Raw genomic sequence first — 72,089 nt, 5'->3', positions numbered from 1 at the left:
TTCAAGTATTTTAATTTGAGAATAGGAGCTATAAAATTTTTGGCTAAAATGTATTTAGTGTTATAGACATTTATTACTTTCAGATTGGAAGGAGCCAAAGTAGCCAAAGCACGAGAGTGGAAACGCCCAGTTGTAAATGGTGTTTGGCTGAGTGAGGTACTGTTGGGTCAGAACACTCCTCCGCTGGTCTACCACGGCACTCGCTATCAACATTATTTGGACGACCCTCTGCGAATAGATCCCTCCTTAGCGTCCCATCTTTTCAGTAGGTTTTGAGCTATGAGTAATTTTGGTGCACTATAGTAAAAAAAAAAAATAAGTATACAAAGATATTAGGTTACAAAAAACAATGTGAACAGGTAGTGGACTGTGGGATATCTGGGGCTTGACTCAATTATTTAATTAATGAAATTAATAACGAAGGACCACCCACTTTTGAGAAAAGAGGGAAACTAATAAAAAGTGATCATTAGAAACACAAGGAAGAACCAGTGTCTATGGATAAATATTAGAAAGAATAATCACTTAAATAAATAATGGACTGTATGGTTAATTAACTAAAGTCAGAGCCTCAAACACCTACATTGGGGGGGTATTGCTAGAACTTCATATACGTCTAGGAACTAGTGTGGTTCGTGCACCAGTTCATTGTTGAATAAAGAATATTGTGACCAAAATATTATAGAATCAATAGGTAAATACAAATAGAAAATATTAATGATTATTAGAATTAGAGAGCAATCATCTAAATAAACACATTTTATCTCCAGATCACATGACAAGCATTCAATATGATAATATCAGGAACATGTAGAATAAATCGGAGTAATTAAATGTGTACAAAAAGTCTTAGCTTTAAGACGATTTCTATGACATCGTTCGCGCCTCGTCCTCGTGATCTCAGGATCCCCACATAGAAGCCCTTAGAGGTGAATAACACGAATGTAGTTAACGGCTCGTTGACTCCTCACATACGAGCTGTAATTTAAAGGATATTACGTAGCATTGAACTAGGCTACTTAAATCTCAATATTTATGAAATAGAAAATAAAGATTAGTGCGGTACTAATGTTGGATTTTTAGTCGTCATTCGATGTAACGACAGACTGCCCACGAAATATACAATCTCTAATGATGCATCAAGAAAGAAATATATACTTATCGACGGGTGCAATGTACGCTGAAGTCTGCCGGTATTGCGTCTCAGTCTCAAACTTCTACAATGTAGTACATGTGGTTGAGAGTTTGGCTTGAATATCAACGCGTTATTATTTGACCGAGCACTGTAGATCACGGAGAAGAATAATTATTCGTTCAAGGTTGAGTACCGGTGTAATTCTTGCTGATAATCCCAACGTCACGTGTCTCAGACTCTGACACCACGACTTCCCGTTCAAATACGTATGCTCTCGTTGCTCACTCCGCAACACGAGCTCGCCACACACACACACAATGGCGTCTCCCTCCCTCAACCCACGTCCCCGCATTCACCACCGAAATTATTTATCACGAATAATACTATTTCGCGCAATCGTGGTTGAAATACTTTAATAAAGACTGGGTTGTGATTCTAGGGATTTAAATATTATTGCTTTCTCGTCTTATGGTGGTAAACGAGAAATGGAGAAGATTTTAGTTCTCTCCATGGCATTCACGCGTGACAGAAAAACTATTACTTGATAACAATTGTAACTAAAACTCTCGATTTAGAATTATTTGGGAGTTATGTTATCCATAATTAATTATCACACGGAATACTGATGATTTTAGAGAATCACATTCAATTCTCTAGTACACTGGCTATAAATGTGTTTAACTAGGTATAATCTGACGCAATCCTGGTGCTTGGTTTCGTAAGAATTCCAGCATCCATATGTAGATATAATGGTTAGTTTATGTGAACATTACTGTTAGTAAGTTTTAGTGACTACTGTAGTAGTCACTAAAACTATTCGTTTTAGTGAGTAGTCACTAAAACTATTCGTTTTAGTGAGTAGTCACTAAAAAAATTTCCAACATGGACTACATGCAGTATAACTATGCTGCATGTAGTCCACTACCTATTCACATTGTTTATTTGGATAGAAAAAATGCAATGCCAAAGCTGTGAATGAAAAATTTGGAATTGTGGTTAAACTAACAAATTTTTAAGAATTAATGTCTTGTTTGTTATCCTTCACTTACAGATGCTTGGAAGTATCCAATAAGTGTGTCAAAGGAATCTGTTGAAAAAGCTAAGGCTGTAAGAGAAATGGCATTGAGAAAGAGAAAAACAGAAGCAGATGGTAAGTGATAATTATTGTATTCTGTTTGGCATCCATGTACTATGGAAATATTCTGTTTCTATACACCATATATATAAGTGCCTTTGTTTCCTTTGGAAGCTGCTCTATTCTAGAGTTTGAATAAGCAAGTGAAATCTTGCTCATTCCACTTTCAAGGTGTTTATGGGTATAGTGAGTTTGTTGGTGCTTAGGTGGGTGTTAGAGAGAGAAGTGTGCTGGTATACATTAGTGAATTTATTGGTGCTAGGTGGGTAGTAGCAAGAGCTGTGAGCTTACCTATCGGTGACTACGGGATAGGTGACTACGTGAGCTCTAGCGCTTTAAGCCCTGCCTCCAAGCTATTCATACCTGGCATGCTAATTACCCCTTTCAACATTAACATTTTATCATATTTTATTTTAAAGCTGAGGCTAGAGTTGGCTTTAATAACCTCTTCCTTCATGCGTTCCATTTCCCTACTACTCGTACAGGAAATGGGTCATTCCATCTCAAATCACCAAAAAGTCACCTATGGTTCCCACTCGACCCTCTCCAAATGCCATGAAATTTTGTAGTAAGATAGTCCTAGACCCCAAATGACACTTTGCAAAATATTGGAGCACAATCTGCTTTGGTTCTTATATAACAGGTCTATATTGAATGGGCTCTCGTCCCATTAATACATAAATACCACAAAATTACCAACTTTGACCCTTTGTTAAATCACGACTAGTGCCCAGAGAGGTGTGAAATTTGGCATACCAGGGCAACTTTTGGTGTGGAATACAACAGTGTAATCAAAAATGTAGTTTGGGTAGCCATTGAGCTACCAATCCATGCTAATATCACTGCCAATATATCTCAAAATATTTCAATATGCATCATTCCCAATTTGGTTTTGAATGACACCATTGAATGGAGCAGATTTTTCTGTACAAGAGTAACTTTTATTTAGGTTGGGATCTGAATTCCTAGGTCAGCCAGAGGACTCTGAAAATGACATACCTTGGTGCAATATAAAAAAAAATCAAATTATGATTCTCCATCTTCTTTGTGCACTGATCATGACTGCTAGCAAATTAATATCCAAACTGATTGGAAAAAATTTAAGCTTCATTGGGTAGAACTTTTTGGGTGGGATTCAGAATTATTATTAAACTATCAGTGCTATTTTTGGGGGGAGCCCCGTCGGCTCCCCAGAGCTATACCAGGCTGAAATGCTAATGTCAGACTTTGGCATCAGTCATGTGTATGGAGTTCTTAAGGCCTACCGGGGACCACGGCCAGAACCTAGCCCCCTTAGAGAGGCAAGGGGAGCAATGGCCTATAGAAACCTCCGTGTGGTTGAAAGCATTCTATGTCTGCCATCGACCGGGACAAACATCCAGAAAGATAAGCATCCCAAAACAAACCCCTATTCTGGTGAAAATTGCTACCAAAAGCCTAAGTAGTGGATAAAACTCCCCAACAAAAAACAAGCAAACAAGTATGACGTCACACGTCACCGCGCCGCTGTCTGCGCAACTCCCCCTTCCCTGGGAGGGAAAAGGGGGAGCCCCAGACCTCTCACGCTGGCTATCCACCCATCAGTTCTGAGGCTGGATGTCAAAACACGCGAAAAACCACCGACCAGAGGGAGGAAGGGTTGCCGGGGAGCCTCCGGGTCACAAGCAGAAAATGGCGTTTCATTACATTCAACGCTGGTTTTCTGGAGGGAGTCCGTCGGCTCCCCGGAGCTAACTACCCACAGAGGAAGGTCATAGGGACGGATCCGGGAGGCGAACACCACGCACCCCTTAACAGAAAGCGAGACAACAGGCTGCAACCGCCAACCCAAAGCGACAAAGGCTCGAACGGGCCCGGGAACGACACGAGACAACGAGCAGCCAGGCCCCTGTATGTGTGCCAAAAAGCCCTGTGCCTGAAGTCAGGAAGAACACGCCGCCAAGACGGCAGCAAGAACAGAGACTCCACGAACACCATGGGCACGGGCAAAGATCACAGGCTGGCTAGCCGAAATAACACGGCAGACGACCCGGGACACCTTCACCCACGAACAGGGAAGAACGGGACCGGATCAACCCAATGCGCACCCAAGACACAGAAGCCGCGGCGCGCAAACAACATCGTAGGGCCGCAACTGAACACAAAACACGACGCACCCCTGGCCCGACCAACCAAGCACCAACAAACCAAGGACCCCCCGGAATGCAGCAGCCTCACCCCGTGCCAGAAAAGAGGGAGACGGCTGCAACCAAACAAACCAAATGCCATGACCAAAGGAAAGCAAGAAGCTCAGCGACTCGAGCCCTAGAGGCAAACGCCAATAGGAAAAGAGCCATCAAAACAAACCCGAACCGAAGTGGCCACCATCAACCGACGAGAAGAAAGAGCATCCTATCCAGAGACCAGGACGGCCCAAGTGGCGCAAGAACAGGCCGGAGGTATAACAATGCACAAGACAGCTTACGAACGGCGCAGGTGTAACACAGTGTCACGAGTGGAGTACCACAGGGTTCAGTTCTTGCACCGGTAATGTTCATTGTCTACATAAACGATCAACCAGTGGGAATACAGAATTATATGAACATATTTGTTGATGATGCTAAGATAATAGGGAAGATAAGAAACCTAGATGATTGTCATGCCCATCAAGAAGACCTGGACAAAATAAGTATATGGAGCAACACTTGGCAAATGGAACTTAATGTAAATAAATGCCATGTTGTGGAATTGGAGAACATAGACCACACACAACCTATAAATTATGTGAGAAATCTTTAAAGAATTCTGACAAAAAAAGGGATCTAGGGGCAGTTCTAGATAGAAAACTGTAACCTGAGGACCTCATTAAGAACATTGTGCGAGGAGCCTATGCTACACTTTCTAACTTCAAAATTGCTTTTAAATACAGTACTGTACATGGATGGAGAAATACTAAAGAAATTGTTCATGACTTTTGTTAGACCAATGCTGGAATATGCAGCGGTTGTATGGTGCCCATATCTTACGAAGCACATCAACAAACTGGAAAAGGGTGCAACGACATGCCACTAAGCGGTTACCGGAACTGAAGGACAAGAGCTACGAGGAGAGGTTAGAGGCATCAAGTATGCAAAAACTAGAAGATAGAAGAAAAAGATATGATCACTACGTTCATAATAGTAACAGGAATCGATAAAATTGATAGGGAAGAATTCCTGAGACCCGGAACTTCAAGAACAGGAGGTCATAGATTTAAACTTAACAAAACAAAGCTTCCGGAGAAATATAAGAAAATTCACTTTTGTAAACAGAGTGGTAGACGGTTGGAACAAGTTAGGTGAGAAGGTGGTGGAGGCTAAAACCGTCAGTAATTTTAAAGCGTTATATGACAAAGAGTGCTAGGGAGACGGGACACCACGAGCGTAGCTCTCATCCTGTAACTACACTTAGGTAATTACACTTAGGTAATTACCAAGACCGAAAGCAAACCTTTCTTTTTGCTTTCTTTTTGTGCGGCTCCGCCAGCGCCGCACAAAATGAGGCGACAGCAAGTCAACAGCCCCAACCTCCACCAGAAAAGCCAAGCCGACGCCAACAAACACAGCCATCTAAGAAGGAACAGAAGGAAAAGGAAGGACCGCCAAAATACCCCATACTGCCACCAAGAAAAGCACGCAGGTGGGACACCAAGAACGAAGCCACCCGACCACCTACCAAAGGTGAGAGACTCAAGTCGGAACCCAACCAGCCCGGTCAAGGTTCATCCAAGCCTAGGAAGAGGCGGAGCCGCGGGAAGATCTCGGGCGCGACCACCGAGGAGGCAGAGCCGGAAACCCAAGCAGGCAAAGACGGAGATGAAACATCTGCCAAACAGAAAACCCCCCAACATGAGCTCGCTCGCCAGGAGATTGGAAACTACGTGTCCGACGCGGGACCCCAGAGAAGGAACACCGCAAACCCTGAAAAAGCCCACAGGCAGAGCAAGCCAGGAAAACAGGAACCCAAACCTGGCAACAGGAAGGCCAAAAGGCACAAATAAAACACACAACAGCGTGAAGCAGAAGCACGAGGAAGGGAAGTGGTGGACGCGGACCCCACACACAGCTGCAAGTACAGACCTGACAGAGCCCAGGAGATGTCAGGCGACAGGGGAGAGGCAGGATGAAAGAGCCAAAACGCAACCCCAGGCACAAAACTACAGCAAAATGTCACCCCACAACATCCCGACACAGTAAGAAGTACCACATGTCACCGTGGCACACGTTACCAATGCACACTCGCACCAGCAACATGCACCACACGCAAGACGCAACCGGTAATATGCAACATGTAACAGGTAACGTGCAACCGGAAGTAACGTCTTGCGGCAAAGGCAGAGAATGGCAGAGTCTGACTCCAGACCGGGTCAAACGTAGATACGAGAGAGCCCAGCAGGTCCAGGAACCCGCACACTAAGCGACCGACAGCGGAGAGGCGGGACCAAGGGCCAAAGTTCAACCCCAACAAGCACAACTAGGAGAGGACAGCCAAGGGAGAACAGAATCCAATGTTCCATCAATGTGGGATGTGATCGTTCTGCCCCATCCCTCTGAGGTTCCCACCTGTTCTAGTGCAGACATGGGCCTTGCAGTTCTTCTGGACTTATGCAGTCTGCGCCCTGAATTCTTTGCCCTCTTCGGAAGACTGTTGTCTCCGGTCCGGCTTCTGTTGGGGCTGGGTGCCTGGATGGTGTCCCCGGACATCCGGGTCACTTCTTGGCACGTTCCTCTCCAGGATTCTGGGACTGGCACATCTGGGGTTATTTTTTTTTTAAAGCAGAGGTGCAACAGGTACTTTGAGAGAGAACTCTATCAACATCAGAGACCCGAGACTGTTCGACACACTTCCACTACACATAAGGGACCTAACTGGCCGACCTTTCAAATTGTTCAAGAGAAAACTTGATAAGCACCTCCAAAGGATACCTGATCAACCAGGCTGTGACTCATATGTCAGGCTGCGAGCAGCTGCATCCAACAGCCTGGTTGACCAGTCCAGCAAAGAGGAGGCCTGGCCGAAGACCTGACCACGAGGACCCTGAAACCATCTCAAGGTTATCTCAAGGTAAGGTATGAGTTACATCTGTCTCAAGTAAGAACCATGTCTAGTTCTAACTCCCACACCAGACATTACAGCCTTGCTATAGAGAAGACAAACCACTACTGGCCTCATCTCAGCTCTCCACTCTTGCTCTTGTTCTGGCTCTCTGCTCTCGGATTCATTTGAGGTCTTTCAAGGCCTCGCAGAAACTCCTCGTTTTCAGCTATTTTCAGCAACTATGAATTACCTGACTCTGCTAGCAGCTCGTAACAAGCATCTTTGTCTCTACCTATATTCTTGAGGTTAACTTGAGATGATTTCGGGGCTTAGCATCCCCACTGCCCAGTCCTCGACCAGGCTTCCTTTTTGTTACACACCCCCAGGAAGCAGCCCGTAGCAGCTGTAGCAACTCCCAGGTACCTATTTACTGCTAAGTAACAGGGGCATCAGGGTGAAACAAACATTTTGCCTATTTGTCTCCGCCTCCACCGGGGATCAATCCCGGAACCTCAGAACTACGAATCCGAAGCGCTGTGCACTCAGCTGTCAGATGTCCTATCAGGATGTCCTATCAAGATACTGCCATACCATTTCTTAACATCCAACTGCTGTAAACAAACTATATTAAATACTGTAAACATAAAAAACCATCATACTCTGAATATTGTCACCCAAAATCTTATATGCTACAGAACCAAATGTCACCTTCGTTTACCAAATGAAAGGCGAAAGGAGGTGGTCATAGCCATTGGTTAGTGAAGGTTGGAATTACATGGGGACAAAGTAAAATAATATTTTGAGAAGAAACAGTTCAACAATTTCTTCTTGACAAAACTCATATTTATCATTGTGGTTACAGGTGATCAGGAAAACAAGCGTTCTCGTTTAGACCCACCTCCTGCTCCTCATCTTAGTGCTTCACTTACACCTTCACCTCAGCAACCACCTACTTCAATGCAGCTTCAAACTCCTCCCAGTGGCCTCTCGCAAGGAACTATCAGCTTAAGTGGTGTTCGAGGAAACCTCATGCTTATCAACAAAGAATTACCAGCAGAACAGCACAGACCACGCATTCTTCTGTCTTGTGTGAAGAATAAAGATGATGTAGAAAGGGTAAGAATTAGGATTAGTAAAATAATGAGAATACACTAGTGGGTGTCCTGTTAGTTTCTGTTCCCCCATTTGAGAATTACAAGGGCATTGGTTATTTCCTTCTTTGGGCTTTCTGAATTTCTTCCCTATCCTTTGCTTCACTTAGATGATCCTTCTGGACCTGGATGGGTGTCTTTGGGCTCCTTCCTTAGTCCCTAGCACCTGGTACATTTTCTGGTATGAGGACTGTCTTGATTTGGGCCCCATTCAGTCAGTCTGCTAGCCAGCTCATCATGGTTCTCTTGGTTGAAGGGTTTAGGGCTTTGGGGTTCCATGTTGACTGACCAAAGTTCTGTTTGGTTCCATTATGGATTTGGTTATGCCTGCTCTGGACTTCTGGAACATTGTTTCTTCTGTGCTGCCACCAGTTTCTACTGTTGACTTGGTTGTATTTTGTGGGAGAACTTGGTTTCCTCAATGGCCTTTAGTGTGGTTGTGCAGCAGCCTATTTTTGCCTAAGTAGCCTGCTTTTAGGGCTTTATGGTACTTGTGTATGCTCCATTGTTTCATAGAGGAAACCAAAATCCGTTGTGCTTTCCTGTGCGATTTTGGGTGCTTCTCTGTTTGCCCTGTGATTTGTCTGTCACTGTTACCATCTTTGATCTTTTGGTTTGAAGCACCGTTTCCATGTTGTGTGCACTCTATTACGATCACCATGGTGCTCCTAGTCTTGACTAGAGGGTCATTTCTACCAACAGGTATGTGTCTCAGTTTGCAAGTTGGCAATTGTTCTAGGATGCTCTGCTGTGCTTTTCTTCTGCTTGGGGTCCATGGTTGAGCTTGGCCTCAGGCTGGGCTTAGGGAGTAGAAGAACCCTCTCCAGGTATGGTCTGGTTTCTCTGTGATCTGGTAGTTCTTGCTTTCCCAGGTGTGTATCAGCCCAGTCTCTCTTAGTTTAAGGCTGGGGCTCAGTTGTTGCTTGCTTCTGGTTCTTAGTGTTTGGTCCTGCTGGTTGACTTGCATGATTGTTGTTTTCATGTAAACAACAACAAAACTCCCCTTTTTTCCTCCTGGGGGGGAAGGGGAAGCCCCAGATCCCTTGTGCCAGCGACCCAACCAACAGTTCTTGGCTGATGCGATTCTGGGAAAATCTTTTGAAAAAGTACTTTCTGGGAGGGTTTACTTGATTTTAGGGTAATCTTAAATCCTCATTCCCCTTCCAGCTGTATGTCCACATTAGATTCTTTTCCTGTTGTTCAGTAGACCTGTGTAAGTCCAGAGGCCTGGTAGTTTTATAGATGTTTGTGGTTCCAGAGTCAAAGCATCAAAGAACCACTAAGACAACCCAAAAAAGGATGTTTCATTACATTTATCACATAATTTACTTAGCTTAGATGTGTTGACCAAACCACACACTAGAAAGTGAAGGCACGACAACGTTTCGATCCGTCCTGGACCATTCTCAAATCGATTGTGATGAGGGAAGGAGTTAAAGGCAATAAATAGGCAAGAGAGAGGTGAGAAGGAAATCTTAAGAGGAAGAAGAGCAAGGCAAAAGGTACGAAAGGTAAGGTGAAATAAAGGGTATAGTAATAGGAATAAGAACATAAGAACACAAGAACAAAGGTAACTGCAGAAGGCCTATTGGCCCATACGAGGCAGCTCCTATTTATAACCACCCAATTAGAAGGAGAAAGTAATAGGAATAAGAAGGGGATAGTAATAGGAATAAGTAAGGGATCGTAATAGAAAAGAATGGAAAGAAAAGGAAAGAGAAAGAAAGATAAATGGAAGGGTAAACTTATGTTAGGTCATGTTTGTTAGAAAGTTTGGAGCATTTGATTATATACTGTGAAAGGGAAGAGTCAACAGCAACAAAGCCAGGACTCAAGTTCATGTTGGGTACGTTGTGTATTAGAGCCGATTCAACAAGAAGGCGTCTGTGCAGAGTAGAGGCAGGAAAGATTTTGGAGGAAAACTAATCAATAGGATGATTAGAATCCCTAACATGACAGAAGAGAGCATTGTTTGTGTCTTCAGACTTAATACTTCTTTTATGTTTTTTAAGTCTGTCATTAAGTCTATGGCCAGTTTCACCAAAGTATTGGAGAGGACAAGACGAATAGAAAATAGAATAGACACCAGCAGCATTAGAAGCAGGAGGAGCAGTGTGAACTAGATTGCTACGAAGTGTGTTAGTTTGATGAAAGACGAGCTTTATGTCAAGAGGACGAAAGGTATTAGTAAAAGTTTTGAGTTCAGATATGAAGGTAAGGCAGAGCACAGTGCTACTAGTTGTTGGCAGCCGGATTTTACTGTCTTCTTCCTATAAGATTTCCTTCTCCTCACCTCTCTCTTGCCTATTTATTGCCTTCGTCTCCTTCCCTCGTCACAATCTACTTGAGAATAGTTCAGGATGAACCGAAACATCGTCGTCCCTTCACTTTCTAGTGTGTGGTTTGGTCAACATATTTCAGCCACGTTAATGTGACTCCTCGTCTGCATTAGCTTAGATGTCTTCCTGCACAGTTAAAGTGAACGATTAGGCAATGACAATGAATGAATGATAAAAATAATGATTGGGTGACCATTGAAGATTTGGAATTTTATTTAAAATATTATATTTACAGAAAATTCTTGAACTAGGAGGATACCTTGCGAGGTCCAGTGTTGAAGCAACTCATCTCGTCATGGGCTCGTCTACAGCTCAACGCACCGTCAAGTTTATGTGTGCAATCTCTTCGTGCAATTATGTACTGTCTTTGCAGTGGATAATAGACTCCCATGCTGAAGCCAAATTTTTATGTAAGTATTTTCTATAATTCAATGTGAGAATCCATCTTACTTATTTTCACACAAAAGCATACATGCACACATGTATTCATGCACACACAATTTGCCAGAGGAGATTCAAAGTTATATGAATGTGTTTGAGGATGATGCTAAGTTACTGGGAGAATAAAAGACTTAGAGAAATGTCATGCCCTTCAAAATGGCCTAGACAAAATAAGTGAATTGAACAACACATGACATGAAATTCAATGTAAATCAATACCACATAATGGAATATGGAACAGGGGAACACAGACCACACTGAACCTATAAATTATATAAAACAATGTTGAAGAACTCAGACATAGAATGAGATCTAAGGGTGGATCTGAATAGTAAACTGCCACCAGAGGATAATATCAATGGCATTATGAGAGGAACCTATACCATGCTAATAAATTTCAGAATCATGTTTAAAATATTAGGCTGGAGTAACACTAAAGAAACTCTATGAGACTAAAATTTAGGATATGCAGTAGTTGTGTTGTCCATATCTCAAGAGGCACATCAGTAAATTAGAAAGGAAGTAAAGACATGCTACTAAATGATTTTTAGAATTAAATTTTTTTTTAGAATTAAAAAACAATAAAACCTTCCAGACTTGTGACAGTGTTAAGGAGGACCTATGACTAAAAGGCTTTGTACCCGATTGGATGCCCTATAGTTGGCCATGTCTTGTTTTTAGAGACCTAAAATTGATGACTTCCACTTTGAACAAATCCACAAGGGCCGTGACGAGGGTTTGAACCTACGTCCTAGAGGATCCCAGACACTGCCTTAACCCTTAGACTGTGCAATACATATATAGATGATTTGAGTAACATTATCGATATTGCGCAGTACATTAATAGCAGTTTTAGTGTCTAACACTTTAATTTAAACACCCCCCATGGGATAGAGGCAGCTATAGTGCAGCCACGACCGATAGTTGGCAGATGCCACCTAGAAAAAAAATCGTAGCCAACATTCCTGGGTGTGTGAGCCTCAGTACTGAGCGAGCCACCAAGGCTGACGTACGCAGCATGAGCTCACAGCACCGCTGTTCAGCTTGTGACCACAGCATTGCCTAAAAATGTCAAAATATATACTGTATGTACATGCTATTATTTAGCGATGATAGTATTACAGAAGACCTCTGACTGTGATGAAACTGACCAGGATTCTGATAATAACAGGGTTGTTGTGATATTTAGCGCTGTGCTCCATGGTGGAAGGAGTAATGCTGAGGGAGGGAGGGTGGTGGCGTAGTTTTCTGACTGTTTGTGGCCACCTTTTATTAACTGGACTTACCATACCAGTTTAGTGGTTTGCTATGGTGAACACAAATGTAGATACTTATATATAACGTGTGTATAGAGTGTATAGTGTGTAATAACAGCAATAGGAGTATGTTGGGAGCCGCCATTTTGGTGAGGGAGGTACGTCGTCTGCACGACTTGTCATGTTGTTACTAGCGACCACTATGGTCTTTGGGCACCATACCAGCTTATTTGTACAGGTATGGTGAATAAAACATGTTGATACTTATATATAATGTTTGTATATAGTGTAATAACACCACAAACAGTTTTGTTGGAGGAGAAATATTAGTGCGTCTGGCCTTGAACTAGTGACGGCAGCAGCCACCAGCTGACTGTGTGTGTAGCTATGTCTCTTATTGCTTGAACTCACCATACAAGCTTAGATGTACAGTTATGGTGAACATATTATATAGATACTTATATTTAACGTCTGTGTATAGTGAATAAAAGCAAAAACAGTATGGTTGATGGAGTATGTTGGCGAGTGAGGAGGTGAGGGAGTGGTGGCGAGTGGCTGACTGGCTGGTGAGTGAAGGCCGCTCATCGTTGCTTTTTGACTCACAATACCAATTTAGTGGTTCGTTATGGTGAACAAAGCTTGCAGATACGTATATATAACATGTGTATATATCCTGTAGTGTAATAACAGCAAAACTATTTGTTTATTGTTTTATAAACATAATTGAAACACTAATACAAACACAATAATTTTTAGTACAGCAATGGTTCACACATTTTATTATATAAATACAGTGGTACCTCGGAATACGAGTGTCCCTGAATACGAGTTCATCATTCATCAATACGTCAATTCATCACCGTTCATCATTCAGAATACGAGCAGGATTTGCTCGGAAAATGTGCCTCGGAAGGCGAGGGTTACCTCGGAACACGAGTTTATTGATATGCGTACAGGCCGACCTAGTGCGTGGTGGTACGGTGATCGTCGCCCCTCCGCCCCTCACTCCTCAGTTTACCAGTGCCTCGCGCCCAGTGACTATCCCATGTCAATTCTTCACCTGGATTTTCAGTGTTTTGTTGGATTTTTGGCCATTTGACCATATAAATTATTACATATCTCACAATGGGTCCCAAGAAAGCCAGTGGTAAGGTTCAAGGCAAGAAATCGCATATGGGGATGACAATAGAGGAAAAACAAGAGATCATTCGGAAGTATGAAAATGGTGCACGTGTTGTTGAACTTTGTTGGCAGTACAACAAATCCACGTCAACGATATGCACTATACAGTACTTGCCAAGAAAAAGCACATTATGAGTGCTAAAGTAGCAAAAGGTGTAACATCAATCACAAAACAATGACCACAAATACTTGAGGATGTGGAAAAGTTATTAATATGGATACACAACAAGGAGTTAAAGGGTGATAGTGTTTCGGAGGCCATCATTTGTGAGAAAGCCAGGGAATTGCATGAAGACCTTGTAAAGAAAACCCCTGGAACGAGTGCAGATACGATGGACTTTAAGGCTTTAAGGGGAGCCGGTTGGCCGAGCGGACAGCACGCTGGACTTGTGATCCTGTGGTCCTGGGTTCAATCCCAGGCGCCGGCGAGAAACAATGGGCAGAGTTTCTTTCACCCTATGCCCCTGTTACCTAGCAGTAAATTAGGTACCTGGGTGTTAGTCAGCTGTCACGGGCTGCTTCCTGGGGGTGGAGGAGTGGTCGAGGACCGGGCCGCGGGGACACTAAAGCCCCAAAATCATCTCAAGATAACCTCAAGAAGGAAGCAGGGGATGGTTTGAAAAAAAAAAAAAAGTGGTATTCAGGGTGTTGTGAGGCATGGGGAGGCTGCCAGCTCAGACAAACCAGTGGCAGAAAGATTTATTGAAGAATTTAAAGAGTTTGCAGAGGCTGAGGGATACCTACCGCAACAGGTGTTTAATTGTGACGAGACAGGACATTATCAAGGAGGAAAAATCATTGCCCGGACACAAGCCTATGAAAGATAGGTTTACGCCTGTGCTGTGTTCAAATGCGAGTGGCGATTTGAAAATGAAACCCTTGCTTGTGCATCATTCTGAAAATCCAAGGGTTTTCAAACAGTATAAAGTGCAAAAAAAACAAATGTGGGTGATGTGGAGGGCTAATAAAAAGGCATGGGTGACTAGGATTTTTTTTCGGAGTTGGTGAATGAAGTGGTGTGCCCTGCCATAAAAAAATATCTGCAGGAGAAACATTTGCCACTCAAGGCCCTGCTTCTCCTCGAGAATGCTCCTGCTCATCATCCAGGCTTGGAAGATGAATTGTTGCACAGATACAGCAATTTTCTCACAGTAAAGTACCTTTCTCCTAACACCACTCCTCTAATTCAGCCTATGGACCAGAAAATCATAGCGAATTTTAAGAAACTTTATGAAAGGGCACTTTTCCGGAAATGTTTTGAAGTGACTGAAGCCACAAACTTCACCCCTCAAAGAGTTCTGGAAACACCATTTTAACATTTGTAGTGCTTTAAAACTCGTTGACAAAGGGGCTTGGAATTGGATGGTACTGATGTGGAGGAGTTGGTGGAAGAACACAACGAAGAACTGACCACCGAAGAACTCCAAGCCCTTCAAAAGGAACAGCAAAAAGACACAGCTGAGGATGACCCTGTACTGTATTTCTTATGGGAAAATTTGTTTCAGGTTGCGAATTTTTTGCTTGCGAACCATCTCTGGGAACGGATTAAATTCGTAAATGGAGGGGGCCACTATATATTAAAACCAGACGTCATAGACGTCTCTCCCAAACATCCGCAGAGTTAATTACAGTCGTCGTATACGTCCCTCCTGAACGAAAGTGTTAATGTAATGAAATGCCTCTTTCTGGAAGAGTCTTGGTGGCTCTCTGATTCCTTCCATTCTTTCCATTTTCGTTGGTTGATGTTTGTCATCTTCAATTCTGCTCCAGAACTGGTTTAGAAGGCTGGCATAGAAGACTGAAGCTCGGGGATCCCTCATACTAGCAGGGAGGGGGGGAAGGTTAATGCTAACGAGCTCGCGCTAGTTTCAAGAGATTCTGTTGTTTACATTGTTTGGTGAGTTTGTTTGGCAGTTTCAGTTCATTTGAACCCAGCAATGGTCTGTACTGGTTCGCTGACTTTCTAGATGCTTTTCTGGTGGGCAGGAAAGTGTCATCCACCCTCTACACTTCTGTGGGACCAAACTCTGGCTCATGACTTCCGGTAGACCAAATAGAACCCTGTGGCTGATGTGATCTAATAGTTGGGAGCTATCTCAGTAAGACAGCCACACTGAGCCACGGGGGCTCATCCTGAAAGAGGCATTTCATTACTTTCTAGATGAGGCTGCTTTCTTGGGCACTGAATTTTTAATTATATAAATATTTAATTATTGATTATTTTTATATAATAATTACTAGTCCTTCCAATAATATTTGTCTCTCGCATGTTTTTTCAACAGTGGAAGATAATTACTTTATGGATATGCCAGAATATGAGCGCGTGTTCAGATTCAGCCTGAGGGAGACGTTACTCAAGTTTAATAGGAGACAGCTTTTCACAGTAAGTTCATCTCAGTTATATATAACACAAATAAAAAAGTAGTATACAGTATTGAAAAACATTTTCCTTACTGTCCAAACCACACATCAGAAAATGAAGAAACTATGATGTTTTGGTCCATCCTGGACCATTATCAAGTCGTTTAGCCTTCAAATTGGTTCAGGACAGACCAAAAGTTTTAATGTTTTAATTTTCTGATGTGTGGTTTGGACATCATATCTACAGCCATGTTATTGTGACTCATCATCTGCAAACATTTTCCTTATTTTATATCTGAAATATTAGTGATTCTGGTCATGTTTATTAATCCTAATGTGTAATTACCTAAGTGTAGTTACAGGATGAGAGCTATGCTTGTGGTGTCTCGTCTTCCCAGTAAGCTTTGTCATGTGATACTTTGAAACTATTGACGATTTTGGCACCTACGGTTTTAATTGAGCTAGTGTTGCAATATTGTACTAATGTTAGGTGAAATAAGATTACAAATTTTATTGTATTGTATTGTACATAAAGCATGTATAATGGAAAGTTTTCATTTTTCAGGTTTCTTACAGAAGATTATGCTGCATTTACCAATTGTTTTCTATTCTTAAATCAGTCTATTACAGTATATTAATAATGGATTTACCATGCTCATACTGTAATGTAAATCATTACTTTTTCAAAACTAAAACAGACAAATTTTCAGAAAAATAAGTATCCCAACTTTATCCTTAAAAAGAATCAAATTTGGAATCGATAATCTTATAAGACTCTGGACTTTTTTGTGGGATCGGCATCTATGCCGGAATCGTTAGAAATTTTAGCATCGTCCCATCATTGGTATTTAATACCCTTTTGAAATACTGAAGCACAAATTGATTGTGCATTTCTTTTTCAGGGTAAAATTTTTTACCTGACACCTTCTGTAGTTCCTGGACGGACTTGGCTACGTGAAATTATAGAATGTGCTGGTGGTACGGTAGAAAACAAGCGACGCACTTTAAATGATATTAAGGAGAAAAACAAGTAAGGCCACTTCTTACTTTAAAACATACTTTGTCTTAGCATTAACTATTTTTATAATGTTCAAAAAGTTGCAATTAATTCCACCAACTGCGAAGTAACAAAATAGAGAAACAAACAGCAGAGAGAAAGTGAGAGAGAGAGAGAGAGAGAGAGAGAGAGAGAGAGAGAGAGAGAGAGAGAGAGAGACAGAGAGACAGAGAGAGACAGACAGACAGAGAGAGAGACAGACAGACAGACAGACAGACAGACAGACAGACAGAGACAAAGAGAGAGAGAGACAGACAGAGACAGACAGACAGAGAGAGACAGAGAGAGAGACAGAGACAGAGACAGAGAGAGACAGAGACAGACAGAGAGAGACAGACAGAGAGACAGACAGAGACAGAGAGATGCTTAAATGACAGTGATTGCCTGTCAGCTTTAATGAAAGTAAATAAATAATAATACTGTACTCTATACAACCCAAACATTCTATGGTCAGATTTTAATTGTTTTGTCTTTCCTTCCCTTATTTAGAGATGGAGTAAACAAATATTTAACTATTGCTGCACAGTCTGATGTACATTTAGTTAAAGACCTTCTTCAAGAAAACTTGCGTAAGTATTTCGATTTTCTTTGTACTGTATTCATTTGAGGGATTTGCTGACAATGCTGTAACCACATTTTATTTAATAATAAAGGCATTGGCTGTAACAATTCAAAAAATTTCCTAGAAAAATTTGGGTTATTGGTTTGGTTCATATTGTAAGTGACACTATAAACAGTTTATCAGGTTCTAAGTACTGATTTGACTATGTCTGAATAAATCTGAGGTAAAAGAACATATTTGCACGTACATGTTTATTTTCTTAATGGTGGAAAAACATGACTATGCATTACAGGAGTCAGTCTTTGCCCTGTATTACAGTGCTATATAGCTCTCAGCTACAATTACTAAAAAACTTAAATTTTCTTGAGTGATTCTCGGATGCTTGTCATTAACAAACTTAGCAATTTCTCCTATAAGTTATTTTGAAGTTGCCATTGAAGACTGCTATAGCTGAATGATTAACCCTTAAACTGCGCAATACGTCATATGATATGTGACATTGAAGGGGGATATAATTAGAAAAATATGTAAAATTATGTAAATTATGAAAAATTATGTAAAAATTACTTAAAAATGTTAAACAAATCTTCAACTTATTGGCTTCATCTTTGTGAAATTTTCATCAAAATATTTTCAGAAGTTGATTATATACGAATATTAAAAAAAAATAACGTTTTGTTGATTAAGAGAACAGCTTCTGTTTACTGGAACTGATGGATAATGTAATAATAAAGAGATGCAAGCACCTGTCCGACGCACAAAGAAGAATGGTAGTAAGAAGTGTCCACAAAGTGGATATACACCAGGGGCTCCCCCCTCCCCCTCTCGGGGCGGGGAGGGCTGCACGGACGATCGGCACGGCAGTAAATTGTGATGTTTGCTTGTGATTGTAGGGAGTTTCTACCTCTCTTCGTTTTTTTTGTTTCAGTTTTTACCCTGTGGTATTTGTTTTGTTATGCCCACCTTTCTGGGTGCAAACCCCGGTCGATGGCAGATAAGGAAAACCCAAACCACAAGGGGTTTTCCAGGGCCATTGCTCCCTGAAACCTCTCTGAAGGGGCCAGGTTCTGGCGCTGGTCCCTGGTAGGTCTTAACTCCTTAGCTAATGTCCCGGTCTAATATAACATACATTAGCCCAATAAGTTCCAGGGAGCCTCCGGGGCTCACCCAGAAAATGGCGTTTCATTACATTCAACGCTGGTTTTTTTACTTACATAAAGTATACCCTAAATATATTCCTTAAATCATTATAATTATTGCTATATTTTGTATTTTGGGGGTTTATTTTTTCTTGACTTCATTTCTACACACATTGACCTACAACTTTCACATACTTGAGTACTAATGCCAAACAATGTTTATTACAACATACAAGTAAATTCATGAATTAGAACTGCCTTATTCATTGTCAACTTCAACTTCAATTATATCTATAACTAGAATTTCAACTTCAGTATCCAAAAATCTAGTTTCTGACCGATTCTCACCATTTTTACATATAGTGTGCACAGCTGTCTGTTCTGCAACCCCTATAGAATTGACTTTCCATAAACTCTAAACGTTTGGAGTTATAAATTTTTGTTGTCTAAATTTGCGCATATTTTAAATGCCATATTGACAATTTTTTTTACAGTAAACTATACTGAAAACCTATATTAAACCTATTAAATATATGAAAATGAAGATCATATGCTATTCTGAGAGCATATTAACACCAAATGAACAGTTGGTGATATTGTTATATTTTTGCAGCTGATTTCAAAAGCTGAAGTTTTCAATACAGTATTCAATTTTATAATTATTTTTTATTTTCTCGTTTTTCAAGTTACCCTGGTATCATTAAGACAAAGTTGGATCATTTGCCTATGCACAAAACATTTGAAAAGAGTTTCAGAAAATTTAAAAACTGTGTTCAATGTCATACATCATATGACGTTTTATGTAGTTTTAAGGGTTAAAGAATGTAGAATACTTAGCATTTCATTGCAGGCAAGGCCACTGCTTCACTTGGACAGACAATCAGTCTGTGTTTACCTGTAACAACTACACAGTTGCAGGCGATGAGTCACAATAATGTGGCTGAAGTATGTTGACCAGACCACACACTAGAAAGTGAAGGGAGATTGTCGTAGTCGACAATCGACTTGAGATTGGTTCAGGATGGGCCAAAACGTCGTCGTCCCTTCACTTTCTAGTGTATGGTCTGGTCAATAACTACACAGTTGTCACTGTACAGTACAGATGTATGTGTATTCTTCCTTATTATGCTAATATTTATAATTCTTTATAGCTTTCTGATCCCACCAGATTTAAGATGTGTGCATGATTGCAATAACAAGTACTGTTCGGTATATTTATATCATTACCACTTTTAGGAGGATAAAAATAGCCTAAGCTATTCTATCCCTTTGAGATGATTTTTTTTTTTGTCTAAATAAATGTCCCTGAACTTGAATTGCCACTTTTATTTATATTTAATTATGGTGTGGCAATACATTATATTAAAATATGGGCTGAAATTTCTTTTCTTTTCTTTCCAGCTGTTTATAATGCTGAGTTTGTTCTGGGCTCTATCTTGAAACAGGAGATTGATCTTCAGATGGCTATATATGTTGATGAAGAGTAATTATGTGTATTGTAAGAGATTAAATTAGTATTGGAGTTAACTTTCAATTACAATCAAATGAAAGAGTTTCAGAATATTGTGATGACATTTTATCTTAATTATTTTAAACTAAAAGAAAAAGTTGTAACAAGTGTGGGTAATGCCTGTAGTAACCCTAAAACTGCCAACAATGTTTATAAGCATTTTGTGCTTGAAACACAAAGGTAATGGTAATTAGTAAAAGTAAGTTCTGCTTATGAATTCTTGAACCAGCAAGAGCAGATTGTCTGCAGTTATAATAACGTCAAAACAAGTACATACAGAAAGACACACTAATTTTATTTATGCATGTAAAGAGTAATTTAATTCAGTAGTCTATGGGTTAATACTAACCATTATAGCTAAAAGATGAAATTCATACATTGTTATACTTTCAGTGAATACTGTATATATATTTCTTCATTCTGTAATTTGTTAATGTGGTAATTACTTAAGTGTAGTTACATGATGAGAGCTACACTCGTGGTGTCCCTCACGAGCTGCACCTCATGTCTGCGCAGCTCTCCCCTCCTCGGGAGGGGGAAGGGGGAGCCCCAGACCCCCGCGCTGGCGACCCAACCTTCAGTTCCTCAGCTTGGTCGTTGTGGCTCCAGCTCCAGATTCTTATTGTGCTGTGCCTGGGATCAGTACTTCTTTTAGGTGGTGTGCGAGCTGGGAGTAATATTCACAGGTACTCGGGCTGCATGTTCTTAGGGTCTCTCAGGTCGTCCACAGGGTTATTAAATCTATTAAATCTTATTAAATATTTGGAAGTAATGCAAACATCAGCTGTGTTTTATTGTTTAATATTGTATTTTTTCAGTCTTTTGTCACTGTTCTCTGAGTTACTGTATTATGTATCAAAGCCTTCCGTGTTTTAATTTAATTTGTGTACCTATATTCCTCTAATGGATTAATTTTTATGCTTCCAGAATTTGTTTTGAAAACTTCAAGCATAAATATAGAAATATGTTATTATAAGTTGCACATTCTTATATTTATATAAACCCCGGTTTTATTATTTTAAGTTATTGTCTTCAAATACAATAACTTGATTTTGGTGTCCCCTTCTCTCACATACAAGCAACAAACATTCAGAATCTTTTTCCCAGATAAATCAACCTTCATCATAATTATGGAACTCATTTATATGCTCTATAAAAAGTTAATTAGTTGATTAGGAATACTGTAATTAGGAGCATACAAGCAAACTCAGATCTAGTTGTATTTATAAAATGAACTATGAATTACTTTAATACCATTTTGTAAGTTACTGTACACTGCACAAACTCAGATCTAATTGTATTTATAAGATGAACTATGAATTACCGGGTTCTTGATGACCTCCATAACAGTGACCATTTCCCTGTCCTTGTTTCCTTTTTCTCTTTTTACCCTCCCTTCTCCTCCCTAGGTGGCAGTTTAGCAAAGCTGACTGGAACCTATTCACCCTCCGTGCTACTCTCTCTGACCTCTCCTCTCTGCCTCTTCCTCACGCCCTCCTCCTTTTTCATGACGCTGTCTTCGACGCTACCCTCTGCTCTATTCCTCTCTCTACCTCCCGGGGCACGCCGAAGAGCGTTCCCTGGTGGAATGCGGACTGTGCTCTTTCTGTCCGGTTGTCTCACCTGCAACGTTCTCTTTCGGTTTGTATTACTAATATTTCTCCTCGTGTTGTTCCGTCCTTGCCCCCGTGGAGGGTCCCTCTTCCTCAATATTGTAAATCCCTGACACACATCACTAAAGCTTTTACCCCTCCTACGGTTCTGAAACGCCTTTTCCTTGAATACTTTTCTTCACATTCCCGCTCAGTTTCCATCTTCACCCGATGAGTACAAGTCTGCAGACAGTGTAGGCTACTCTGTTGTTTATCCTGACCACACCTATATGTGTTGCCTGCCTTCGGAGACTAGCATCTTCACGGCAGAACTTTATGCTATTCTCTATGGTCTTCGTCTCCTGCTTTCTCATTGTCAGTCCTCCTTTGTGGTTGTAGTTGACTCTCACAGTGCCCTCATGGTTCTGGAGTCCTTTAATCCAGTTCATCCGGTGGTCATCGAGATTCAACATTGGCTGTTTCTTATCTCCAGTAGATTTAAGACAGTTGAGTTTTGCTGGGTTCCCAGCCATATTGGTGTCTCTTTAAATGAACATGCGGACGCTGCTGCTAAGGAAGCTATCCACACTTGTCCCACCTCCCGTAAAGGTATTCCTTATTCCGACTTTTACCCAGTTATTCATTCCTCCATCCTTGCCCGTTGGCAAGGATGGACGAATTGAAACAGGAATTTCCTTAAGTACTTTCGTATTTAATAATACTTCTTCAGAAGGATCTGAATTTCAATAATATTAAAGATAGTAGAAATACTTTCCTAGTGTTATTACTAAGGAAAATTTTTCTTACTAATAACACTAGGAAAATATTTTAAGTCTGTAATTATTATTGGAATTATACAAGAATTTTGATAACTTGGTAAATGTAAGAGGCATCTTTTTGGTCATACTTCCTTGTAAAATGAGTATACTCTATTTCCAACTTAAGTTATGTGCAATCACCTTCGATTTTCCTCACCAATGACACTAGGAAAATACTGTAGTTTATTCAAGTCTAATTATAATATCTTCATGTCTAGTCTCTGAACTCGGACTCAAGTCTTGAGAGAGCCTTGTACTGGCAGTGGCTAGCTGGAACTAGGAGGTTTGACCTAACTGCTGGGTGGATTGTTTGCAGAATCATTTACTCTTTTGTTTCTTTTTCTTTATGTAAACCTTGCAGTTGTCTTGTTTTGCTTTGCTTACAATTCTGGACATTTCCTTGGCGAGGGAGATCATGACAATCCCATGCCTCTGAGGAAGGGGGGGGGGGGCACCAAGTGCTGGCCCTGGTCTCCAGTAGGCCATTAAGGATGTCTAAGGCTGATGTAATTCATATGAGGAACTATTTGACACTGACACACCTGGAAGTGGGTGGGGAAGGGAGGAACCAGGGAGCTACTGTAGCTTATCCAGAAAGACTCAGTTGCACTCAAATATAGTTTACATCAAAACTTGTCACCAAGTGAAAACTAGCCTTTGTCTTTTTCAAAGTCCATTGACTTTCCCACACCCAAAGTGCTTTAGTACACTTAAGCACCTCCAAAGTGCTTTAGTACACTTAAGCACCTCCAAAGTGCTTTAGTACACTTAAGCACCTCCAAAGTGCTTTAGTACACTTAAGCACCTCCAAAGTGCTTTAGTACACTTAAGCACCTCCAAAGTGCTTTAGTACACTTAAGTGTACTAAAGCACTTTGGGGTCCTTACACTTCTACAAAATATGATGAGACTTACAGGTGTAATTACCTAATTGTTATTACAGGATGAGAGCTATGCTCATACTATACCATCTTACCAGGACTTCTTGTCATATGATACTCTGAAACTATTGATGGTTTTTGGTATGTACTCCCCTAATTGTGCTTGTGGGGGGTTGAGCTTCGGCTTTTTGGTCCTGCCTCTCAACTGGTGTAGAGATTCCTGAGCTTATTGGGCCCTATCATATTCACATTTAAAACTGTGTATGGAGTCTGCCTCCACCACATCACTTTCTAGTGCATTCCATTTCTTAACTTCTCTGAAATTAAAAAAGTTCTTTCTAATGTTCCTGTGGTTCATTAGGACAGCTCATGATAACACTGATAGCTCATGTACTCACCATCCAACCCGTCCTCGACTCAAGTCCATTACATTCAGCGGTCAACCCCACAGACGCATTCATAAATTTTAACATGCTGTTCATTCAAAACGGGAATTTTCGCTAGTATAAATTAATATTATAACATATTAGCATATTGTGTATATATAGGCATAGGATAGGTTAGGTTAGGTGTTTAGGTTCTGTTGGCGATTATTTGAATTTGTAGTACGTGGGTGAAGTATTTATAGCGTTGTAATTCGAACAAAATTCGTCAGTGAAGCACTTGTTCCGGATATGTTCGAACGTCAGCAGTTGTGAGTCGTGTGTAAACCATTTTTCATTCATAAACAGGGGGTTTGGTGGGTGCATGGAATCACTTATGGATCTTTGTTTGGAGGACGGGCTGCACCATCTCCACTAGGTGGAGCTATCTCATTGTGTCCAGCTACTGGAAGTCACCTAGGGGGCCTGTCCAGAAACTGATGTTTCGTTATTCAATGCTGGTTTAATATAAATATTTTAATATAATATTTTTAATATTAAAAAAATATAGTGTAGTTGAATTAACTACTGGAAGTCATTTGTAGCATCTGGCCTTAATAGAATTAGGTTTCATTCGATTGGGAATGTAGAGTACTTTGTATACTATACAAATATGGTCCTCTTAAAGTTTAGTACCGGTATATTCCATGAAATTCATGAAAATCTAATATGTATTTTTGTATATGTATGCAAGCAGCTGAAAATTTTATATAGGTATTAAAAAAAAATACAAATGCAAACTTAAAAACACTGCAGCATTGCCATGGTTAATTGAAAGTTTACGAGCTATGTGAAGAAATTTCACATTATTGATGGAACAAATTTGGGTTTTGTCCTTAATGTTAAAGTAATTGATAGTATTTATTTTCTATTATTGTTATATGTCAATGGATGAGTGTATTTTTAACTACTTCTATACTGCTTCCTGCTTTTTCCTGTCTCTGTCCCCCACCTCATGAAAGTGAGAAACTGGGTAATAATAATAATGATGATGTATTGGTAAATCCAAAAATAGAAATTAACAAGAACATGAGTGAAGCACATGAGAATTATCAGCAGTGCATAATGAGCTTATATTGTAGGTATCGTTGTTAAGCATTTGAATAATGTATTTTTTGGACACGAGCACATCTTCACAATATTCCCTACCTTAGGAATCTGAAAAAGGTTAGAGTTTATACATAAACTATTTTTATACCATTAATATAGTTGAATTGGATAAACCCTCACCCAAACATTAGTGATGTGGGTTTAGTGTTTGTTACAGCCACAGTATTGCAATTTATATTATTGATTAAGTATTCCCCAATAGGGATACTTTGGGTTCGTTTTTATGTAATATTTGGGGATTGCATAATTTAATTTGCAGTACTTTGAACTCACACCCCTATATGTATGATCAAAATAACATTTTCTATTGAAAGTGTGTAGTGTAACCTATGGGTTGTATAGAGAATAGTATTGTTCATATCTGTACTTGGTACTGTATTGTAATATCTTTGAGAACATACATTAACTTTGAAACCTAGAGCATTATGTATAATAATTTTATATTGGATAGTAATCCTCTGGATATTTTTTTTAGCATGTATTTGCTAATCTAGTATTCACAAGTCAGATGTCCAACATGATCACGACATGGATAATACAATATAATGTAAATGATCAACAATTTTAATATTTCAAAAATCTGATGGCCATTTTTAAATTATCTTTCATTTTTGTGTATATTTAAGGGGTAGTTAATTGATTTGTTCCTCTAAGGCAAAATAGTAATACTTGTGCTTCAAAGTTTCAAAGAATTATTCATCTGCATGAATAATATGCATTTAAGTAAAAAGATTAAATGACTTTGTGTAAAGTTGCCAGTACATAATGAAATATAAGCATTTCTCTATAAAATATTAAACTGACTGACGATAAAATCAGTAGGAGCCATGAGGAGGATTTAAACCTATGCTCTGAGTACTCCGAACGAAGTTAGCACCTTAGGCCATTACACCACAACATGGTCAAAATCATTGCTACCTGGGATTCAACTAAATCATCTAGGGTTCCTGAAGCTTACACTGAAGCTACACCAGGATTTCACACAGTGCCCCCATGCACTCTGGCTTGTAGTCTAGGAATTTCATCTACCACGCTTGTCTTCAAATGTACACATTAACGTGATGTATCCATCATTAACATGATGTATCCATGGAGGAGGATTCGAGCCCATGTTCTCACTTCCAAACTATACACTGGAGTACTCGGAGCATAGGTTTGAATCCTCCTCATGGGTCCTACTGATTTTCTCAATAATACATCATGTTAATATGATTTCTTTGTGCATTTGAAGAGAAGCATGGGAGGTAGAGTGAAAGCCAGTCAGAGTGAATGGGGGCATTATGAAAAATGCTGGTGTGGCTTCAGTGCATTCCCTAGAAGGCTTCAGGAACCATAGAGAATTAAATTGAATCTCGGGTTGCAATGCTTTTAACCATACCATGGTCTAAGGCAAGGATGGCCAAACTTGTTTACTGTAAGAGTCACAAATGATAAAGCTCGGGTGTTTCAGAGCCGGAGAATGAACAAAATTTACACTTACATTTTTATTGTAACAATGTTATGAAAATTAAAAAAAAAAATGCACATTAAGTGCAATATTTATTCATGCATGCAGTTTTTAAAACTGTTGCAATACTGATGAGTTTATTCAGTGGAACATTAGCATTTCTTAAGGTTCTGTCAAGTGCATTTTTAATGCACGTAATAAATAAAAATAAACAAAATAAATTATTTTAATTTCTCATTTCATGAGATGCTTCTTTTAATGTTGCATAAAGATGATTAAATGAAACATGAGCAAATATTGCAGGTTGTGGGTTGTCTTGTATGTCTGTTGATTCGTTAAGAGCTAAGCTGAATGCAAGAGAAATTTTTAAGTAATTTTACAATTTGCCTGCAACATCAGCACCAATGTGAGAGATACGCATCTCTGTAGTGTGACATGAAACTGGTGTTTGTTATTTGGATCAAACATTGTCTGCTTGCTATTTATTGATGATTTTAACTCATTTTCCGCAAGTCTGGTTTAGATGGGTAATAATACAAAAAGGTTTTGTGATTAGTTTTCATGGTGGCGAGTTACTGACTTTGTGATGACAGAGTGGCACTTGACAGATAAGGCACAAGTTAAAGGTTTACCTCCTTTAACTGTCATGCAAACTACTCCTCCCACTCTGGCTGAAAATTTATTTTCATCTTCATATTTTTCTTGCAATTTGAAAACTTCGTTCACAAAGATGTCTTCAACAGACACTTTAAATAGGATTCACATTTTCAAATATGTGGCTCGTGAAACATTTATAAGGTCAAAGAGCTGCAGTTTGGCCACCCTTGGTCTATGATGTTTGCTTGGGAGTACCCAGAGCATAGATTCAAATCCTCCTCGTTGCTTCTACTGATTTTCTTATTGACCCATCATGTTAGTGTGATTTCTTTGTAAAGCCAACTTTCTCTTGGGATACCATCCTTATTAGACTACAGTTTAAAAATATAAAGTTTATGAACAAGTTCTGAGGAAATGTATATATAGTACTTGTTACATGTAGTATTTATCAATAATTATCCTCATTCAAACACTATAAAGTTCATTACCTCTTAACGTTAATTAGAAAATGTTTTACACCTTAATTATATCTGGTTTAATAAGAGATTTCTATAAATAAAAATAGATGGAAATGATATATATCATAAAAAATAAAAAGTGGGCATATAAATTTCACTTGTACTTTAATTGAAATGATCAACATTTCATAGTAAGAAGTGGAAATTTTTGTCAAAAATATTTGGAAGATTTTTCCCAACACAAGGTTAGGTTACACATTGTTACTTTAGATCATTAAACATTATCATAAATAATGATAATTTATATTTATAAAAAAAAATTAATATTGTGAACTGTTGTCATTGTGACAAACTGGAAAGTTATATAATTTACTTTAAACATAAATTGTATTTTCTCAAAAAGTGTTGGAATTCCATTTGTAAATGTGTAACAAAAACTCCCTTTAATAACCATTTCTAAATTTCAATTTACTGGTATCTATGCATTTTTATATTTTTGGACAAAGTATGTTGAAATTATGCATTTTTTATTACAATTAACATGTATAAAGGGTGTTCTTCAAAAATTTAATGACAATTTATATACTGTACAGTATATGATTTTAAGTGTGATACTTGATAATAAATTATGTATTAAATCTTAATATTGTAATGCATAATAAAAATTGTGACAATTCGTAATAAATAATATAAAAATATTTTATTAATTAACCAAATAAAACTGTATATCAAGTTATCACAATATTACTGTAATAACATTTTCATGACTAAAATCTAACGATGCATTACAGTCAAACCAATTTCTACTGTTCACAAAGTAATTAGTTATCAGAAGTGGCACTAAACCAGGAAGACTATGTAGCACCATCTGTGTCGTCGGATATTGAAAAGGTGCTATATATCACTTGGGATACCACAAGACATAAGGCATGCAACATCAAAAGTATCAGATTCCCCAAGAATTCTATCTAGGAACAAGTGTTCTGGTGTCATTTCCCACTGTCTATGTTATGGTGGTAGAAGGAAGACCAAGGGAAAAAGGTCACTTTTAAGAGCATGCTGTTTGTTACCTGTAATGCCAGCTCAACCCTGCCAACAGTTGTGGATTGCAGAATTAATGACTAGGTAAGAAATCTGAATAGGGAATCCCTTTCCAGGAACTGTTGAAAGCATGAATGACCTCCTTTGCACTAGTTTATTGTTTCCTTTGTTCACAAGTTTATTTGAGGCAACTCCAATATAGCTGGGAACCCAGCAAAATTTGACTCGTATCTAGTAGAAGTCAAACAGCCAGCAAGTCAAACGTATTGGACTTTGACCACCACAGGATGCAAAGTTCTAAGACTCCAGAGCCACGAGGACAGTACAAAAGTCGGCTACAGTGACCAGAAAAGTAGCTTCGGAAAATGCAGCTAACAAAGCATACAAAATTGCATAAAGTTCCAGCGTGAAGATGCTAGTCTCTAGGGGCAGGCGGCACATGTATTTTTGCAAAATTGTTAGTACGATAGCAGCATTCATCATGTGGGTCAGGGTCTTGCAAAATTTCACAAGCAGGACCCTCTATGGGGGCAAGGTAGGAACAAGAAGAGATGTTGCCAAGGTAAACTGAGGGAGGATCATGCAAACGAGCCACCCTTGCGGGAAAAGTTATGTGGCGAGAGGAAACAGTGGTCAAAGCACAGCATAAGTGGAAGTTGGGATGTTGAAGGGACCATGCAAGGTAGCGAAGGCAGTAATGATCACGATGATCCTGTAAAGACTGGACACCACTTTATGATGAAATGAAATAAAGATAAATGGGGGATAAATGAAATGCACCAGAGCAGAGGCCAAGGAATATGCCGGGCCAGCACAATCGAGTTTAGACAGCACAAAAGAGGAGTCATACCCCAGGAAATCTGGGACAAAACTAAGGTGAAGGGTCTTAAGACTATTCAACTTGAAGGTGAACAACACATGGTGACCAAGACAAATGGGTATCATAAATCAACACCAAAAGTTTGGCAGCATCACTATACATAATGGGATTACATGGACTGATAACAGGGGATAAGGAATGACATGCCTCAGAGTAAAAGTCATAGCAAGTCTTAGCTGTAGGGAACGTGTAACCATGATTTGTGGCCCAGGAAGATATGATATCAATAGCGAGTGTGAGGTTGCATTGGAAGGAAGAGTGGCTGTCACTACAACAGAGAGATCGTCAACAGAAAGGGCCGAGGTAATGCCAAGAGGAATGGAAGCCATTTAGGGCAACCAGAAATAGTAGTGTAGCTTCGGGAACATCTTCATATTGTTGAAAAATGTTTAAGAATGTAGCACACTCAACTGAAATGAATGATGCTAGAAGAAGTTTTGAAGAAAAAGTGGGTGATTGCCACAAAGGTCAAAAGTATACAGTTGGGTTAAAATATTGTATCTCCATGTAGTGTCACAAGCCTTCTCCAGGTCAAAAAGAACTGGAACAACAACAGGAATTCACATCAAAGGTAGTATGAATGAAGACCTCCAATTCCACTAAGATGTGCAAAAGTCCAAGGATGGGATTCAAGAAGACTATGAGTAAGGAAAGCAGGAAGATGAGTAATGGAGTTTTTGAATGAAAAGTGCAAACCCAATTCATTCACAACTAGCACTGGATCCGCTGCAACAGAGCCATGGAGATGAAAAACAGGCAAGATGTCTGGAACAAATTTAATGGCAAAAATCTTATGACTTATCTTCCATACATGTGGGAGAGGGGGGGTATCAACAGTAATGGTAGAGATAGTGTATAGGATTTCCAACTCAGTTTAACTGTATGGATGGCCTTAAAGGCCACTGCAATCCCCTTCTAAAACATGAGATTCGGATGTTTTCTGGGTTCTGTGCCTTTTCCAGGCTGCATGCTTAAAGTGTACAGCCTAACAAGTCTAAATTCCACCAAGAAACACACTTCCACATGCCATGGGAGGCATAGCAAGGAACAGAGTGGAGAGCATTGTCTAACAGGATATAATGTAAAACCAGCATTGAATATAATGAAACACCTCTTTCCAGATAAGTCCTGAAGTTATCTTGCCAAAATGGCTCTCAACAACTAGGTCATAACAGCTGCAGAATTCTGTTTGGTCTACTGGTAACCAGGGGCCAGATTTACAAAGCAGTTATGCAAGCACTTACGAACCTGTACATCCTTTCTAAATCTTTGGCGGCTTTGTTTACAATTATTAAACTGTAAATGAGCTCCGAAACACCAGGAGGCTGTTTATAACAACAACAACAGTTGATTGGCAAGTTTTCACGCTTGTAAACTGTTTAATAAATGTAACGAAAGCCGTCAAAGATTGAGGAAAGATGTACACGTTTGTAAGTACTTGCGTAACTGCTTCATGAATCTGGCACCAGAACTTGGCCTCCTCACAGAGGCAGAGACAGCAGGTGATAATATACAATCCGCCAGGAAAATATCCAGAAAGTCAGCGAAGAAGAAAACCTTTTACAGTACAACCTCGATTCAACGATTCTCCGTCTAGTTCACACACTTTTCAGGCTGGATTTAGTCACCCAGTTCAATGAACAATGGTTCGCCGAAGCGGGGAATGTTCGGATTTGCTTACGACGTCGAGACAGAGTTCAAAGACCGGTGGGAAACTTTCCCATTCTATCACAGATTACAATTAATAATTCCCTCATATGACAAGTTCGATCACACAAGTGGACCGCACGAGTGGTCCACAAGTGGTCCACAAGCTTAATATGTTGGGACAGAGTACACAGAGTTGTGGAAAACTCATTCTATCACAATTACAATTAATAATTCCTTCATAAGACAAGTTGGATCACACAATTAAGTGGACCACACAACAAGTGAACCATATGAACCAAACACCAGCCAGAATGGTCCACACAAATGAATGACTAAGTGTCCATAATTTTCGTTCACCAATTTGTGACACACGTATCTTTTGTAAATTAATTTAAAGGCTGAAGCGTGATTAGCTAGCTACATGTGGTAAAATGTCTTTACAGACATTTTCTGTGATGAAACAAGGTGACTGAGGATGGACAGATAAGGGAACTCTGTACTGTAAACCTCACTTGGTTTTCCTTCGTCTGTGTCGTCATAGTTCAGTGACCCATGACTTTGAAAGTTTCAGATTAATAAATCATTTCTAAAATCAGTGTTTAATAGCTTTTTATTATCCTAATTAAACTAAACTAAACAAAACCAAAAATATACTGTAATATGATAGACATCTGTTATTTATGTTATTGGAACAACAAAAATACTTGTTGATGCCAAATCCACTTGTTACAGGGGGCCGGTGGCTGAGCGGACAGAACACTGGACGCATGATCCTGTGGTCCCGGGTTCGATCCCGGGCGCCGGCGAGAAACACCACAAGGCACAGCACAGACAATTCTGGAGCCAGAGTCGTACGATCGCAACAGCCTCGCATCAGCAACAGAACTGAAGGGTGGATAGCCGGCACGGGGGTCTGGGGCGCCCTCTTTCCCCTCCTGGAGAGGCAGACATAGAATGCTTCCAACCACATGAGGGTTTCTATAGGCCATTGCTCCCCTTGGCTCTCTGAGGGGGCCAGGTTCTGGCCGTGGTCCCCAGTAGGCCCTAAGAACTCCATACACATGACTGATGCCAAAGTCTGACATTAGCATATCTGTCTGGTATAGCTCCAGGGAGCAGATGGGGATCCCCCCCAGAAATGAAGACCTTAAACAAAACACAGGGTAAAAAGCACAATTAAATCTGCCCATAGTAGGAAAGCAACATGTAAAGAATCTCGGAATAATGATGTCTGACAACTTAACGTTTAGGAGCATAACCAAACAAATATAGCATCAGCTAGAAAAATGATAGGATAGGTTACGAGAACCTTCAAATCCACAGATCCCATCACAATGCTCATACTATTCAAGTCACTGGTGCTGTCCCACCTTGCTGTCACTATTCCCTTCAGAGCATGACAGACTGCCGAAATAAAGGGAGTAGAGAGAACACACACAGTATACACAGACATAAAATACTAAATTATTGGGATCGTCTCAAAGCTCTCAAAATGTACCTTCTAGAAAGGTGACGAAAGTGGTATCAAATGATACATACACTAAAGGTGCTGGAGGGTCAGGTCCCAAATTTGCACAGTAAGATAATATACTGAAGTGAACAATATGGAGGGAAATGCAGAACAGACCTAGTGAAGGGTAAAGCTACCGTAGGCACATTCAGAACACTATAAACATCAGAGATCCACGGTTATTCATTATCTTCTCAGCAAGTTTAAGATATATTGCCGGAACGAAAGTGGAAGTCTTCAAGAAAAAACTGGACAGTTTTCTGCAACAGTGTCAGACCAACTAGGCTGCATTGGATACGTGGGACTGTGGGCTGTTCCAAGCAACAGCCTGTTAGACCAAGCTCTACAAGTCAAGTTTGGCCCCTTGGGAAGTAGAACAACCCTTAGAACCACATCCAGATAGTTACAATCCAGGTAGAAAAATGCTTGTATATGTACAGGTATATAATTTAAAAATGCCACATATTAATACATTTTAATAATCTTTTGAATCACATACTGTAATCCATGTTTATAATAAAACAAATATAATTTTACCTTTAAGTTATGTTCAGTTCAGTAATTTTTGTAATTTGGTCACTAGGTTATAGGCCTTTATTCTAAATTATTACAAATATATTTAACATCACATCTAATCAAAACCAATTACAGTATCAATTCATAAAAATACAAATTACTAATAGTGCCATTACTCCTATAATTAGGTTGATTTTATTTTGTAATTATTCATCTAACACGATACTTTATCAGTAAATTTCACCCAACAGATTGATTAGTTGGACTTCTCAAGACTAAGTTCCATAGCTCTAAAAAACAAAAACAAAAAAATCAAAGGGTTTAGTGTCTTTATAGATCCTTTAAATTGCATTTTAATACCTACAAGATTTGTCCCTTTATTTGGGGGACTTCTCAAACAGAATTATTTTGTAAATACTGTACCATATGTCAAAATCTATACGGGATGTTGATTTCAAATTTGATTCAATGCCGAGATGTTTACTTGCCTAGCACCTATTTGCAAAGATGCTTCCTGCACAGCAAGTCTTGCTAACTGATGTACATCATATTCACACCTGCAAAAAAATAAAATTAAAACCTTTGGCATTAAATTATTTTCATTTATAGCACATGCCAGTCATGTCTTAGTTACCTTATACAAACATAACAGGTTTTAGAGAAACTTTAATGATCATTCCATTCTGTTCTCTATTATTTTCCAGTGTTTAATCTTGCTTACACATCACCCATAGTCTGCCAGATTTATATTTTAATTTCATCATATCCACACATCAATGTCATAATATAATAACTTCTTCCATACCAGTTAACATTCTCCCATCCTAATCCCCAATATCCCAAATAATTTTCCTATCATGCCTCTTGCTGTACAACAAGGTTTTCACATTACCTGTCTATTTAGCTACTGTCTTCTGCACTAGTCTTTTTCATATATAGCATCTTTAGCTGTAATCATGTTCCCTTATTTTTTTTGGTACTTCCTGTTCAGTTTTCAACCTGCAGGATCACCAATCTTTTGGAAATCCTTTGAAGTCAAATGCTATTCCCACTATCATACCATAAAGCATTTATCTCACTAGTTTGTGTAATACTCCACACCAGTAACATAATTAACCAGATACATTTTAGTTACTCTACATTTCGCTCTTGAATGTTGTATAGTAATCGGCAAATACATACTCCCCTTTTGTACTCATGACCCAACTTGCTTCCTTGAAACTTGCCTTCCATTATCCACTTGCCAATCAATCATACCCTTCACCACAGTATCATGGGATCAGCATTTCTCCAAGTAAGTATTTTCACTGCTGTCATATCACATGCATGTTTAAGTGTGCTTTTCTCTGAGACAAACTATTCTGCCATTCACCCTTAAAAGTACTGTATTGACATGACACCTTGCACATTTCTGAAAATTGTTGTGTTCAAAATTTGTGCATTACATTATTTTACATCAACACCCACCCACTTACATAAACTGGAAAAGGTGGAATAGCATCCTACAAAATGGCATCAAGAAATGAAAAACAAGAGTTACGAGGAATAGATTAAGAGGCACTAAACAAGCTAAAACTAGAAGATGAGAGAGGTGATATGATCACCAATTACAAAATACTCTCATGAATAGACCAAATTGACAAGGAGGAATTCCTGAAACCAGCAACTCCATGAACAAGATGACACAGATTCAAGCTAAGAAAATAGAGGTGCAAAAAAAAAAAAAAAAAAAAAAACCAGGGACCACCAGGAGCAATGGCCTATAGAAACTCTCCATGTGGTTGGAAGCATTCTGTCTGCCATCGACCGGGTCAGGTACCCAGAAAGGCAAGCGCCCTAAAACAAACCCCCTATTCTGGTTAAGAAATTGCTACTGAAAGCCAAACTAGTGGACAGAACTCCCCAAACAAAAAGAGCAAACGAGCATGACGTCACCACATCGCCACGAAAATATATTCGCGGCAACTCGTGCGCCCCGCCCCGGGAGCGTACATCACAGGCGAACGGGGAATGATGACGTCACTCGCCAACTTACGGATCCCATAGCAGCCAAAGTAAGTACAATTTCGAAATTTTTTTGACATACCCATACCGAGGGCAGGGTTTTTGACACTTTAAAAAACAAAAGAATTTTTCAAGATAATTTATTTCCTGCGCACTAGGGGGGTGTCATATTTGGAGGCTAGTATTAAAGGGTGAAAGTATTAACCGCTTGAAATCTGTATTGATTTTCAATATAAATAGTAAATTAATAATCAAACACTCAGAATTATCACTTACTGTTGAATATGCTTTATTTTGTTCTGCAATTCATCAAACACAGAGATGATGGAATTCAACTGATGAGTGTCTGGCTCCACCAAACTTTCAAGTTCACGCAGCAAGGAGATTTGTGTGCCAAGGGTTTCCAAAATTTGATCTGAGAAAAAAATTTACAATTGATTGAAAATTTAAAAAAAAATTAAGTTTACAATATTTGGACTGCCCTAATGCTGAGAATGAAAGTACAGGACATCCATACTAGTATAAAAAAAAAAAAAACAGCGTTGAATATAATGAAACGCCATTTTCTGGGCGAGATCCTGAGGCTCCCCGGAGCTATCCAGGTTGATATGAATGTATTAAACCCTGGCATCAAAGCGAATGGAGTTCTAGGCCTACCGGGGACCACGAGCCAGATCCTGGCACCCCCCTTCGGAGAGGCACGAGGAGCAACGGCCTATAGAAACCCCAGTGTGGTTGGAAGCATTCTATGTCTGCCTCTTCAGGAGGGGAAAGGGGGAGCCCCTGACCCCCATGCCAGCTATCCACCCTTCAGTTCTGTGGGCGATGCGAGACCTTTGCGATCGTACGACTCTGGCTCCAGAATTGTCTGTGCTGTGCCTGTGCCATGCCCGGAGCGCGAAAGTGTACTGAATGAGTATACACATTTGGTTGCTGTGTACCAATTGGTGCTCATTCACGGGCCGACTTCAGGCTTTGCTGTGGGGAGTCCTGCCAGGCTTTTGGACATTATATGCATATACTCCTGTAGGGAATTCTATTGGGAACACAATGATACCAAAACGTACGAAATAGCACAAGAATTAAGGTGAGAAAACTGAAATGAGTACACACACATTTGTGTCACCACATGCTCTACCGCACAGCCGGGAGCATAACGTCAAAGTCTGCGGCGCACACGCTCTGCGCGCGATAAGTGTTAATTGCCAAGAGCCGACAAACTGGCGCCACCGATATACTGTGTGACTTGACTCTTGCTTTATGAAAAATATCAAATAAACGCATTTATGGTGTTACACCCGAACACTGTAAACAAACAATAGAAACTTCATTAAATTAGTGCCGTCTCATTCACCCCACCTCCCGATCCTTGTTAGGGGAAAGTAAGAAGGCAACCTTACTGTACCTTCAATTAAAGCAGTATAAAATGCAAGCTTATATTACATCCCATTTGCTAATTTGTATTTTTACATATTATTGATAATTCTGTTTAAAACCAATATTTTAAATGACTTGCCTCTGTACTTTTTATGGTTCTCGGGAACATGGAGATTGTCCACTTTAACCTGGTGTAGGCTTTTCTCCAATTCTCGACTCAATACTGTCTCGGCTTCTTCACATGCTGGTAGAGCATCTTGAGAAAGAGAACTAAATATTAATTACTGTACTTCCTAAGTTTAATTATATAAACTTCTATTTATAATAAAATGCATTCCACTCTGCACAATTTCATTCCTTGGACTATTCTCATAACAAAACACTTGCTTTTCATTCTTTCCATTTCTACTCATCAAATTCTTGATTATTCACTTTCATACCACACAATCATTTTACATCTGTACTTATAAATAGGTGCTATCACTTCAATAAAATCTCCTGAAGTAGGCAACTGTATTTTATTCAATACGTTTTTTGAGGCACTTTATGCAACACTATCTTGGCATCACTGCTGATGGTAGTAAGAGTACTAAAGGTTCAGTCAAGAGCTAACCAAAGGCATACCAACACACCTGAAAGGGGATGGGAGAAGCTAAGAGGCCACTGAGGACCCACAGGAGAGGCACTTCATTACATTCAATGCTAATTTTCTGGAAGGCTCCATCAGTAGCTCCCTGATGTTAAAACACTACAAAGAATAACACACAAAAGAGTGACAAGGGGTACAGGATAGTAAAAAACCAATAATCCCCGAAGAAAGAAGCAATTATGCTGGGGAACTAAAATCCCCAGCCAATCAGTGCATGAACAAGGGGCCTGAAACACTGGGTTTTTTCATCGTGGGTTTCCTATTTTAATATATTATGTGATATCATAAAAGGAAATTTTATGCTGTCAAACACTTACTAACCAATTAGAGGCTGCAGTACATCACTTTGAATTTTGAGAGTTTCACTAACTCTCTGCTGATGGAGGAGGTGATCTTTCATTTGAATTCGATCACTTAACTTTAATTGCTTTTCGCCAATTAGTTGCTCCAGAAACATCATCTGAATCTATAGTGAATAGAAAAAATGCTGGGTAATTAACACTGCACAAATACTTCATAAATTGATTAGGTATTAATGACAATGATGGAGAAACTATTATAAACTAAAATATATGATATATCTCCAACCTCATGAAAGATAGAAAAAGGGTTAATAATGATAATGATGATGAAATATAGCATTGTAAAGTCACTCATATGTACCTGGATGGGGTTCTGGGGGCTGTTCTACTCCCCAAGCCCAGCCTGGGGCCAGGTTTGACTTGCGAGAGCTTGGTTCAACAGGCTGTTGCTGGGAGCTACCTAAAGGCCTACATATCCACCACAGCCCAGTTGGGCCAGTACTATTGAGGAAGCTTTACAGAAAGAACTCTTGTTCGTCAAATTGGGCGAGTAAATCTCCAGCCTGGAAGGTGTGCATTCCAACCAGAGATTCACCGAATGGCATTTGTTAAATCGAGGTTCCACTATCTATTTACGCCACCACTGAGAAAGCAACCAGAAACTCGGCAAGGCAAAATAGACCACTGTTGGCTTGAATAGAGACTGCATCCTCTAAAACCAACAATTTAAACAATCAAAATCTCTTCAAATTACTGCAAGCTCATTTGCTTCCCCAACCATAGTGGGGGAGGGGGAGAGGAAAGAGGTAGCTCACAGTCAGCCGAATACCCCAACCTCAGTTCTATAGTAAATGTAACTGACCTCTTAACAACCTAGAGGGAAGAAGCGTGTGTAAGAGCGCCACCAGGGGATCACCCAGAAATTGGCATTTCATTACATTCAACACTGGTTTTCTGGGGAGAGCCACTGTGGCCCCCTGAAGCTATCTACCTATGAAAAAGGAAAAATGGGCACTATGCCATGCTTTCCAATTTCAGATATTGCTGATATTTCTTTTAAATACATGGATGGTGAAATTTTCCGACATAGAAAAATGAGGGCAGTAATCAGAGGCAATGTATCGGACTGGAGAAATGTCAAATGGAGTACCACAGGGTTCAGTTCTTGCACCAGTGATATTTATTGTCTACATAAATGATCTACCAGTTGGTATACAGAATTATATGAACATGTTTGCTGATGATGCTAAGATAATAAGAAGGATAAGAAACTTAGATGATTGTCATGCCCTTCAAGATGACCTGGACAAAGTAAGTATATGGGGCACCACTTGGCAAATGGAATTTAATGTGAATAAATGCCGTTATGGAATGTGGAATTGGAGAACATAGACCCCACACAACCTATAAATTATGCGAGAAATCTTTAAAGAATTCTGACAAAGAAATGGATCTAGGGTTGGTTCTAGATAGAAAACTGTCCCCCTGAGGACCACATTAAGAACATTGTGCGAGGAGCCTATGCTACACTTTCTAACCTCAGAATTGCTTTTAAATACATGGATGGAGAAATACTGAAGAAATTGTTCACGACTTTTGTTAGACCAAAGCTGGAATATGCATCGGTTGTATGGTGCCCATACAGGTATCTTAAGAAGCACATAAACAAACTGGAAAAGGTGCAAAGACATGCCACCAAGTGGCTCCCAGAACTGAAGGACAAGAGCTACGAGGAAAGGTTAGAGGCATTAAATATGCAAAAACTAGAAGATAGAAGAAAAAGAGGTGATATGATCACTACGTTCAAAATAGTAACAGGAATCGATAAAATTGATAGGGAAGAATTCCTGAGACCCGGAACTTCAAGAACAAGAGCTCATAGATTTAAACTAACAAAACAAAGCTGCCGAAGAAATATTTGAAAATTCACTTTTGTAAATAGAGTGGTAAACGGTTGGAACAAGTTAAGTGAGAAGGTGGTGGAGGCCAAAACCGTCAGTAATGTCAAAGCATTATATGACAGTGCTGGGGAGATGGGATACCATGAGCATAGCTCTCATCCTGTAACTACACTTAGGTAATTACACTTAGGTAATTACAAAGACAGACCCCCCCCACCAGGAAGAAACAAAAATGAAAAGAAAAACCTTGCAAGAGGACAGCGTACGCAGGAGGAACAGAGCCGGCCGCTGTTATAGGTGAAAACTAGCTGCGCAGTACCCTGCACCCCTACCAGTGAAAAACTACCACTTACCCCAAGGTAAACAAGGAAGGAACCCCCCCCCCCCAACACACTCGGGCCGGTCAAACACTGAGCAGCAAAAGACCAATAGAGGTAGACCCCCCCCCCCCCCAAGATGACTTTGGGAAGATAACCCCAATCCCCAAGGGCAGTACTTACAGGGCACTCGGGGAAGGCAACCCTAAGCACAGGCAGTCCAAGTACCTGCGAGTAATACTTCCAGCTCGCACGCCACCGTAAGAGCAGTACTGGACCCAAGGCACAGCACAACAGAGAATCTGGAGCTGGAGTCACACGACCAAGCCACAATCACATCAGCCAAGAACTGTATATCATATCAAGAACTGGAGGGTGGATCGCCGGCGCGGTGTGTCTGCGGCTCCCACTTTGGCTTTGATGGCCTGACAGCCGAGTGGACAGTGCTTCGGATTCGTAGTCCTGAGGTTCCGGGTTCGATCCCCAGTGAAGGCGGAAACAAATTGGCAGTTTCTTTCACCCTGATGCCCCTGTTACCTAGCAGTAAATAGGTATTTGTACCCGAGAGTTAGACAGCTGCTACGGGCTGCTTCCTGGGGGTGTGTAACAAAAAGGAGGCTTGGTTGAGGACCGGGCCGCGGGAGACACTAAGCCCCGATATCATCTCAAGATAACCTCAAGATAACCTCTCTCTTTCCCCTCCCGGGGAGGGGGGGGGGGAGCTGCGCAGACATGCGGCACGGCACGTGTGACGTCATGCTCATTTGCTCGTTTTCATTTTGGGAGTTCTGCCCACTCGTTAGTCTATTTTAGTCGTTTAAGCGCCTCGAAACAAACCCCAGAATAGGGGTTTGTTTTGAGGCGCTTACCTTTCTGGGTGCATAGCCGGGTCGATGGCAGACATAGAATGCTCCAAATCCCATGTGCAATTCTATAGACCATTGCTCCTCGTGCCTCTCTGAGGGGGGCCAGGTTCTGGCTCATGATCCCCGGTAGGCCTAGAACTCCATTCACACTGATGCCAAAGTCTAATGATATACATTTCAGCCTAGATAGCTCTGGGCTGAAACAAAATTTTGGAAGATCACTTTTACAAACAGAGTGGTAGATGGTTGGAACAAGTTAAGTGATGCCAAAACTGTCAGTAGTTTCAAAGCGTCATAAGAGTACTAGAAAGATGGGACACCATGAACATACCTCTCATCCTGTAACTATTTAAGCAGTTATACTTATGTAATTACAGTACAGTTCATGAATAATTGACAAAAACATCCGTAGTTGTGTCGCACAGTTGTGTCAAAGTATCTAAGATTCCGAGATATTAAATTTAGTTATGGATGTATGATAATGAAAATGGTTTGTGGTCAGCTTAAGGAAATCTGCAAAATCTGACTTTAGTTTATTCTTATTAATGAAATGTTGGCAGATACATCTTTGTTACCGAGCAATTTACTTTAGCATCTTGCAGAAAGCTCATGACTGTTTGTGCATTGTGTACAATATTTTAGTAAACCACATGAAAATATAAACTAAAAAAACAAAACTAAAGACATACCTGCGCATCTCTTAGTTGAATCTTGAAAGCATCTTCACTGCAGACATTAATGTAGGCCCATTGTAGAACCCTAAAATATTCCTGCTCTATTTCTTCAGCAGTCACCTCTTGCAAATTGCCACTACTACTGTTTTGCTATCAAGAAACATTTATTATATATACAGAAATATAGTACACAAGTTTAAATATTAATATGGTAATGAAAAATTAAAATATAGTTATCATATAATTCTAATTCATTGCATCGGGGAACAGGAAGCCAGAATGTATTCATACACATTTGGCTTTTATCGAGGGCACACATCCTCTCACATATTCACATATTCTCACAGTCAAGTCAAGCAAGCGGCTTGACCTTGCAATCTCCACTTGCATTAGTGCAGAGCACATGAGTAAGCCGATCCTTCATCGGTTTGTGGCCAGGCAAAGATTGTTCCTCCTGTGTGATGTAGGTCCTCTTCATCATTTTCTTCCAAAACAGGCCAGTCTCGTCACAATTAAAAACTTGTTGGGGCAAGAACTCCTTTTCAGCAACAAATTCCTGGAACTCTGGTACAAATTTCTCAGCAGCAGCTTTATCAGAGCTGGCAGCCTCCCCATGTCGCACAACACTGTGGATACCGCTCCTCTTCCTAAATTTCTCAAACCATCCACGGCTTGCCTTAAGCCGTGGCCTTGCCATCTCCTCCTCTTCATATCTCGACTATCTTCTCGACTTATGATATCTTCAATATCTCGACGCACCTGGTGTCTTCCTGACAAGGTCCACATACAACTTCTTGGCCTTTGCACAGACAAGAGCTTCAGAGACACTATCGCCATGCAATTGCCTTTCATTCATCCAGACTAGCAGTAGCTTTTCAACCTCTTCTAGGATTTTTGGACGTTTCTTGTTAACCTTGGTAACTCCTTTAGCCACCTCAAGCGTCTTAAATTGTTCCTTCCTCTTCAGAATGGTACAAATCGTTGACGAGGACCTGCCATACTCCCTGACGAGATCAATCACACTCACACTACGCTCGTGCTTTGCTATGATTTCCTTCTTCACTTCCACGGTAATTGTCGCTTTCTTCCCCTTCCCAACACTGTCTTTAGCAAGCAGCTTCTTTGGCGACATCGTGCGTTACAAATTGCAGTCACAAAACCACAAAAAACCCAGAGAAAAGCTCAAATAAATCCAGAGGGATACTTGTCGTGTGCGGCACAACAACAACATTAGCATCGGAGGCGTCCGAGAATTTGCGAAAACCCGCGAGACGCTAGGAAGCACCATGTGGTTTTGCTCATTAATAGAGGTGAAGCTCGTCAATAGACAAATTTGCTGCGAGTGGCTCGCTCGTTACTGGAAATGCTCGTAAATAGAGCCGCTCATTAATCGAGGTGCCACTGTATTAGTACACACTAAAAAAGTTATCATATTGGGAAAATAAATGCTGAATTGTGTATAAATTCAGTGTTTATAAATCACTATGTACAATAAGCGTTAACTGCATGCAACATTTTGCAAACATTTTTAAATTAAATTATTCTTATACAGTACTATCATTTAATACTAACTGATCAAAAATATGGGTGGGGAAATGTTCTGCAGATCTACTAAACCTGTCTGCTGTGTCCTTAGTCACTCAAATTCACGATCAGTTGTATTGCTGCAGTGTTCATGACCGACATTAAAATGTTTTAAGCCCAGACTAATATGGTTTTTCTCATTAAGCACACTTTTGAGTTAACAGATAAAGCTGTCTCCCATATGCCATTTATAGATCTCGCTGAATCTCGATCTTTGAAGTCTAGTTCTCTTATATCTGAACTTGATGCATTCTTCCATTAGGTTACTAAAAATATTAGTCAAATTATATAAAAAGAAAATTATCATACAATGTAACAATTTTTGGTGCCACCAGGAAATAAGTGTTATTTCATAATTGTTTATGCCTAAAAAGTAGCTATTATTACCCCACCTCAAACCAGGATAGTGATATTTTGAAATTTTCTTATTTCCAATGAGAAAATAGGCAAATTTCCACACTATTTCCATTAACAATGTACTGTACATATAAAAAAGAAAAAAAAGAAAAAAGCATTGAAGATAATGAAACACCATTTTCTGAGTGAGACCCCGGAGGCTCCCTGGAGCTTACTAGGCTGATATGCTAATGTCAGACTTTGGCATTAGTCATGTGTATGGAGTTCTGTGGGCCTACCAAGGACCACGAACCAGAACCTGGCTCCCTCAGAGAGGCAAGGAGAGCAATGGCCTATAGAAACCCCCGTGTGGTTGGAAGCATTCTATGTCTGCCATCGACCGGGTCAGGCACCCAGAAAGGTAAGCGTCTCAAAACAAACCCCTATTCTGGTGAAATTATTGCTAACAAAAGCCGAACAAGTGGATAGAACTCCCCTATAAGAAACAAGCAAACGATCATGATGTCACATGTCGCCACGCCGCTGTCTGAGCAGCTCCCCCCCGCCTCCCCGAAAGGAGGAAAGAGGAGCCCCCAGACCCCTCACGTCGGCTATCCACCCGTCAGTTCTGAGGCTGGATGTCAAAACACAAAAAAAAAACGCCGACCGGGGGAGGGAGGGATGCCGGGGAGCCTCCGGGTCTCGCCCAGAAAATGGCATTTCATTACATTCAACGCTGGTTTTCTAGGGGGAGCCCCTTCGGCTCCCCGGAGCTAACTACCTAACGTTAACGGAGGTAACTAACTACCTAACTATAGAAAAAACTTGGGACTTACCCAGAAGGCAGTCGTTGCCCACTCCATAACTCTAAGTTGAGACAACTGGCGGCAACTGCTGACCCAAAACGACACGGGCCCGATTAGGCCCAGGGACATGCACGAGGAAAATGAGCAGCCAGGACCCTGTTCGACCGCCAAAAGCCCCGTGCCCGAATGTTAGCCCAGAACATGGTGCCAAAGACGGCAGCAATAGCAGCGAACTTGCTAATGTCATGGGCTCGGGGATAGACCACAGGCTGGCTAGCCTTATGAACTCTGGACGACCAGGGAGACCCCGCACCCGCGAACAGGAAAAAAGGGAAACCGGATCAACCCAAAGCGCGTCCCCAGACACAGAAGCCGTGGTGCACATTTGACGGCAAACAGCTGCCACCGGACACAAAACATGATGCACCCCCAGCCCAACCAACCAAGCATCAACAACCCAGGGGACCCTTCCGGAAAGCAGCAGCCTCATTCCTCGCCAGAAAAAAGGAGACGGCTGCAGACGAACAAAACCACCACAAAGACCAAAAGAGCAGAAACTCCTGTGCCGGAGGAGAGCATGAAGCTTCCCAACCCGACCCCACAGAGGCCAATGGCAACATAAAAGGAGCCTTGGAGAACAATCCTGAACCGAAGGGGCCACAACAAACCGAGGAGAAGAAAGAAAAGAGCACTCTGTCCAATGACCAGGACGGCTCAGGCGGTGCAAGAGTAGGCCAGAGGGGAAACAATGCACGAGACAGCTTGCGAAACGGCGCAGAAGTAACAACAATACCAAAAGCAAGCTGAAGTGGCTCCGCCAGTGCCACACGATATGAGACGACAGTATGGGACATGATGACAGTCCCAAACCACCAAAAGAAAGGACAAGACCATGCCACTAAACGCAGCTACCGAAGAAGGGACAGAAGGAAAAGGAAGGACCGTCAAAAACCCCACACTGCCGCCAAGAAGCACGCAGGTGGGACACCATCAACGAAGCCACCCAACAGAAGGTGAGAGACTCGAGGCAGAACCGAACCAGCCCTCCATGGGCCAATCGAGCCTAGGAAAAGGCGGAGCCACGGGTAGATCTCGGGTGCGACCACTAAGCCAGCATAGCTGGAAACGCAAGCCGGCAAAAGAGAAGGAACGTCTGCCATACAGAAAAACATCCCAACGCCCGCAAGCCTGCCAGAAGATCGCGAATCTAGAGAAGGGAACCGAGAGACCGTGAAAATGCCAACAGGCCGGGTAAGGCAGGAAACCAGGAATCCAAACCTGGCAATAGGAGAGCCAAAAGGGACAAACAAAATACAACCATGTGTAGGATAAAATGAAAAAATGAAAAAACACAAGACCAGAAGAAAAGCCCCAGCACCACCGGCCAGGACAAGAGCATAGAAGGAAGACGAGGAACGAAGAAGGCAAGTAGCAAAACGGCAATGAACGGGACACGACCAACAACACAGAGCCGCAGGTCATGGCCCAATAAGTCACGCCAACAACACAGTTGTGTGACACATCCCAACACAAAGGATGTGTCAAAGGTGCAAAGGTACGCCACCAGACCAGTACCCGAACCCAGGAATACGAGCGACGATGGTATGATCACCACATTTAAGATTCCCAAAGGAAGTGATAAGGGAGAAAAAGACCGACTGCGGGACCCCAGGGGCACACGCACCAGGGAGACATTGGTGGAAGGAGAGCCCAAATGAGCCAAAGAGACACAGGAAAGAAGTATTGCAGTGTCAGTAGTAGATAAGTGAAACACATGAGGAAGCGATGTGGTGGAGGATGACAACACACACAGCTTCAAGCACAGGTATGACAGAGTCCAGCAGGCCCAGGAACCTGCACAGGAGCTTATGACAGGTGAGAAGTGGGACCAAAAAGCCAGAGCTCAACTCCCGCAAACACAACTAAGGAAGTACAACAAGGCAAGTACAATACAGAGAATCCAATGTACTTGGAAGGGCTAAGCCAGGCACTGCAAGATGTGAAAGGAAAGTGACCCAGATAAGACCACGAAAAATGGGGCAGTGACCCCCTTGTAACCATTAACCCAGATGAACAAGGAAGGCCCCAAGAAGAAGCACTGAAGGGCCAAACAAAAACCCACAACCAATCCCCAACACGCATCCACAGCATGAAAACTCAGAACATCCAGACAGGAACACTTGCCCCCATAATATATACCCCCACCATTGTACCTCGTAACCTGGTGGAGGTAGGGCCCCTATCTAAACTCGAGCATGGGCTGGACATGCCTAAGTGTGGGACTGGATGGGTATAAATAGGAGCCACCTCGTATGGCCCAATAAGCCTGATGCAGGCACCCGTGTTCTGACGTTCGTATAATCGTATCCAAAAATCTCCAACCAGCTCCTGGCCGAAAGAGAAGCCAGACCGCATAAACTCACCTGCAGAACGTAGGCACGAACGTGTCACGACAACATAGCCGAGAAGATTCCGGGAGCACCGCCAGTGGAAGAAGGCAGAGCCCCACAAGCAGGAATCGAAAAGGGTAGGGGGCGAAGGAGAAGCCCCACACCCATACGTAGGGAAAACCCAGCGTCCACCCCATAACAGCAATCCAGAACACCCCCAGGAGTTACGGGACATGGACTGGAGAAGAGCGAGAGGCAAAGCACTAGAGAAAAAAGGTATGCGAAACCCCAAGAAATCGAGGCCAGAGTTGATGACCGCCCCAGATCGCATCAGCCAACGAACTGGGGTGCGAGTAGCTGGCACAGGGGTCCGGAGCTCCCCCCTCCCCCTCCCAGGGAGGGGAGGGCTGCATAGACGAGCGATGCGGCGGCAGTGTATGACTTTTGATTGTTTCCTTGGGTGTTGGGGGAGTTCTGCCTCTGTTTGAAGGGGGCCAGGTTCTGGATCTTGGTCCCCTGTAGGCTGCAACTCCATTAACTGATGCCCCAGACTAATATATTGCATATCAGTCCGATAGCTCCAGGGAGCCGACGGGGCTCCCCACAGAAAAAATAAGAATTAGAAATAGCAGTTACTGAAAGAACACCGTGAAGATGAAGAAATGGAAGCAGACTACAAAGGGGGTACTGCAGTAAGTCAAAGAAACATCAGTTGGGAAGGAGGGTACCGCCATATTACCTGCCCCGCCAAGACACTGAATCTATTGGATATCCTGAAACCTGATTCTTACCAATAGTTTAAACAAAAAATTAATAAAACAAAACTCACCAATAAATCATTCTCACTGACAGATGATAAAACAGTCGTATCTCCACTTCTATTTCTACTACTGTTACCATCCAACTTGATAGCAGATATGTCAGGAAGCTCGGGAAGAGCAGCTCCAGTAAGATCCAACTTGTTACTACCAGGAGCCAACCCCCCAATCATTGTTGTGCTGAGAATAACATCACTACACAAATTTCCATTCACAATGTAAGAATTAAACTAATCATTCTACTCGAGTTAAAAATTAATAAAAGTTCTGAATTCATCAGCAACCTAATAAGTACACTAGGTTGTAAGTCACAAAATATAATAAAGAGGATAACATTCTGCGAGTCCTGCAAGCCAAAGGTGTACTTGTGTGGAGTGATGGTGACGATTTTATTCCTCTAATTCCTGCCTTTGACAATAAAGACGTTGGGATTACAGAGCTTTTCCCTGATAATGGAGAGGACATGTGTGAAATGGATTATTTTACAGCATTTTATGATGAGCTGCTCATGGAATATATTGTACACCAAATGAACCTTCATGTGGCTCATCTCATTGGAAAAGAGATGGCAGAATATTCACGATTGCAGCGTTGGAAAAACACCACTATAGGTGAAATGTATGTATTTTTAGCAATATGTATGTATGTTGAAGCATTGTGTCAAACACGCTATCACTGATTATTGGAGCAAAGACCAGACTATTCCAACACCTTTCTTTGGTAAATATATGTCCCGATAGGTTTCAGACTCCTCAGGTGTCTTCATTTTGCAAGTAATGAGAACCGGACAGAGGATGATAGACTTTGGCAAGTCAGGCACTATATGAATAAAGTGATTGGAAAGTTCAGAGATTTTTTATGTACCCGCACAGAAGCTGGTTATTGACGAATCCCTTATGCTTTTCAAAGGATGTGTTGCCTTCAAGCAGTATATTCCCTCCAAACGAAACAGATTTGGATTTAAATTCTTTGTTCTTTGTGACTGTGAAACAGGATACGTGTTACACATGATTCTGTATTCTGCTAGCAATGTAGACATTCCCGGTAACGACCAACATGGTTTCTCAGGTAGTGTGGTGAAGTCACTGATGGCACCATGGATGAACAAGGGCCACATTTTATACACAGATAACTACTATACAAGTCCCTTGCTAGCTAGGTTCTTGATTGAAAATAGAACCAGATTCGTTGGCACAGTAAAGCCAGGAAGAAGGGAAATGCCAGTGTTTGACCATAAACTTGAAGTTGGTGACTGCCAGCTAAGAAAATGTGATCAAATACTCTCAGTTAGGTGGAAAGACAAGAGAGAAGTGAACATGCTGACAACCATTCATGATGGTACAATGGTGAATAGTGGCAAGGTAAACCGAGTAATGCAAGAGCCAGTATACAAGCCAGATTGTGTTCTTGATTATAATATCAACATGCGTTTGGTTGATAAATCTGACATGATGATGGGCACTGTCGAGTGTGTGCAGAAAACATTGAAGTGGATGAAAAAAGTGTTTTTCCATCTTGTTGACATAAGTATGCTGAACAGCTATAATAGCTCTAACATAACATAGCTCTAATAGCTATAACAGCTCTGGTGAAAACTGGACAAACCAAGCTTCCGTTCGTTTGCTTTTGCAGTTACCTTCATTCTTATGTTCTTATCATAGAACCATAGAAACTAAGATTTATTACACAGGACCTTCCTGTTCGACAACCATACTGTCTGCCTGTTAAATTTATTTAATTTAAAATTAAAAAAGATACAATTTGATAGAAATTATTTTACATGATAAACTGATGATCTGGACTTCAATACGTTCCTGTCTAGAATTCGGACATTTTTAAGAAACGCAAATTTTGGAAGGAAAATCTGATGTGCAAATTTGTTTTATTGTATAGAGAGATACATTATAGGAAGGTCCCAATTTGGGAGGATGCACTGAATGTACAGTAGGTGTTTACGATGAGCCTTGTAAATGGACAAAGCAAATCTATAATAGGAGTTACTTGATAGTGATATACAGTACATCTAAAAATACTGTACAACAGTTTAAACCAGTAAAATATATGAACTTACCTGAAGACATTATCGCAATCCTTTATGCCTGTTACATCTGACAGCATGGTGGCATCTAAAACAGTCGAATGAAATTTGGCATTGCTAGCTTGCATCGGAGACATCACTGAATACTTGCATGCCTCTCTCTGACTAATTTGTGGCAAAGCTCCTTGCTGCAAACCAGAAGTGTGACCTACTGTTCCAGCTACGTTCAGCAACTTCGATGACCGACTAGTGGGACCAGTTGCCTTGGGTTTTGTTACTTGTGTTAATCTAAGAAAAAAATTAAGCTGAATCCATAATGCACCACTTATTATAGTGCAAACCTTATTAAAAATACGAAATGGCTAAGCCGTTTTGAAGTGTTTGAATAATATAACTGAAAATAAGTAATCATAAAAGTAACACACATCTTTGACACTGTAGCAGCTACATCAGCACATTAACCCTTAAACCGCGCATATTGGGAGGACCAGGAAGCGAAAAATATTCATATTATGTAAAAATAACTTAAAAATATTAAACAAATCTCCAACTTATTGGCTTCTGTGTCATGAAACTCATCAAAATATTTTCAGAAATTGATTTTAGACAAATTTAAAAAAAATAAGAACGTTTTGTTGAAAAGGAGAACAGCTATTAATTGGAACCGAGGGATAATGCAGTAATAAAGAGATGCAAGCACCTGTCCGACACTCAAAGAAGAAAAATAGTAGTAAGAAGTGTCCACAGAGTTGATATGCAGTTGGTGCCTTCATAGCAGTGCTGAGTAACACACAACACAAAAAATAATGAATAACTATGTTATTATGCTTTATTTTGTTATATATTATATAAATACGTAGTCCAATGTTAATATATGTTACTTTCATCAATGTCCCAAAAATATTTTTTGAGGGAAATTTTTTTTCTTAAGAATTTAGTTATTTTTCTCCTTTGTTTATTATCTGATTTTGTTGTAACCTTTACATCCTGGAGAATGCATACGTTTCCCTAACTATGTGAAGATAGAATGAAATTGGTTAACAAATAAACAAGTGAGCCACAACCAGGACCTAGTGGTATGCAGGCAAAACATGCCAGAGTGCACCCCAGAGAGGTCCTCACTTCCCGATGTTATAATGGAAGGGGACTCATCTTCCAAATAGTAACACCTCTCCTCCTCCCCCCTCTTCACCATCGTCCATACGCCAACAGCAGTTATCAGCAAGGATAAGTAATAACTTGAACATAGTTTTGTAGTGTAGATTTAGATGAATTGGGTATAAAATTTAGTTTGAAGTGAGGTTTTTGGGTAGTCGGGAACAAATTAATTCATTTCCCATTATTTTTTACAGGAAAATTAACCTCGGTTTACGAGTTTTCGGATTACGAGCTGTCTCCAGGAACGGATTAATCTCTTAACCAAGGTACCCCTGTACTTGTTTTCACTTTAAAACAAAAATATGATAAGAGTGCTTTGCCAAGTAATTACTCAAGTGCAAGAAAGGGGAAGGCAGATATGAGGAGAAAATGCCAAGCCATTACAACTACAGTATATAGCACTTGGAAGGGATCAGGATAAGGATTTGGGACGGGAAAAGAAATGGTGTCCAGCCACTTGGACGGTCGGGGATTTTACACCGACTTACATAAAGGAAGCCTATCGCTGTGCCGTCCAGCCCAAGTGAACGAGCAAATGCAAGAATATGAACAAGTGAAAAATGTAATTCAGCAGTCCCCAAAATTAAAGAATAGTATGAAGACATAATATAGTGTACTACTTACTGGCATTTCATTCTTATCAGAAAAAACTAGCAAGACCAGACCCTTAACAATTACCTAGATTTTATAATTCTATCAATAAAAGAAATGGTTTCCTTACCTCACAGGTTTTTGCTTCTGAATCGGCTTCCTCCCTGAATTAGATGTGCCAGTGACCATAGTACTGTTAAGAGCATTCTTTTCTGGCCCACTATAGCCAGAATTGCTGGATTTATTGCTGCTGCTGCTGCTATTACTTCCACCACTGTTGTCCCTTAAAGTAGTAGTTGCAGTCCTAAATCGAGACTGAACCACTTTGCTCAGTGGTTGTTTTGTTCGGAACTTTTCCTTGCTGTTGGAAAATGAAAACAATAGATTGGAATATAAATATAATACTTTATATGTAAATACTAGTTCATATACAGTACTTTAATTTAAAATCATTACAAATATTTCAACATGGTATTATTGCACATTTTCACTTGGGATATTAAAGGCCTGTAATCATCACAAAAATATAAATAGGGTTTAGTAAAGGGACCAGGCAAGTCACTATACATAATCCAAAAGACCTCCATTGAAGGAGAGAGGGCCAAGCTAGAGAACCCTTTTTAGGAATCCTAATCAGCACTGGGTAGGACCAGAACCATTGTGGACAACAGTACAGACTATTTTTAGATTGGGAATATCTCATTTCAATATTTACAGAACATTTGACCCCACAGGTTGCTCTTTATCTACTGGCTATATTTACCCACAGGCAGCTCTTTATTCACTAGCTACACTTGAACAACAGAAGAAACAGAAGAAATGAGCACAACAAACAAGATACTGAAGGGAATAAACAAGACGAGCCATTCTTAAATTGAGAGAAAATAGGACAAGGCACAGATGGAAGTTGGAAATGCAAATAAGTCAAAGAAATACTGTATATAGAATACTTGTGCCCTGTAAGGGTAGTCAACATGTGGAATGCACTGGAAGTTGCCGAATCCACTTCCGTCCACAACTTTAAGGCCGGATTCGACAAAGGACTTTAATGTAAATATGGGCCAATTATAATGCAACAGGTACAACAAGAGTTGCAGGCAGGGCACAGTGGGCTAGACCTCACTTCCCTGTAGTCACTAATAGGTAAGTACTCAAATCAGTGGCAGAGACAGAGGGAAAGAAATATGGTGGAAGCGAGTCCTGTTGAAAGGGCCCGAGTTCAATTCCTGTGGCAGGACAAATGTTTGGGCACATTTCCTTTCACCCGAGGCAGTGAGTAGCCTCTGTGCAGTTTACTACAGCAATGCATGAAGTGTAAAAATATATATAAATAAATATTTAGAGTACAGTACATTTCATGTGAGTATATTATTTGTGTGTGCATTTAGAATATGCAGGGTTTACAAGTCCTTAATTATGTATTGTACATAATGCCCAGCTGTTTTTTGTTTTAAGACCAAAGGTATGGACTAGGGATTATTGCAGACTTAAGATATGCAAATTAGAAAGACTCATGTATATAGTACCTGTACTTTATTATCTAATGACTGGCAATCCAAAAATACTGCACAACTACAATACAGTAGTGAATTTAAGACCCATTATATCTTCAGGTTATAAGGGTTAATATTAAGAATTGAAAAGAAGACAATAATAAGATATGCAAGAACATGTTTCATTCCACGTTCAATACAGGAACCTGTACAGTACACTAGTTGATTGACAGTAGAGAGGCGAGACCAAAGAGCCAAAGCTCAACTCCTACAAGCACAACTAGGCAAGTACAGTACAAGAATAAAACAGATACAGTTGTGTATTATAAATTACCCAACATTAATCATGTTAGAAGCATTTCCACTTGCACTGCCACTTTTATATTTGACTGCCTGTTTGCCGTCACGTTTACTTGACAAGTCTGTTGCCGATTGGCTCACATCTGAAAAATATGGGATTCTTAAAAATTAGTTTATTAATACTTCATCATTAACCACTATAAAAGTTTCATGCAGTTATGATATTTTTTCCCGATACTGTATATATGCAAGACAATCACTATGTTCATGGCTCCAATAATCCAATTACCCAATTATCAGCCTCCACTCAACCTGTGACAATTAACACTCGATAGGCGAGATTTGTTAAATGTTAAGGGGCGACAGCCTGGCGTTGCCAATATCCTGTGTACCGACTCTCGTATGCGAAATATTAAATACAACCATTTATGGTGTTACATCGAGAGGAGCTGCTAAAGACAACGATCCTTTTACCCGAGTTGTGCGAGGCTCCAGATGTTACAACGAGACAAACAGGACTCGTGGTATTATCCTCCTCTTCAGCTTCTGAAGTGCCAATTGGCACATTTTCAAATGTATTCATAATGATCAGTGAAGGTACTCCTATAGGCAAGACTGGAAGAGAAAAATATTGTTAGCAATTTTTCTTAATTTTTAAATAGCTGTTGAACAAATTTAATGCATTGGTTGCTGAACCTCCAATGTTATTTCTGAACAGACCAAGGCTCAAAAATACAGTGGCACCTCGACTTACGATAATTTCGAGTCACAATGTAAATTTGATCGAAAAATGCGACTCGACTTACGATAGTGTCGTCGACTAACGATATTTGTTGGTACACGTTTGGGTCGACCGAGCGCATGGTTCCTAGTCTCGCAGGCCGACCTGCCTCAGTTTACTAGAGCTGCCCGCTTAGTGACGATCACAACTATAAGAAATTCCGTGTTTGTGGCGATTTTTTGCTTTTTGAACATAAAACCGATTATTATATATCATGCCATGGGTCCCATATCGTGTCAGTGGTAAGGTTCAACATATGAAAACACATGTAAGAATGACCATAGAAGAAAAGCAAGAGATCATACACAAGCATAAAAATGGTACTGTACTCGTGTTGTTGAACTAGCTAGGCAGTACAATAAATCTTCAGAGGAGGAGGAGGCAGCAGCATTAGAGGATGTCCCTTCCTCATTAATTATGAAAGTGTGTGCAGTATGGGAAGGACTGCAAAGTTTTGCTGAAAAGAATCACCCAGATAAAGCTGTAACAGCCCATTGCATTGATCTTTTTAATGACAATGTGATGCCTCACTACAGACAAGTGTTGGAAAGAAGGGAAAAACAATCTTCAATGGAATGATTTCTAGTGAAAAAATCAAGCATTGAGCCAGGAGCAGGTCCTAGTCGTATCCAGGCAAAACGTGCCAGTGTGTGTGTACCCCAGAGAAGTCCTCACTGCCTGATGTTATAATGGAAGGAGACTCCCCTTCCAAACAGTAACACTTCTCCTCCCCCTCTTCACCATCTTCCATATGCCATCAAGAGTCCTCCATAAAGGTAAGATAAACATCTGTACTGTATTGTAGTTAGAGAAAGAAATTGTATGCAGTATAAAATGTATTTTTAAGTTAATATTTTTGAGGGTGTGGAACGGATTAATTCAATTCCCTTTATTTCTTATGGGGAAAAATTGTTTCGACTTACGATACGTTTCTGGGAATGGATTACCATCGTAAATCAAGGCCCCCCACTGTATTGTAACACTATGTTGATAAATGAGTGGTTGGAATTAATAACTTTCTTGCTTATTGAACCTACTCTAATAAATGGTATTTTATGTAATTTTATATGATAAAGATAACTGCTTATTTTACTTCACAGAATTCGACTTTACTCTGCCATACTGACCAACCTTATCTAGCCCAACATGAACCTAATCTTACCCAACCTAAACTAGTCAAACCTAACCTAACCCAACGCAACCTAACCTAACCTAACCCAACCAAACCTAGTCAACCCCAACCTAACTTAGCTTTTTAGGCAAATCTAATCTTGCCTAACCAAACCCAATCTAACCTAGCAAAACCAAACCTATCCTAACCCAACCTAGGCTAACACAATAACCTACCGTTATAAATAGTTTTTATGATTAGAAAACAAGCTTTGTTTCATGCCAGTGTACCACACCCTAACCCAGAGTGCTCGGGCACAGGGAAACAAAAATTTTTTGGGAACAGACTGTCAAATATCGATAAAATCTTAAATTGAACAATTTACCTAATTTACCCGAGGGCGGCTAATAGTGGCCCTCGGATAAATCAGTGGCCTCAACGAAGATAGGAAGACATCGACTTGTCAAAGGCCCTCCCCATTTGCCTTTATGAACTTTAACAGGTAGATTTTAAAACACCATTTTGGCAGTTGGCAATTATGGCTGAAAATCCCCAACACTTCATATTTTTTTTTTTTTCTTTGGAGATATATACAAGAGTTGTTACATTCTTGTACAGCTACTAGTACGCGTAGCGTTTCGGGCAGGTCCCTGGAATACGATCCCCGCCGCGAAGAATCGTTGTTACAACCAAGTACACATTTTACTGTTGCGTTAAACAGAGGCTACAGTTAAGGAATTGCGCCCAGTAAATCCTCCCCGGCCAGGATACGAACCCATGACATAGCGCTCGCGGAACGCCAGAAGTTTACTGTAGTACCACAGTACTACACCCAACACTACAGTGTACCCTCTACCACAGTACTACACCCAACACTACAGTGTACCCTCTACCACAGTACTACACCCAACACTACAGTGTACCCTCTACGTGCAACAGGGGGAGCCACCTCACACAACACCTGAAGGACACTGTACCAGTACCACAGTCAACGGTCTACACTGCACCAGATCACTGCCTGCGCCTCACCAACCAACCTCTACCGGTCGTAATGAGTTGAAGTGCAATTAATGATGATAGTCACCTGCAATTAATTTATCAAGTTTGGAGACTTGTGCACATTTCAGCACAAAGTTGGGTGTGAAGGGTAGGTGTATACAGGTATTGTTTAGTTACGGGAATACTGTTGGTAAGTTATTAGTTAGAAACAGCCCTCGTAGTGAGAATTGTGTCATTTTTAAAATACCTTGTAAAGACTACAATAGGTTCTATGTTGGGCAAACATCTGTATGTTCCGACTCCAGTCACAACACACGTGCAGTTACTCATTGGCAAAACACAACTGCATTTCTAGTTTCAGATAAGACAGTATTAGCAATAAATACTATAAGTTCCTTCGTCTTTACATTGACAAGAGACTAAGCTTCAGAACCCACATAAAACACAGTGAAAAAAAGTCTGAAAAACTGTTGGTATACTCTCTATAAGCAGATATGATGTTCCCTTCTCTGGTCTTCTCTCATAGTGCGCGCCACCGGGTACAACACACAGGGGACTGGTCAGGGCGTCGACGACAGTTTCGGATAACAACTTTGTTCACTGAGAATTTTATACATTCATACCCTTTCGTTCGTACATGCGCTGGTTTGTGTTCGCTGCTGTTTCGCTATATGATCAAGTGCTATGTATTTTTCTGAATAAATACATAGCACTTGATCATATAATTCTCTAACTACAGCAGATTTAGTATATATGTAAGAATCTACCTCAGTGTCAGTGCCTCAGTAAAATTTTACTCATAAATATAATCTTACCCTGTTATTTTTTTAAATTTTAAATTTAATTGTAATTTGATAGTGGCTTTACAAGATTGCAAATCTGCTATGCATGTATTCTTTTATACATTAACAGCGCTTCCATTACTAACAGTGCTTAGCGCACTGTTTGTATTACTGTGTATTACTGTGTTTGTTAACAAAGCGAACTCAGAGAAGGGAAGGGAAGAGAACTATCAGAGGGAAAACGCCAAGACATTAAGACTATATAGCACGTGGAATGGGTCAAGTTAAGGGGGGAGGTTTCTATTATTAGAAAAACAAGGTGCAAACCATACCCCTTACAATTGAAATCTATTTATTTATATACAAGAAGGCACATTGGGTTATGAGAGTATGTAACACATATTACGAGGTACATTGTAGCAAAGTTTGAGTTGACGGAGTGGGTAGCACAAGGTACAGTGTGAGTTTGAAACACATTTAGAAACAAGGCACCGCCGAAGGAGGCTATTATTTGTTATGCACCCCATACTCAACCAGTAAGTAGTGGAGCAAAACATAGATTACATGGTCATAAAGTCTTAATCAGACCTCAGTGGCTATTTTTACATTATCATGCACAACTAACTTAAGTAAAATAACAACCAGTAAACAGACTGCTGTTTTCTAATTCTAGTTCAGGCACTTCCTGGGATAAAACGCGAACATTCCTTGAGGAACTGTGAGGTGCTTATCTCAAATCAAATCAAATCAAATGTTTATTTAGGTAAGGTACATACAAGAGATTTTACAAAGAGTGATGGATTTATAGATAGGGCTAGTACATATACAGTAATGCCTAAAGCCACTATTACGCAAAGCGTTTCGGGCATGAAAAACTTAAATGACTAAAGCTTAATACTAATTGAGCATGAAGAGTAAAATGAAAACATGGAATGAAAACATAGCTGAAAAAGCAGCACAAATACAATTCTGTCGACAAACAGCGCTCTTTAAAAAAAAACAGACATTGGTTGACAATAGAGGGGTAAGGTAGGTTACAGAGAATTTATTAGGTAGAGCTTCGTTTTTATCTTAAACTTGTTGAGAGAAGTACAGTCTTTAACATGGTTGGGAAGGTCATTCCACAATCTGGGTCCCTTGATTTGTAGAGCATTTCTAGTTTGATTAAGTCGTACTCTAGGAATATCAAAACTGTATTTATTTCTGGTGTGGTGCTCATGGGTTCTGTTACAACCTTCTATGAAGCTTTTGAGGTCAGGATTGGCATTACAGTTTAGCGTTTTATATAAGCGTTTATAGCGTTATATATAAGTGTATATAGCGTGTTTTAGCTATATAAGTGTATATAGCGTAAGTGTTTATAGCGTTATATATAAGTGTATATAGCGTTTTATAGCGTTTAGCATGTATAATACACATGAGAGAATGTGCAGTGACTTAATGTCTAACATATTCAGAGATTTGAGTAGGGGTACCGAGTGATGTCTGGGGCCAGAGTTGGATATTGTCCTAATAGCAGCTTTGTGTTGAGTAATTAGAGGACGTAAATGATTTCGGGTAGTAGAGCCCCAAGCACAAATACCATAGTTGAGATATGGATAGATAGTAATAGAGAGTCACCAGGGCAGGGCGGGGTACATAATATCTGATCTTAGAAAGTATGCCAACAGTTTTTAATTTTTTTTTATATATTTAGAATGTGTCCCTGGAAATTCAGCTTGTGGTCAATGAGAATGCCAGGGAATTTGCCATCTAATTTGTTACAAATTTGGGTATTGTTTATTTTGAGATTTATTTGATTAGAGGATTTATTGCCAAACAGAATATAGAAAATTTTGTCAATGTTAAGGGTGAGTTTGTTGGCAGTTATCCAAAGATGGACTTTATTTAGCTCAGTATTTACTGTGGCATTTAGAGCAAGGAGGTCAGGACTGGAGTAAATGAAGGTTGTGTCGTCAGCAAATAGAATTGGTTTGAGGTGTTGGGAGGCATTTGGAAGGTCATTAATGTAGATGAGAAAGAGGAGAGGGCCAAGTATGCTGCCCTGAGGAACACCAATGTTGATGGGTAGGGTGGGAGAAATTGAATTATTCACAGAAACATACTGGAGCCTGTCAGTAAGGTAGGATTTGAGGTATTGCAGGGAGTGTCCTCTGACTCCATAATGATGTAATTTAAGAAGGTTTTGGTGGTTGACAGTGTCAAAAGCTTTTTTTCCTCGTAACGGTCCCAAAGTTTAACGAGAGATTTTGAACTTGGCACTCCACAGGGAGGTGTCCTCAGTCCTACTCTGTTCAATGTGTTAATCATGCACTTTTAAACTCAGTAACCAGAAGGTCCAGCGAACACATCATTAGCTATGCGGATGATATACTGATCCATACCAATGGGTATACCAACACCCAAAATGTTCTGAACTCTGTATTGCACACATGTCAGGAACAAAGATCCTGAACCGACGCCCACCCAGACGGCGTGGGGCCGTTCGCAAAATGCAGTTGCATGATGGCTCTCTGCTCGACTATGTAACCAGATACAAATACCTTGGTCTTGAAGTTCCACTGTACCACTGTGCAATGTTGTAGCCAGACTGGGTCGCCAATGTAGAGAGAGGCTCCGTGCTCTCAAGGCTGTGGTAGGCTACCATCCAAGCTATGGTGCAAATCTGAGAATTGTCAAAATGATGGATCTCTCATATATTAGGTCTCTGATTATGCTGCACCCATGCTTGCTCTAGTGCCTGAGAGAATGCTTGGAGGGCTGGAAAAGATGCAAAACGAAGCCCTGAGGATAATCCTCGGATGCCCCCGTACAACTAAATTACTAAACATGAGGAAGGAACTGAATATTCCATGTGTAAGTGATCGTATCACTGAAATTAATGTTTTAATTGGTATCAAGATGCTTAGGCTAACCCACCCTAACCCCTGCACTGAAGCCCTCTTCCTTGAAGGTCAGTATCCCTCCAAATGGATTACCGAAACTGCCAATATGCTCAGAATGTATAACTTTCATCACCCCTACCAAGAGAGACAACAACAACACTTTCCTGCCCCCATGGCAGATCACTCCTTTTCTAATTACTGTCCCCCCTTTCCCACCCAAGAAGCCGATTAAAGAACGAGCCTTGCTTCGACAAGAAGCAAAGTACAATGCCTTAAGCCAAATTGATGCTTTAGTCAGAGAGCGCTCCCTTTCCCAGATTATTTACACTGATGGATCCTTGCATCAGTCGTATGGCGCAGCTGGAAGTGCAGTTGCTGTGACAGGGAGAGATGGTTCCTTCTCCCATGATTGATTGATTGATGAAGATTAAGCCACCCAAAAGGTGGCACGGGCATGAATAGCCCGTAAGTGGTGGCCCTTTTGAGCCATTACCAGTATCAATAGATTGGGGAGATCTGTGGAGGTGCGACTGCACCCTGCGTGACGGGAGATGTCTCCCGTCCTCTCCCATGAGTGTGGAGAGCGTCTAAGTAACTGGGCCTCCACTCTTCAAACAGAATTGGTTGCCATAATCCTTGCACTCGAGCGCGTATATGAATCCAAAGTTGACACGCTAATTGTAAGTGACTCCTTGTCATCCTTGACTGCCCTCAGCTCCCTAAGGCATAACTCTGACGTGCTTATCTCTGAAGCTTGACACAGATATAATGAAATAATCAATGATGGAGTTAGAGTTTGTCTCCTGTGGATTCCTTCCCATATTGGTCTCCGAATGCATGATAGAATTGATGAGTTGGCAAGACTTTTGCTCGTAACGAGGGTTACCAACATTACCAAGATTACCAACTTTGACTGCCTTTGAGCAGCCTGAGGGCAGCAATATCCCAGGAACATCAACTAAATTTCGGAGATTAGAGGCAAAATGAAATTCACACCAGTTACTCCATCTATCATCATTCTATTATGCAGGAAGAACCGCAGGTCTATGGGTCATCCAATAATGTTGCAGAATTCTAAATGTTACCACTGCTAGGATTAGGCTCGGCTACAAGTACCTTTGGGAGTCTGTAACATCTACTGAAGTAGATCTGACTAAATGTAAACTGTCAGCAGAACTATTCTCATACTTTGCGTCATTATATAATGGAATGTGAAAAAATCGCGGAATTTAGAGATAACACCATCAATAGTGTCCAAGAAATGTGTAAGTACTTCATTCATAATGATGTGCTGCCCGAAATCTTAGCGAAGTATCCAAAATTTGCTTACTGTAGGTAATGCATGCACATGACTGTAAAGCTGCCGCCCAGTTGAGTGGGTGTGCAGCAAGACTAGTAACTGTGACTCACCATTGATATAAAGTGCCTTGTAAAGTGACTGTTGTGAGCCTCTTGTTGATTACTTGTGACACAAAAGATTATTGATGTGTGTATTTGTATGGGTGATCAAATATATATGTATATATATGCATACGTATATATATATGTACATGTATGTATGAGAATGTGTACATGTATATATTACATTAATAATTTTGTAACTAGCATCAACAAATTTTTATTTGCTTAGATAAACGAACTAGAGGGTTCAGTTCCTGAGCCGATTATGTGCCTCTGTAATCCTTTACACCACCGCCCACGGGATGGGTATGGGGTGCATAATAAAGAAAGAAATTGAATTGTAGTGGAGGTGGGGTCCCTCGATTGTTTCAAGCGCGGGTTGGACATGTATATGAGTGGGATAGGGTGGTTATAGATAGGAGCTGCCTCGTATGGGCCAATAGGCCTTCTGCAGTTACCTTTGTTCTTAAGTTCTTATTTAATGAAGATGAGTTCCAGCTCTTGCGCTACGGAATAAATATATTGGTTGGATAACAATTACTTTTCAAACTAGAGATGCTATACCAAAGATGATACTCTTAGAGACGCTAGTGCTCTTTAGAGTGGAATACTGCTGCACAATGACAGCCCCTTTTCAAGCTGGAGAGCGTGCAGAGATCCTTTACTGCTAGAATTCACTCAGTTAAACATCTAAACTATTGGAACCGACTGAAATGCCTAAATCTGTATTCTCGAGTGCAGGCGGGAGATACATAATAATTTACACATGGAAAATAGTAGAGGGGCTGGTCCCAAACCCGCACCCAGAAATACCACCACATAACACCAGGTGGCATGGCAGGATGTGCAGAATACCCAGATTCGAACCTATGTCCGAGAGCATCCCAGACGCAGCCTTAATCGACTGAGCTACGACATGGTATAAGTTTAAGAACATAAGAACATAAGAACAAAGGTAACTGCAGAAGGCCTATTGGCCCATACGAGGCAGCTCCTATTCTATAACCACCCAATCCCACTCATATACTTGTCCAACCCGTGCTTGAAACAATCGAGGGACCCCACCTCCACAATGTTACGCGGCAATTGGTTCCACAAATCAACAACCCTGTTACTGAACCAGTATTTACCCAAGTCTTTCCTAAATCTAAACTTATCCAATTTATATCCATTGTTTCGTGTTCTGTCCTGTGTTGATACTTTTAATACCCTATTAATATCCCCCCGGTTATGTCCATTCATCCACTTGTAAACCTCTATCATGTCACCCCTAACTCTTCGCCTTTCCAGTGAATGCAACTTAAGCTTTGTTAATCTTTCTTCATATGAAAGATTTCTAATTTGGGGAATTAACTTAGTCATCCTACGCTGGACACGTTCAGAGTTTGCAACCAGAAGTTCTACTGAAAATATACTTGGATCATGCAGCCTCTCAGAGGCACAAACCAGGAAAGGCACAAACTCGGGCCGGGCTTGGGGAGTAGAACAACTCCCAGAACCCCATCAACCAGGTACCAGAATTTTACACAATTTCCACATGCACTCGAGCATCTAAACTATTGAAACCGACTGGAATGCCTAAATCTGTATTCTCGAGTGCAGGCGGGAGATCCATAATAATTTACACATGGAAAATAGTAGAGGGCCTGCAACCAGAAATTCTACTGAATTTACTTGGATCCTGCAGCCTCTCAGAGGCACAAACCAGGATTTTACACAATTCCCCCCATGCACTCGAGCTATGTCAATAGGCCGTTCTATCTCTTCACCCTTACTTCATTACACACAGAAATCACAATAGCGTGATGCATCAAATGAACAAATCCACAAGGGCCGTGACGAGGATTCGAACCTACGTCCGAGAGCATCTCAGACACATCTAGGATGCATCATGCTATTGTGATTTCTGTGTGACTCTGAGAGAACTCTATCAACATCAGAGACCCGTGATGGTTCAACACTCTTCCATTACACATAAGGGGCATAACTGGTTGATCCCTCACTGTTTAAGAGAATTTGACAAGCACCTCCAAAGGATACCTTATCAACCAGGCTGTAACTCATGTCAGGCTGCGTATGAAATCGCAGGTTGACCAGTCCAGCAACAAGGAGGCCTGATCGACGACCGGGCCGTGGGAACACTAAGCCCCGAAAACACCTCAAGGTAAGGTAACCATCCTCAGTGGTCACCACTCATCCTGGCGACCATCCTCACCTGACTACCACCTATAAATGGCGATCATCCTCACCCATCCATTAGCTGGACACCCTCATAAAGACTGTGAAGCAGTATCCTCCCCCGCGATAACAGCTTGATGGTTAAATGCAAACTCAGACTACTGAGAAAAAAAAAATTGTACCACTTACGGGCTATTCATGCCCGTGCCACCTCTTGGGTGGCTTAATCTTCATCAATCAATCAACCCATCCATTATAGCGAATAGGTGGTGGGCAATACCCACAATGGGATTCTTTCATTAGGTACATTTCTATAGTATACATGTTATCAGTAATGGTATAAATTAAGGTTCAATAAGCTACTAGACACAAAACTCCCATGATGAAGGTTTATTGATGATAATAATTATGTACACGGTGCATATCACACAATGGTATGGAATGGCCAGCTGAACTGGGAAGATCTAGCTCGAGTTCTTAAAGATGGCAAAATACAGACCATGATGATTTTACATTAACCAATTTCAGTGAAGTCATAACAAGGTCCGGAATAATACTTTAATAATACTTGTCTGCTTGAAGGGTCCCGTTAGTTTCCTGCAAAGGTCTATACATGCTGGTTTATTGTGAATATTGTTCACAACGTAAGTTGCCTACATCATGACCTCAGATGTACTTAATGTCCCACTGGTGCATCAACTAACACAGTCAAATTCCATAAATTCTACCAAAAAGTTACACCGATCATAACTTAAATATTCTTAAAAAGCTATTCTAATTGACAGCCACCAGGGAATGCAGGAAACAGCCATATGGCCTGTGCCACCAGCTGCCCAACACAACCTTCTAACTAAATCCTAGTCAATTCTATAAAACAAGATTAAAAAAGTAGGGTGGCATCTCCTGAATTAGCTAGCCTGGAACCCTGACAAAGAAAAGGGACCTATCTGTTACACAGTAAATAATGTCTCGCCAACCCTTCCAGGTCAAAGAGTCAAACCCATGTTACCTGGGTCAAGTCCAGAGCATTACTTAATATGGCACCCTTTAGTAATTTAAATTTCAGTGCCTACATATAATAATTTAACATAAAAACTGCACCAGTGTTTAATATTAATGGTGACTTATTTAGGCTATGAGTTGGCCTCTTACTTAAAAGTTCAAGTAAAGACTCGAATGAGGTGATCAAAAGGACTTCATTGCCCATTAGTCATGAAATTCAGCTGTTGCCCTTCAGCAATAAGACCAAAGTACTGTACTGTAATTAAAATATTAAAAATTACAATCACAGAATTAAATCTGTTTAAGATCATTAGAGTCTTTGGGTATTGTGATAATAAAACACTTTAATACCAAAAAATTTGATTATGGAGTGGCATGAGACCATGAAGATGTTCACTGCTGCAGATTGCACATTCGGGTAACAACTCTCCCTTTTGACCAGAGATTCTTTGGAGAATTTTTGCTATTTAACAATTTGGCTTTAAAATTCAATGTTAAGGTGCATATTTACTACATCTCTATACATGACAATGCATATAAAATAATATGTGATTTAAGAATACATTATATCAAATAATTCTTTACACACAAATTACAAGTACAAACTGATCAACCCACAGGGCCGGAAGTCTCAAATGTCTAGTAAAAACCGTATTATTTTTGTGAATATTTCCAGACCTATACTCTTAATAGAAAAATTAATTCATACACGCAAAATAGTTTAGCATAGCAAAACTACATACAAATACTTAATTTATGGAATTGTGTAATAAATATTCAAGGTACACAATTGAACCGCAATAAAATACAATCCTATAATTAATCCTTTGTGTTCTGTCCAGGTTTGCTTTCTCTTCACTATAAGCTAGTGAGACTACAGAGGAGCACAATGGATCTTAATTTAAATTATGAATGAGAATGTACAACACCACTCCAAGAATACATCTTTACTCTGCACATTACCAAAATATCCTCTTTGGTCATTCTCAGCGAGTTTCTGAATAAGACTGCCTACTCATCTTCCTCCTCTTCACCTTCACCATCATCGTTCCTAGAAATGTTCATTGGTTCTCCCATAAAGTTATACTCTGCAGTTGCCATATCAATTGCCCACTGGAACTTCTGCCTTTGTGTTTTATTGTAAACTTTTTCTATTGGTACTCCATATTTCTTGCACCATGCAACAGAGATACGAGGATCCAAATAGTTGAGCTTGGAAGTACCTAAAGCAATAGTCTTGTTTTCTTCCTTGTCTGTTGCTGAGAGTTCCAGTTTCTCCAATTGTTCCTTCAAACGTTCCAGAGCCTTCTTTTTTTTCTCATAAGCCATCTTTTCTTTTTGTGAGCCACCTGATTTTGCTGCTTTTTTCAACTGTTTACATTCCCTCTCAGCCTCCTCACACTGTTCTTTCTTATCATCAATTTTCTTCTGCAAATTTGCCATTGATTTATCAAAGGTCTTGGGGGCTGCACGTTGATGGTTACACAAGACAGCCACTGCTCGATTTGCTCTGTTGTATGATAAAATTTTTGCAGGAAGTGGATCATCTTCAGTTGTAAGTAAGTCTAGCTGCTCTTGTAGGGTCCGTGAAGCATTGTATGTACGGAAGACCTTTGCAGTTAGGCCATCCATCAGTTCATTCAAATGTTTATTTAGGATTTGTGTCTGGAAAAGATAATGAAATACAGCAAAAAACATTATTAAAACAAATAATTTTTATAAAGGTCTACATTACTAACAAAACAATTTAATTTATACCTGAAAAATACCAAAACTGTACATTAGTATTACAAAAATATGGATATCCTTATTTGCAGAAACATAAATCCTATTGATGTTCCCTATTTTAATAAGTCTACAGGACATATTTTAAACATGGGCAATAAAAAGATGCATCCCTGAGAATGCATCTCAGGGAGGGCTGTAATGAGAACTGGGAGTCAGATAATAATGATAAGGTTTAGATTGGTATATATTTAGTTTAGATTTAGTAATATTAAAAAATCAATAAAGTACACAGTATAAAGTGTGTATGTATGTATGTATGTATGTATGTATGTATGTATGTATGTATGTATGTATGTATGTATGTATATATATATATATATATATATATATATATATATATATATATATATATATATATATATATATATATATATATATATATATATATATATACATACATATATATATATATATATATATATATATATATATATATATATATATATATATATATATATATATATATATATATATATATATATATATATATATATATATATATACATACATACATACATACATACATACATACATACATACATACATACATACATACATACATACATACATACATACATATATATATATATATATATATATATATATATATATATATATATATATATATATATATATATATATATATAAATAAATATAATGTTTCGGCTCTGTTAAAGCCTTTGTCAACACCAGACTGACTGAAGTCAGTCTGGTGTTGACAAAGGCTTTAACAGAGCTGAAACGTTCACCTCATTTCATATTTCTTTGTGGATTTTCGCATATATAAATATAAATAAATATATATACCTAGAACGCATTTTTCGGCGTAATATGCAAGGCCCGATTTGCCTAATAGGCCGAGCGATTTTCTTTATTCTCAATATACTGTTTCCAATTAGTTTATTTCAATTATTATTATTATTATGTTATATTAAGATCATAAATTATTGACTTAGTTGTGTTTGTTTAGGTTAGGTTAAGATAGGATAGGTAGGGTTGGTTAGGTTTGGTCATATATCTACATTAGTTTTAACTCAAATTGATCAAAATTAGCTCATACATCATGAAATGGTTTGCTGACAGCATCCCACACAAGTGGTTATTCTGAAAGTTGGTACATACTGGAGGGGTGACAGGAATTGTTTGACACAAATGAAAATTTTTCCGACAGAAAAATGAGGGCAGCAATCAAGAAGCAATTTATCATACTGGAGAAATGTTACTAATGGTGTACCACAAGGTTTAGTTCTAGTACCAATAACGTTCAATGTCTATATAAATGATCTACCAGAATGAATATGAACATGTTTGCTGATGATATCAAGTTACTAGCGAAAATGAGACAGACGATGGTAATGCCTTAAAAGATGACCTGGACAAAATAAGTGTATAAAGAAACACGTGAATGATGGAATTCAGAGTGAATAAATGTATTATTATGGAATGTGGAATAGAGGCAAATATCCCACACACCCCTACAGATTATGTGAAAAAGTATTAAACAACTTGGACAAGGAAAAAGATCTGGAATGGGTGGGGTTTCTGGATAGCAAATTCTAACCAGAAGACCACACAAAGGACACTGTGAAGAGTCTGTGCTATGCTCTCCAACTTCAGCATCACTTAAATACATGGATGCGAAATATTAAGGAAACTGCTTACGACTTTTATGAGACCAAAATTGGAATATGCTGCAGTTGTATATTGCCACACCTCAATAAACTGAAAAGGTGCAATGACATGCAGCTAAATGGCACCTGAAACTGAAAAGACAAAGCTACAAGAAGAAGCTAGAGGTATTAATGATGCTAAAGCTAGAAGATAGATGAAAAAGATGCAATATGATCATTCTGTACAAAATAGTAATAAGAATCAACAAACTTGACAAAGGCATTCTGAAATCTGCAATTTCGAGAACAATAGGTCATAGATTCAAGATAAAGAAAGGTACGCAAAAAAATTATCAGAATGTTCCTTTTAGCAAGCAGTGTAAAGGTTGGAACAAGTTATGAGAGACAGTGGTGGATGCCTTTAATTGTATAAAACTTTGAATTATTCTAACACTAGGGATTACATAGTTCAATAACAACAGATATCTTCCTTGCACAATTATACAATCAGACATAAAGGCTAATAGAAAAAATGGAAACCATAAAATAACCCCAACTAAGACATCTAATTCTCTCATAGTTCAAACAAGCTGCCAGCCTTTAAAACATTTGTGTCAATTCTTAAATACTGGTAAGTACAATAAAAGTAAATAAACAGGACATTTTGATAAATCTACATGCCTTTTCCTGTCACAGAATAAACTAGTGTATAACCTTCATGAAATTCACAAAGACTTACATTGAGACGATCAAAGAGATCATTTCCATCTTCTTTGTTTTCTTTAAATAGCTGTAAGTTCTTGAATACCCTCCTTTCCACGCTGACTTCATTATAGTAACGGATAGAATCTTTACCCAGGAAATCGAAGACTACAACATATTCTTTGCCATCCTTTTCTTCATGAAGAGAGATGTGTTCGACACGAAGAGAACAGCAACCAACTGTATCTGCTTGATCTTCATCTTTCTCATTACCTGCTCGAAGGGCTAACTGTTGGTAAAAAATACATTCACTGAGATTAATACAAAATTTTATACGATATATTTTACATATTAGCAAATGCAGAGTTATTACATCAAATTGTTACAAAATATATTGAGCAATTTTACCTTATCAATGAAATAAAGAGCTACAGCTCTTTGTCGTATTCGCATTTCTTTACTCTTCCAATCTACTCTATACTGTTCACGAATCTTGTCCACATGCTGATGCAGTTTTCGGGCCATCTCATATTTCTGCCAATCTTTTTCACCTTTGAGTTTAGAGGCTGCATTAAGCATTACGTACTTTGTCTGCCCTTGAACATTCTCCACCCAACATGCCAACCAAGTCACTGTGCAGTCTGCTCGCACCTAAAGGAAACACATTATAAAACAAAAATGAATACACAAGATTAATTAAAAAATTGTTACAAAAAAAATATTAGATTGCATATGGGAAAAAATAATACTCCTCAACAATCCGTTTTATCTTTTACTTTACCTGTTTTTCTTAAATAAATCCTACATTTTAGTAAAACTCTTAACTTTGTGAATAACTCCTACACTCTTACTGTATACACAAAATATGCCTTGAATATTTTTGCAGGCATTAAAGCTTAACCCTCATTTTGCAATTATGCTCAATACAGGAGTAACCAACTTGAGAACATGCAAAGTTACAAATGACCTAGTCTCCTTTATAACCTCTCCTACTATAAAAGTCAGTTACTTGTAACTGGCAAGTACAATTACTTGTAAATGACAAGAGGAAGTGTGTTGGTGGTAAACCAGTGCCCATGCTTTATCTCCCTTTTACCACCACCTCCTCTCCTTTGGTAATTAAATATTTTTTCCACTTCAAAAGATCAAAATAGATAGGCAGGGGTAATAATATCATTGACGGTAGTAAAATACATCGTCTCGTATTATTTTTCCCCAAAATTTTGGTTTTATATGTTGAATTTTTTTGGCAGTTCAAAAAACCAGCATTGAATGTAATGAAACGCCATTTTCTGGGTGGGTCCCAGAGGCTCCTCGGAGCTATCCAGGCTGAATGGATATGTGTATCTTTCTGGCATCAGTCAATACATGGAGTTCTTGTCTACCAGGGACCACAAGCCAGAACCTGGCCCCCCTCTTCCCCTCTAGAGAGGCCTGAGGAGCAATGGCCTATAGAGACCCCCTGTGGTTGGAAGCATTCTATTCATCAACCGGGACAGGCGCCCGGTAGAAAGGTAGGCACCCCAAAACAACCCCTATTCTGGTTGTTCCCTATTCGCAATTCCCTATTGCGACCGAAGACCGAACAAGTGAACAGAATTCCCCAAACGAAAATTAGCAAACTAGCATGACGTCATCATGTCGCTGCACCGCTATCTGCGCAGACCCACCTGCCGGTGACCCAACCTTCATTTCTTAGGATGGATGTCAAAAAGGGTGAAAAACACCGCCAACCGGGGGGAGGGAGAGAGGGAGGGAGCGATGCCGGGGAGCCTCTGGGACTCGCCCAGAAAATTACGTTTCATTACATTCATCGCTGGTTTTCTGGGGGAAGCCCTGTCGGCTCCCCTGAGCTACCTCACCACAGATAAGAAAAAGAGAGAAGGATCTGGGAGGCGGACGCCATGCGCTCTAACATAAAAACAAGACCACAGACAAAACGAAAGAACCTTGCAGACGACCCGGGAGCCACAAACCCCAGAACCAGAAGGAAGGATGGAAAGGAACACGGGCAAACCCAAACGCGTCCACAGCCCCAGAGGTTAAGACGCATAGAGAACAGCGAAGAGCCGCAACCGAACAACATGCCTGAAGCTGATCATTAGCTTCAGGCAAGGGAAAAATAAATCAATCAAATTTACATGTTGTACACCTTGCCTTTGTTATAAAAGTATTCTGATGTGTAGAAAGAGAAAGGCACTCACTAAGGGACTAAATGTTATCATAGTGGAGATAAGCTAATATCATTAACAAGATATCCCTAGTCTATAAATGGGGTAGAGACAGCAGACTTCCCCATACCTCCCTTTTGAATGGGTAAAGCATTTCCTTTATCCTCCCCTTACAATGAATATAGGCCCTCCCTCCTCTTTCTTTCCCCTAGTGTGCTTGAAATTAAGACGTGGGGGGCCCCCAGCTTCTCTGGTCCCCATTACGAAATTAAAAATAAATACTATTTTTACCATTAAATACTGTTAATAAATTTTGCTGTTTGAAACTAAGACTTCCATTTTGGATACGTATAAACTAAGATATAATTATGTACAATTAAAATAACTAACTTCTTTCCATTTATGTCCTGAAGGTGGTTTAGGTATCACAGAATCTCTTGAGCAGTTGATGATCACATCTTCTGGCATTATACGCTTCTTCAGCATGCCCTGTTTTGGATGCTCTCCACGACCCCGGAACAATCCTGGAGGTTCAATCTTAAAGTTTCCAATCCGTTGCTTGTGACCATCAATATTGCACCATCCATACTCAGCAACCAGAGCTTCATTTTTTTCTTTGAGGGCTTTCCTCTCTTCTTTTGTACGATTTTTTCTTTCTTCGTTCTGTTGTACATAAAAAGTGTGTAATCGGCGGAAGTCACATTTCTTCAAATCTGTGATGATCTCCTTTTCTTTTGATGTCATCACCTGTAACAAACAATAACAATTATTTTAATGTCAATAACAGCTCTGGAATGTCATACCAACCAATAACCTTTTTTATTTACTGTCATTAAGAATTGTCTACCTTACAAAAAAAAACTGTATTGGAACAAAATGGTTATTCTAATGATGTGTAATTACCTAAGCGTAGTTGCAGGATAAGAGCTGTGTGCTTGTTGCATATATCTTCCCTGTACACATGAAACTACTGAAGGTTTTGGCACCCACTACCTTTTCACTTAACTTGTTCCAAACGTCTACCACTCTGTTTGCAAATATAACTTTCTAATATTTTTTTGGTTATATTTGTTTCAATAGTTTGAATCTACGACTTCTTGGTCTTTAAGTTGTAGGTTTCAAGAATTCTAATTTGCCATTTTTGTTGATTCCTGTAACTATTTTGAAGGTAATGAAGGTTTTGTATGTTACTCTTTTTCTCCTATCTTCTAGTTTTGGCATATGTAATACCTCTAGCCTCTCCTCTAGAGGCTAGAGCTATTACAAAATTGAGATCTTGTTTCTCAATTCCAGAAGCCATTTAGTAGTACGTGTATGTGTAATTACCTAAGTGGGGCTACACTCATAGTGTCCCATCTTTCCAGTAATCTGTCATATGACACTTTGAAACTATTGACTGTTTCCACCACCTTCTCGCTTAACTTCTTCCAATCATCTACCACCCTGTTTGTAAAAAGTTAATTTTCTAATGGTTTTTTATGGCAGCTTTGTTTCCTTAGTTTGAACCTACATCCTCTTGTTCTTGAAGTTGCAGTTTTAACCAGCCCCTAGCACAGGATACCTGCTGACTCCTTCCCATATACCCAGTATATACAACAAAAACAATTACATTTCAATTCAAAGACCTTCCAGCCCATCCTCCTAAAATAATACTGTAGTACTTACAACAACTATTTGATGAATATACAAAAATGGTCTGTTGGACCCAAAAAGTTGACTTATCCTAAATTACGTATTAAAAAGTTATAAAATGAACTAAAGAACCTAACCTAACCTGAGAAAATCCCCTAGGGCTGTGAGGCGACACGAATCTGCAACCAAGATATTTCTA

The 72,089-nt window shown here is 40.0% G+C and overlaps 3 protein-coding genes across 10 annotated transcripts in view; 1 reads left to right on the top strand and 2 right to left on the bottom strand.

The window, feature by feature from the left end:
- Nucleotides 1-20,989, top strand: part of LOC123762576 (mediator of DNA damage checkpoint protein 1) — a 42,347-nt gene extending 21,358 nt beyond the window's left edge. For both annotated transcript variants that reach the window (XM_045749145.2, XM_045749146.2), the window contains exons 12-19: nucleotides 84-265; nucleotides 2,187-2,285; nucleotides 8,188-8,441; nucleotides 11,051-11,225; nucleotides 15,977-16,077; nucleotides 16,958-17,085; nucleotides 17,602-17,681; nucleotides 20,215-20,989. In XM_045749145.2, the coding sequence (XP_045605101.2) occupies nucleotides 84-265; nucleotides 2,187-2,285; nucleotides 8,188-8,441; nucleotides 11,051-11,225; nucleotides 15,977-16,077; nucleotides 16,958-17,085; nucleotides 17,602-17,681; nucleotides 20,215-20,300 (1,105 nt within the window). In that variant the 3' untranslated portion in view covers nucleotides 20,301-20,989. The remainder of the gene's footprint in view (nucleotides 1-83; nucleotides 266-2,186; nucleotides 2,286-8,187; nucleotides 8,442-11,050; nucleotides 11,226-15,976; nucleotides 16,078-16,957; nucleotides 17,086-17,601; nucleotides 17,682-20,214) is intronic.
- A 12,200-nt stretch (nucleotides 20,990-33,189) lies between these two features.
- LOC123762577 (HAUS augmin-like complex subunit 8) lies at nucleotides 33,190-56,345 on the bottom strand. 6 transcript variants are annotated; one of them, XM_045749148.2, is made up of 11 exons: nucleotides 56,219-56,345; nucleotides 53,323-53,463; nucleotides 52,883-52,991; nucleotides 51,186-51,416; nucleotides 49,340-49,594; nucleotides 47,280-47,448; nucleotides 41,350-41,484; nucleotides 37,596-37,740; nucleotides 36,765-36,881; nucleotides 35,525-35,663; nucleotides 33,190-33,801 (listed from the first exon to the last, which is right to left on the bottom strand). In XM_045749148.2, the coding sequence occupies exons 2-11, from the start codon at nucleotides 53,429-53,431 to the stop codon at nucleotides 33,699-33,701; spliced, it is 1,512 nt and encodes a 503-aa protein (XP_045605104.2). In that variant the 5' UTR covers nucleotides 53,432-53,463; nucleotides 56,219-56,345; the 3' UTR covers nucleotides 33,190-33,698. The 6 variants fall into 6 exon arrangements, with proteins under 6 accessions (XP_045605104.2, XP_045605105.2, XP_045605106.2 ...); XM_045749149.2 differs by lacking the exon at nucleotides 56,219-56,345 and adding an exon at nucleotides 55,987-56,117; XM_045749150.2 differs by lacking the exon at nucleotides 56,219-56,345 and adding an exon at nucleotides 55,718-55,778.
- Nucleotides 56,346-63,360: 7,015 nt separating this feature from the next.
- Top1 (topoisomerase 1) overlaps nucleotides 63,361-72,089 on the bottom strand; it is a 39,893-nt gene continuing 31,164 nt past the window's right edge. For both annotated transcript variants that reach the window (XM_045749158.2, XM_069332453.1), the window contains 4 exons: nucleotides 70,649-71,005; nucleotides 68,496-68,738; nucleotides 68,125-68,376; nucleotides 63,361-65,652 (listed from right to left, as the gene is read on the bottom strand). In XM_045749158.2, coding sequence (XP_045605114.1) covers nucleotides 64,999-65,652; nucleotides 68,125-68,376; nucleotides 68,496-68,738; nucleotides 70,649-71,005 — 1,506 coding nt within the window. In that variant the 3' untranslated portion in view covers nucleotides 63,361-64,998. The remainder of the gene's footprint in view (nucleotides 65,653-68,124; nucleotides 68,377-68,495; nucleotides 68,739-70,648; nucleotides 71,006-72,089) is intronic.

The sequence above is a fragment of the Procambarus clarkii genome, chromosome 27 (assembly GCF_040958095.1).
Source record: "Procambarus clarkii isolate CNS0578487 chromosome 27, FALCON_Pclarkii_2.0, whole genome shotgun sequence".
NCBI lineage: Eukaryota > Metazoa > Arthropoda > Malacostraca > Decapoda > Cambaridae > Procambarus > Procambarus clarkii.
Note: the sequence above shows the minus strand (reverse complement) of the source record. Positions and strands in the feature narration are given on the sequence as shown.

What these genes read in the sequence shown, in the direction of transcription:
- LOC123762577 (XM_045749147.2), bottom strand. An exon ending in GATTGCGATAATGTCTTCAG is followed by an intron (nt 47,449 to 49,339) that starts GTAAGTTCATAT and finishes TGTTATTCTCAG; the next exon opens with CACAACAATGATTGGGGGGT. An exon ending in GAACCATAAAAAGTACAGAG is followed by an intron (nt 35,664 to 36,764) that starts GCAAGTCATTTA and finishes TTTTTTTCTCAG; the next exon opens with ATCAAATTTTGGAAACCCTT.